The sequence below is a fragment of the Adiantum capillus-veneris genome, chromosome 22 (assembly GCF_014529385.1).
Source record: "Adiantum capillus-veneris isolate H3 chromosome 22, ASM1452938v2, whole genome shotgun sequence".
Lineage (NCBI taxonomy): Eukaryota > Viridiplantae > Streptophyta > Polypodiopsida > Polypodiales > Pteridaceae > Adiantum > Adiantum capillus-veneris.
Genome location: NC_140952.1, coordinates 109,527,407 through 109,599,495, shown reverse-complemented (window position 1 = coordinate 109,599,495; position 72,089 = coordinate 109,527,407). Strand labels below are relative to the sequence as shown.

The 72,089-nt window shown below is 43.7% G+C and overlaps 1 protein-coding gene across 1 annotated transcript; it reads right to left on the bottom strand.

The window, feature by feature from the left end:
- Positions 1–18,940: 18,940 nt before the first annotated feature.
- Positions 18,941–65,643, bottom strand: LOC147430006 (Ubiquitin fusion degradation UFD1 family protein). The gene is made up of 3 exons (XM_086496203.1): positions 65,370–65,643; positions 19,877–21,202; positions 18,941–19,801 (listed from the first exon to the last, which is right to left on the bottom strand). The coding sequence occupies exons 1-3, from the start codon at positions 65,550–65,552 to the stop codon at positions 19,250–19,252; spliced, it is 2,061 nt and encodes a 686-aa protein (XP_086352329.1). The 5' UTR covers positions 65,553–65,643; the 3' UTR covers positions 18,941–19,249.
- Positions 65,644–72,089: the final 6,446 nt, after the last annotated feature.

Genomic DNA, 72,089 nt, shown 5'->3' with positions numbered 1-72,089 from the left:
CTAATCAGTAGTTCACTCCACTATTGGAGTGAAACAAGGTTGACCATTGTCTCCTACTCTTTTTGGTATGTATATAGATGAGGTTTTTGGTTACATTGACAGAGAGGGTGAGGAAGGTGCTCAGCTAGAAGGGACATGGATTCCATTGTTGCTATATGATGATGATATTGTGTTGATCTCCGACTCACTAGAGGGTATGTGACAACATTGGATGCACTGCATAGCTTTGCGGAGAATAGTGGATTGTTTGTAAACCTTGGTAAAACCAAGGTTATGGTGTTTAACACCACACTATAGTGGATCAAGAGATCAGTACCTACACTCACTCATGGTCAGGAGATTGTGGAGTATACATATGCATACACTTATCTTGGGGTAGTCTTCACTAGGCCAAAGTTTTCTTTGAAGAGAGCAATAGAAACTAGACCTAATAGAGCTTATGTGAACTTGGGAGGATTGGAGAGGATGTGTTCCTCACAGGTTCAGTTCCAAGACTCGGAACAAAGCTTTGGCTCTTTGATACTTTGGTAGAATCAACTATGCTCTATGGGGTTCAGGTTTGGGGACCCTTTATGGGTCAAGATGGGTGGAGAGGTATGTAGAGGCACTTGGTATGTAGGATCTTTGGATTGATTAGAGCCAAGGCCTCTGTGCCAAACAATATCATTAGAGCGGAGTTTGCAGCCCCCTCTATGGAGATAGAGGTACTTACCAGACTAGTCTCCTTTATATGAGATACTACCAAAGATAGATAGGCCAGATTGTCCCTTGAGTCCTCAAGATCCATTAGAGCGGAGTTAGGAGCCCCCTTTATGGAGATAGAGGTACTTACCAGACTAGTCTCCTTTATATGGGATACTACCAAAGATAGATATGCCAGATTGGCCCTTGAGTCCTCCAAAAAATTAGCTTTGTAGGGGAACACATCATGATGGTATGCACAGATGTCATCATGGTTTTTGATACATGGCTTCAACATGGACATCTTGCCTCCCTTCCAGTATTCCCTTGATGCAGATGGACAGAGAGTGAGGGAATACAGGCAACAAGATACACCAATTTCAAGAAAGGCTTCTCTACTCTTGACCATACTCAGAGCCATCATTGAGGAGGGGAGGGCACATGGGAGACAGATTTATTGTAGCTTTGTGGATTTTCACAAAGCATTTGACATGATGCTTATAGCTAGATTGATGTGTAGAGTACAGAAGATGGTAGTTCTCATTGAGTTGATGTGGGGGATCATGGCTCTATACACATTAGTGGTGAGACATGTATGCACTCCATAGGGGATATCTAATTTAGTTCAATCCACTATTGGATTGAAACGAGGTTGTCCATTGTCTCCTACTATTTTTGGTATGTATATAGATGAGGTTTCTGATTGCATTGACACAGAGGGTGATGGAGGTGCTGAGCTGGTAGGGACACGAATTCCATTTTTGCGATGTGATGATGATATTGTGTTGATCTCTGACTCACCAGAGGGTATGCAGTGAAATTTGGATGCATTACATAGCTTTGTAGAGGATAGTGGATTGTTTGTAAGGCTTGGGAAAACCAAGGTTATGGTGTTTAACGCCACACCACAATGGATCACGACATCTGAACACCTACACTCACTTATGGTTAGAAGACTATGGAGTACACATATGCATACAATCATCTTGGTTTAGTCTTCACTGGGCCAAAGTTTTGTTTGAAGAGAGCAACATAGACTAGTTGGACCACAGTGTATGTGGTCTTAGGAGGATTGAAGAGGATGTGGCCGTAGGCTCAGTTCCAAGAACCCAGAACAAATCTCTGGCTCTTTGATACCTTGGTAGCTTTAGCTATGCTATATGGGGTTCATGTTTGGGGACCCTCTATGGGTCGGGATGTGTGGAGATGTATTGAGAGGCCCTTGGTATCTATGATCTCTAGGATGATTAGAGCCAAGGCCTTCATGCCACACGAGATCATTAAAGAATATTTATTAGCCCCCCTATGGAGATAGATGTGATTACAAGATCAATCTCCTTTATACACAGCTTATGGAATACTGCCAGACATAGATAGGCCAAATTGGCCCTTGAGTCCTCCAGACAATTAGCTTTACAAGGGGACACATATGCTAGTATGCACAGATGTCATCATGGTTTCAGATACATGGCTTCAACATGGATAGCTTGCCTCCCTTCTAGTACTCCCTTGATGCACCATCATTGTCTCTTGCACAGGTGGAGATTACTAGACTCATTTGTCGCCAAGACCTGCCCCAATTGGACACCAGCAGGACATGGATAGATCCAACATAGGAGTTTGGCACGATGATGGCTTTCTATAGAGAGCATCGTCCCCAATTCACAAAGGATGGGTTTGTGATTCAACCCAGCTATATGGATACCTCGGGGGATTCACTCTATATACAAAATGGGATGCCATCTGCGAGCAGACATCTTTAATAAAACCCCTATATACGACTCATATTGGGGAATATGACCCCCCTTTCTATGCTTATACAACAATCAATGAAGAAAATCATCATACCCCTATCTTACATACAGAATATAGGTCTCACATCATCAAACACAGTAAAACTAGTCAAAGAGTGTGTAGCATAGTGACTAGCAACATACTAAGGAACCACTTCTGTTGATAACTAGATGTACCCTCAATGTGTCTTATTTGAAATTCAACTACGTGCCCGATCAGCTTGCACTCTAGCTACTCGTCCAATTCTGACCCATCCAAAGCTGGTGTAAATCAACCCTTGACTTGCTCAAAATCAGCCCTTATCTATGCCTAGCTTGATGCAAAATTTTAAGAGTGACTTGATAAAAAAACTTTTCCTAAATTCATCTGAGTTCTAGTGCACAACAGTGAACAATCGTTACAAGTGATCAATCTGGGTCCCCCCCCCCCCCCCCCCCCCCCCTCTTTTATAAATATGATACCCCCTTCCCTTATTTTTAATCTTGGGAGAGATAAATTATTGGGGGCCTGCCCCAAGCTTATATGCTTATGTAACTTGTAAAAAGACCCCTTCCCTTGCTCTTACATGGTGAGATAAATTTTCCATGGTGAATCCGATGGGATGGATACACATCTATCTCATGGGTTATGGTGTACCATTGGTCAAATATGAACATCTTCACACCAGCTTGAGATTGAGAGTGATAGATTCAAAGGGATACCAACAACTAATAGGATATACCACCTATGACATACAAAGCCAAAGACGGAGAGCGTGAGAGAGAGAGAGAGAGAGAGAGAGAGAGAGAGAGAGAGAGAGAGAGTTTGTGGAGTGACCTTTGTGCCCTCCGTTTGCCATCATGCACACTTCGAGTTGCAACATCATCCATGAGAGGTATGATCCGTACTCATTACACTAATGTTCTATCAAGTTGCATGTGGGAAACAGTCAGTAGAAACCTTGGCATGGCCTCAACCTACATGCCTCAGCCTAGAAAATACAAACCGAGTAGTAACTCTTGGAAACAATCTCAGTAGAAACCTTGGCATGGACTCAGCCTAGAAAATACAAACCGAGTAGTAACTCTTGCCATGAATGACCAAATCCTACCAGACTTCATAGATAGGATGCTCTTGAGTCTACTAACCAACCCCTAGCTTTGAAATCATTACTGGCCCCATTAAAAAAACTTGCAGTAGAAAATCATATTTTTTCACTGAGTTGGATGACCACAAAACTTGACCAATATGTTATATGTATGTAGACTACCAACTTTTGTCAAGGTGTATCAACAAAAACATTGTATGTGATGAACTAATAGCAAGAGAGCCTAGTGGCCAAACAAAGTGTCAAATCATTGTAAATCTTGTAAATGATATCATAATGGAATGATACTTCATTTATTGCTTCCATATATCAACCACCATAGATTCTCAATGATGCATTGTGCCAGGAAATATCCTATGGTCTAGTTCAAAAGTCAAAGGATATTTCAGAGGGAAACGGTGTGTAAGGCAATAGTATAAGTATTTAACTATTGAGCTGAAACCTCAAATGGGTCCCTAGGAAATACATGGTCATGTTAGGATGTTTACATGATTTAAAAAAAAAAATTGGTGCTAAGTAAGAAAAAAACACATTTTTTATCTCTTTTCATCATCTGGCGACACACTAAGTTTGATAGTAAACACAGTGTATATAACATTGAGAAATCATTGTCCAAGAAGATTCACATGCATTGGACTTATGTTCATCCCATCCTTTAAGTTTTCACCTAATAGAATGTTTGAAAATAGCCTAAATCTTGCATGAGTGGCCACATTCATGGTACATGATTGCATCATGGGAAACATAACCATAAACTAGGAGGTCATTCAGATTTGAAATCTCCAAGTTGAGAAAAAAAAGTGTTTTTTTCTCATAGAGGCTAAGCACAAACCCACTTAGAGTTTCAACTTGATGACCACTTGAGCAAGAGCCTATAAGCCCCCTTTGTGAGGTCAAAACTCAAAAAATTCATAGTTTTTTGTACAAGGCTCAAAAAATTTGTAGCCAATACTAAAATCCTAGTCTCTAGCCAAACCATTGAGCTGCTTTTAACCATATTTGTACTAGAGCCTATTTTTACATTGTACATCAAGTCCATGGAGTCAAGATCCACAAATGATTGCTATCCATCATAGCTAGGGAAAAACATGTTTTTTTCTTCATCTTGCTCAAAAGATAGTAATTTTTTATTTTTGTGAATTCTGCATGGTTCATGGAGATATTTTAATTAAGATTGAGAATCAATAAGTCCAACTGATGCATGAAAGCACAAAATGACAATTTTAGCTCTGATGGATCATTAAGAATGTGATAAATTTTCTAGGAGTTATTAACTCCAACACTAAGGGAAACCCTAAAAAGTTGAGTTGCAAGAAAATGCTAGAACAAATACCCAAGTTCACCATTCTCAAAGACTCCCTCAGAGAATCATCAACATACATAAAAAGATAAAGATTAGAGCTGGAAGTCTAGTAAGCGGATTTGACCAACACCTAGGACTTAGTCGTGACACATAATTCAAATGATGGGTGCTAGCGGTGGCAGTCCTAGAGACTCATATTCTCCACATGTAGAATATGTATCAGATAAGGATGTCCTAAAAAAGAACTTCCTACAAGTACGGGATGTACTTGTGTGTGGAGGTAAATGTAGACACTTTGCGACATGAGTGACAGGGACCCTCATTATCCTTACTCTACACTGGCTAAATTAAACTCCTTGAGTTCCTAGACCATGTTGTATCCCATGTGACAACATGTGCCATGTAGATCCATAACTGCAGAATGCAAAAATGTATTTTTGGACATTAGGGCCCAAAATACTTTCTTCATACATGGCCGTGTCATATCTCTGAAGAGAAAAGTGGATGAAAGCGTAGAAGCGCATACATCCTACTTGGAAAAATTCACTCGAAACGTATTCCATAATAAAACCAAATTAGATGCGTACCTGGAGGTTGAACATGGTGTTCACTTACCCGTAGTCAAATGCACATGACAAAATCTCCCATCAGAGAAGGCCTAGCAACACTGATTGAAACATTAGTGAAAGTCAAACAGTACTAACTAGTAACCCTGGGTGTTTCCTTTGCAATCCAAACCCCTTGGCTAATGTCTGGAATGTTAAACCCCTTGGTTAGACTTTTTATGAAAATTGTTCAAACTAGCAGCCAACGATGACCAACACAGTCTATCATGTCTAATAGTGATTGAATCAACTTTGGTAGTTAAAATTTTCCACTACCCCGTGTTAGATTGTAGACTTCTTTCCTTGGAAGCAAAAGTGAGATGAGATCAACATGTGACCCTCAACACCTATGGAGTGATTGCATATTAGGGTCATACCCGACAATTATCACTCCAAGAGACACAATCAGTGTTGCAACTAAGTATAGAGCATCTCATGGTTGGAATCATATTCACAATTGAAGCTCAAAATGATCATATTATCTCTCCTCAAGCAGAAGACAATGATTTCTAACACCCCAAAGAAAGTAGTCATATGATATTTTCTTGGGTTTGCAAGAAGAGATCACCTATTGGGAGGCTCTCTTAATATATTCATGTCATCCCATGAAATATTTTCTTGATAGCGAGGCCATGCCTACTTGCTATTCACAAAAAGTATCATCTGTATTGCCAGCACCTTGTACACATAAATTGCTCATCGTTGTAGTTATATACAATGATCACATGCAAATATATCAGCATCATATCATTTTAAATAGAGTAATTGATATTATAGCGGAAGCCTAAACCATGATTTAGTGGAATGATTTCACAATACTGGCACATCATTCACGTATATTATAAAAATATTGTGATAAACCCTTTGCTACAATGATGGTCTCCACAATGTGAGAAGATGCCATATGTGCCTTGCACGACGTGTAATGGCATGGATACATCACAGTTGGTCATTGCAAACCCTAATTGTGGGCTTATATCCTCTTATTTTTTGAGGCATGTCTACCATTATCCTGGATCCTAAGTCAATGGATAGTACTATGGCATAGAATAGAAGCCTTGCTTCGCACTAAGTCTGTCAAAGCACTTTCCACAACAGAGAATTCTTTTTCAAATGAAATGTATAAGATAGAAATACAATTGGAACTTGAAATTGTCTAACCTTGTCTCCCCTCTGAGAAATTTCCTTGCATTGAATGTGGCTCATAGTCATATATGCCGAGAAATTTAGAGCTATTGGATGTACCTTGTATGCCCTTGGGGCTTGGTTCATATTGACGTCCAGTAAAAAACAAGTAGACATGTTGCCAAATTTTTCCAAGTCCGTATGCTATGAGCATATTCCAAACTTTGGAAGTTTCAAGGCGAGCTTCCCCAAATTGAAGCCTTGCTTTGCATAAGTTCATGGAGGAGATGAGACAAACTGAGCGTAATTTCTCTTTAGCAAACAAGAACATATCAAAGAAGAAGAGTGTCAAGTTGTGGATCACTACCATGGATACAGACCTTTTGGGGGTAGGGTGCCCAGCTTAGGGCATCCACTTAAGTTGAAAAGAAGAAAAAAAACGGGCAGCAATGGCGGTGGCCTTTGCGCACAGAGAAAACCAGAGAGAGAGAGAGAGAGAGAGAGAGAGAGAGAGAGAGAGAGAGAGAGAGAGAGAGAGAGAGAGAGAGAGAGAAAGAGAGAAAGAGAGAGACAAAGAGAGAGAATTTGGTGACATTTTAACTTGCAGTGCAATAACAAGAAGTCCCTGGCTCCCCCTGTGACCCCAACGAGCCCATCCTTGTGCAGTTTTGTCACTCATATCAAAGCAAAATAGTGTCAAGTTATGGATCACTTCCATGGGTATGGAACTTATGGGGGTAGGGTTCCTAACTTAGCGTATCCACTTAAGTTGAAAAGAAAAAAAAACGAGCAGCAATGGCGGTGTCCTTTGCACACAGAGAAAACCAAAAGAGAGAAAGAGTTTGGTGACATTTTAACTTGCGGTGCAATGACAAGAAGTCCCTGGCTCCCCGTGTGACCCCAACGAGTTCATCCTTATGTAGTTTTGTCATGGTCAACTTTCAACTTCTCCTCAACACAAGAGGCCTTCCACACAATTCTTCCCTCTTTGTCTTCCTCTTGCTTAGCCGCCCTGCACACACTGTCATCCTCTACTACCTCCACGGCTTGCATGCTCATGCAATTCATGCATAAAGCCGAAAGACCACACCCCTATTTTCCCAAAAAGACTCTAAGCTTTGATACCATTGTAAGAAACTAGGGAAACTGCCTAAGGATTCTCCACCCTACCACCCTTTATATAAGCCCTTAGCCGTACAAATCTAGAATCCCCTGTCCACATCTAGCAGTCATCCCTTGGCTGGATTCATGACCTCCTTGGGTTTTCCTTTGGCCTTACAACGATAGGTGTTGATTCCTAATTATGCATTAGGAGAAATTTGGACTCACTTTTGGGCCTTTTAGTTCTAGAGAGAGAGTGGCGCTCGACCAATGAGGAAGAGGCTAACGTTACGTTGAAATTTGACATTTTAGAGAGAAACTCGTTGAGAAAATAAGGAAAAATATTTTTTATTCAAAATTATACAATTTCGCACTTTCAAAGTATAAATGCCATAAACCGTATTAACTTTTGTACCAAATAATTTCACAACTTGCATTGAAGGCTCCATCCAACATCCCGCCCAAATGTTACTTTGAGTAACCCTACTTCCCTCTCAAAATTGTCTTTCCTTTTTCATATTTGCACGAACTCTAATGTGTGTTCTAATGCACACCATGACTACCTCTCAAAGGCCTAGCACTACAATTGACTCTGTTACCATTTTTAATGGTTATACTACAGATGATCAGTCATGTATACCATCTAGAATAACTATCGAGATTTGGGTACTATTGCAGATGAGGAGAAGAAAGAGGAGGCAACACAATGATTTTGTGGAGGCTTTCAAGGGACAAGTTAAAGAGTTTAAAGTGTGTGCACAACGCAAGCGGGTGAAAGAGGTCCTCATACAACATGCTTTCCAACATGAAAACTTAAGGTTTCAAACATCTCCTCCTAGTTTTCCACGGCATCGACCCAACTGTAGGGTATTTTGAGCATATATCTCATTTAGTGCATGTTTATTTTTGAAGGCTTATGGTTGATATCGTGTTTGATACGGTGCAGATATTTATCCACCATCAAACTCGACGAACTAGCTAGCCTTGACTGAGAATTATTAGAGGATGAAGGGAGATTCTCATGGTCATATGACTCCATGATCATTGATACGTTAAAATTGTATGCATGGTGGTACCCATAGCTTTTCTCTTCGTAATAAAATTGTAATTAAGGATTTCTCTTCCAAGTATTGGTCTAAATACACATATCTCACGGTCATCTAGTCTTCACCTAGAAGTGGCCGTTGGTACCCCAACATCGGTCTTGGCCTTTCAACTCCAGGCTGTGGATTTGTTAGTCCTTATCTTGGCCATGGTGGTTCCGACCTATTCTATTGATACTGAGGATTTGTTGGTGCGTTAGGCTAGGATTGAAGGGTGGGTTGATAGGACCTCTCCCTTGACCCTTGTTCGGTAACATTCCACAAGTGGTATTATTCGTCCACTTATTCTCTTTGGCACACCATTTTTGGCGACAATATAGTTGTGGCAACATGGAGCACTATTGTGTCGGGTGATCTCCTCCATGTTTCAAGAAACGTTTCAGGATGGTACTCTATGGTTTTGGATTATCAATGTGTGACTCATTCTCCTCATAAGCTCATCTACAAGCTACTTAGTATTCATTGGTTGCTACTCCAACGGTGTCATCCTTGCTAGTTTGCATCACTAGCGATCAAATGTGAATTGTTTGAAGTAGTATAAGCATCATGTGATACTTCTTCATAGATCTTGCAATTTTCTAATAAATAGACTACTTCTCTCGTGACCTCATCTAAATTTGCATGCTTTTCCAGTGCAAGTCCTTCTTGAAGTATCCGTTCTTGATCCCTTCAATGAATAGCACTACTTGGTGGTCCTCCTGAGGTTTCTCTCGTGGTGAACATCTTTCGATATATTTCTTAAATCACAAGGTGGTCTTTGATACTCTCTCATTGTCTTTTTGCTTGAAAGAATGAATTTGTGACACTGCATGGAAAACTCCTCCATGTGCTTCTATGTTTTCCTAGTCTTCCTTTTTCAAAGGCTGGAACCATGTAAGGGTGGTGCCTTCCAAAGTTAATCCAAAACCTTCAAGCTGAATGTGGGAATTGGTGACGTGTTCAGCTCTCAACACTTATTTAAACAATGTGGATTGTGCATGGGGATCCCTTGATGCGTTGTACTTTGATGCCATGCATTTTGCGACTTGAGATTGACGCAGGGGGCTTGGTTCAGTGACATATCTCATCACTCTCGTAGCTCCTAGGAAAGCTTCCTCATATGTTGTAGGTGGTGGTGCTCTAAGTATAACTCTTGGTACTTCTCTCGTAGTCACCTCTGGCACACTTGCTTGGTAGGGTGTGGCTTGGATGACCCTATAAATGATCGTAAAGCCACCTCTCATAGGCTCTGTTTCTGACAAGAAACTCCCTCTCATCCTAGGATGTAGAACTCCTGGTGCACACGACACTATGATGTGTGTCTTCTCTACATGTGGTGGAGTCTTTGTGACTTGATCCATAAAGCTTACCTCTCTTTGAACCAGCTTTCCACTGGCCACTTGATTCAAGTAAATGATAGAAAATGGTTCTCCCCAATGAGAAATCTTTTCCATGTCTGCCACATACACGTATTTGTACTCATGCCCATTATTCTCTACTGAAATAGGGCATTTTTTTTATTTCAAATTGATAGACGTAGCCTCATTGGGTTCACGTCTTCCCTAATGCAATAGTTTCCCTTCTTTGGTCATCACCTTATATAATCCCACACTAGGATTATCAATAAGTACTCTCTCAAGCTCTTTCATGGCTATGAATTTAGCTCTTGGGTCATTTTCCAAAGGTGGTCTCTCTATTCCTTCCTCGACTTTGGCCTTGGTTCCAATCATCCCCATTACATCTATAAGATCAAGATTATCCATCTCAAGATGGGCAACCCCCCTCTCATCAATGTAACTGTCTCCATTGTCAATAGCTTTAACTATTTCTCAAAACTCAGGGTTTCCTAAGTCCTCACAAACATAGCATCTGTTATGGAGAATCCATGGCTTCTCTACCATTAGTGTAATGGTAGTATAAAAGCATGGTCAGCCTGACTTTTGGTTTCCTGGAGGTACCACCCATATGTTCTTCACTATGATAACTCATACATGATGCTCTCTCAATCACAAGGATAGGAAATTATTTTTTGGATGAAGTATCTAAGACTACCTCTTCGTGAACGGTCGATAAATGCTCTAAGTCAACTTGATTGACACTATCTTCAATAGACACATGACTCACTTGATCTCTAGGTAAGCTCTCACCTCATGCATACAAGGTTTTTCACCTCAAGAACATGAACAATATGGGAAAGTGAAACCTGACATGCTACCTTGAACTCTTTAGATCCTTAGGCAATCCCTACCTTTCTCCAACTCCTCTCAACGTCTCGTGCACTAGACTCCTTCTAAGCACAAGACTCGACACAAAACTAAAGTGCTGGTTGAGTTAAGTCATGCTAGCAATTGAGTTGTACACAATTTTTTCATTTAACAACACCTTATGTGCAGCTTTTCCTTGATCCAAAGGTCTACTTATGCTATACAGAGCTTGAATTATTGTTTGGAATCAAAATTTGTCAAAAATGTGTACTCCTTACTCTCTAGAGAAAAATATCACGTTTTTTTGTCTATTAGGTTCTGATCTGATTTTCACTCCCTCTTTTTCTTAGGCTTGCAAACACTTTTGTGAATGCAACCATCCACCAATCCAAATTTTAAAGCTTCCAGATGGTCTCTCACAGTCACTCAACCTGTTTTTCATCAACTTTCTGACTAGGGTTTGGTCGAGCCTAATGTGCAATTTCCTAATTTCCTAACGCGTTTTTTTTCTCAAGGAGGCTGATGATCAATTTTTTGAATTTTTTGTTTGATGCAGTGTACTAACACACTCTTGTACATGCAATCTATGCTCTCAAATCACAACTTCTTTTAATGTGTTTCCGTTCTCAGACATTCACCACACTTTAGCTTTAAACTCGCAATGATGGTCTTTTTGTCTCAATCCAAATCCAAAATGATAAGAGTACTTGTCACACTCTTCTACTTATCCTACTCCGATGACAAAGAAAAATAACCTCCTTGAGACTAACACAATGGTGCTCTCAAAGTTCTAATATGATGATCATGCGGTGCGGTGCAAAGAGATAAAGACACAATAGTAAGAGAAGATACACGACGTACATGTCTTTATTTGCTCACTTTCATTAATAATAATAATGATGATGTTCAAAGCTTTACCTCGGCTAAGGGTCTTATATGTACAAGTTTTGAGATGCTTTGGAAATAGCTTAGGATACAACTTGAAAGCTTGTAGCTCCAAATTCTTCATAAATACAAAGTAAGCAGATGGTGCTCTTTAGGGGTTGACTGTGTGAGAGCTACAAAGGGGCAAGTAGGCAGTGGGAGCTTCGTAGACAGCAGTTGATGTCGTCAGGTAGCAAACGAGTAGATCCAATGGGTAAGGTTGTTGACAGAAGGGGAGGGGGGGGGGGGGGGGGGGGGGGGGGGTGTCACATTGCACACTCGACAAGTGTAAAGGCAACAAGGAACGTAGCATCAGCAGGTGTAAAGGAAGCTAGAAAATGGGGCAGTGCTTAATCAAGGTACAAGAGGCCTTAAAGTAAAATTTAGCATAATGGCATCGCATAGGTGTAGCTGTAGAGTCTACACCCATCCTTTCCCCCTTCCTTTAAGAGATGACTCCCACCTCCTTTTGTCCTTATACCCACACAAGCTAAAAACAAATTTCTCATACACATCTTTTTTTAAAAAAATTAAAAGTTCTTTGAGACCATAATGCACACACATAAATAGGAGATGACAATGAACAAAATATAAGAGACTAATTGGATAGTTAAAATAGGAAAAATGAGGTTTGATGATCCAATGAGAGAAAGAGTACTCTATAAAGACTAACACAATGCTCAATTAGGAATGCTAAAACACAATTTCAAACATTAATTGATGGTGAAAAATCAACTTGTTTACATACAAATTTGAAAGGTAAATGTGGGAAAACGACTATGCACACATACTCTACCAATCTTGACTAATCCAGGAAGGGTGTGGCTTGAGGAGTGCTTGAGGAACAAGTCCAAAAACATGCCCAAAGCTTGGGAAATCAAGCAGTAATTAGAGTGGAATTATTGCATGAGAGAGAGAAGTGAATAGAGAGAATATTTAGGATCTAAATTGTGATTAGAAGGTACTAATCACTCTGTTGCTCTGATACCAATAGTAGGTGCAATTGGCTATGGTGGATAAGCCATTATACCATTCATGTTGATAGCATAATTACAATAATTAGAGAAACCATTCATGTTGATAGCGTAATTACAATAATTAGAGAAACTAATTATACACTAATTACTCATACAAGGATGGCATAAACTTGACTCAAAAGCTGGATTATTGGGATTATTATTGGGATGCCTACCTCACTTTATATCCTTGAGGTAGGCATCTTTGCACAGACATGTTATGATGTCACAGAAATTTGCCAAGTAGACTGCACCTTAGGACTTGTTGCATGGTTTGTCACAGGTCATATGTTGACCAGGCATCTACGTGTAAGAGGGCTTACACACATTAGGTCCTACAAAACTTGCACCCTAACAACTTGAAGTAATAGAAAGTTTCAAGTACCTTGATTGGCCTTGAGACTCCAATGAACCACAAGTGTCATGAATGTGTTGTGAATCACCTTAAAGTCAGATTGAAAGCCTACTATGCACTTGCAAACATGTGTTAGCAAGGGGATATCAACTGCTATATATGCATTTGAAAACGTGTGTCATCAAGGGATAAGATGTGCTTCGTCTACTTGGATTGCAATCACTTCTTATTGAGGTTATGGACACACACAGAGTTATAGACTACATAATAAACATGCATAAAATCTCACCACATCAACATCCTAGAATTTCAAGGGAGAGAAGTAACAAAGTTCAAAAGACTCACAGAAGAAATTATTGGGCTCAGAGCGGATGCAAGACATTAAGAAGTGCTTTGGAAGATGAAATGACATATATTTGCTTCATGATGTATCACTAGACCTTACAATGAATGAGGCTTTCCTACAATGCCAAAAATGAAAAAATTTGAAGGCTCACTCTTTACGTATTAAAACACACACATTGCCCCTAATTAAAAAGCTAGCTCTTTTGTAAGAGAGGAGACTATGTGCACCCACTAATGCTTGAGCCCATTTCTTATTGCAATCCGCACCATAGCAGTGATCCAGGTCACCTCCCACTCCCTTCAATGTGAGCGGACCATTGAGCACCTTCAAATATGCACACTATCCCCCTTGCAAGGTCGACAATTTGAGCATCATACCCTATTCAAGTGCTCTCACATTCGAGCTTGCTTCCCTCCCATTTTCAGCTCAAACCACTCTAAATATACCCCTCTACCCCATCCACTATGTGGACTCTCAATTGCCAATCTCATATCCACAGTCCTCAAGCATCAATAGTCGCTGATCAGCTCAACATAGAGCATGCAACATTCATTTGGTCCCACAAGTCATTTTTGTACCGACGATAATATACTCTCTCTCTCTCTCTCTCTCTCTCTCTCTCTCTCTCTCTCTCTCTACATATATATATATGTATGTATGTATGTATGTATGTATGTATAATTTATTGATATTTATATTTATATTTATGTATTCACAATTATTTTTCGTGTGTGTCTTTGACATGTTCTACCTTTATGGAATCAAAGTATAGGATTGTAGCATTTGTACCTCCACTCGGAAAGTGTTCAAAAATATTCAACCTTTAGTAATAAACTTTCTTCAAGCGACTAATAAACACCATACACCCTCCTCCTCTTCAAGTCAAGGCCAATTTCCATAAGAGTTTTGATATAGAGGGAGTTGTTGAGTACATGATAAAGATGCCCAAAAGCTTTGCGAATCGATCCAAAACGTTTCCTTACAAACTTTCTTCAAGTGAGAGATATTGTTGCAGTACAGGCGCATGTGCCTTGCCCGGCCGCCGCTGAAGCTATGGGCGCCCACCCACTGACACCTTATTCTTGTGTACATATATAAAGAATAAGGGGCAGCTCATACTAGAGTCTTGCTCCACCCACACACTGTGTACTCTCTCATTCTCTCCTTCCCACCCCCACACCGCACCATGCATGCACGCATCCATGTACACACACTCTTCAACTGGTATCAAAGCTTTGGTGATGTGCGCGCGACAGCTTCTCGGCGATACAGAAGCGACGGAGCTCGGCGGACGTGGATTTAGCTCGACGGCGTCACAATGCTGAATTTTGCAGAGAAACAATGCAGCTCGTTTTTGTTATTTTTGGCTCCCGAAACAGTGTTTTTTGCATATCTATGTCACACAGAGTCGGATGGATATGATCCAGGGGTATAGGTTGGGGTTTTGGCACATTTGGGACGCAGAAATTCATAGAATTACAGTAGGTGCAACAGCAGCAAGTTTATGCTACGTTTTTAGGCCGAAAACACTGTTTTCGACATATCTTGCACACTCAGACTCAGATCTATATGATCTAGGGGTCTACCCTAGGGTTTGTCGACATTCCGGACGCATTGGTGATATCATAATTTTGAAATTCTAATATGTGAAGTTTTTGCAATAACCTGCCTTTTTTTTTAGTCAAAGAAGATTTGAGAGTTGAGGACTTGTATACTGCAAAGCATTGTATAGATTGCATCTGGGGATATGTACGTCACATTGTGGAGTCATTGGGTGCTGGTTTAACTTGCAATTGTGTATGCAAGTGTTGATTTGGGATGTGATTCTTAGACTAAGGCACATCCGGATGCGGTCTTCCCGGCACATGGTTTTGTGTTGATGTATGCTCGATGTGGAAGCTTGATGCTCATGTGTTTTCTTAGTGGTCGCCATTTCAATGTACGAATTTGGAAGTCGTTTCAGATTCCGACCGATGTATGCATCTAGGTCGATGACTAGATTGGGTTTCATTGTACAACAGATGTGGAGCCATCATGGCTTAAGTAATTTGGATGCATGGTTGATGCTTGCAGCTGAGCACTCGTTTATGCGCATCCATTGAGGCTTGTCTATGCAGACATGTTGACAGGTTTCGTCGGTTGTCTGCTAGTGGTCGAGTTTACTCCCACTCTAGCAGTTATCTGCACTTTTCTGACTCATTGAGTTTTGGCTTGAGTTTTGGTTTGCATTGAGTTTTGGCTCATTTTGCAAAGGAAACTCTGCTTCCCCGTCTACTTTCCATAAAAGTTTGCAGTGTTATGCCATCTTGCACAGCGGTCGATATATTCCCACTTTGACAATTTTTGAATGTTCACTCTCACTTTGATAGTTTTTGTCAGCTTGGACACAGTTTGGTGTTCTTGTACCTACTCTCGCAGTAGTGAGGTTGGCGTATGCTTGTGTGGCTACAGATAGACAGTCGCACGTTTCACAGGTTTTTGCATATGTTTGCAGGCAGTTTCTCTTGTGGGATGCTTTATGAGCTAGTTAACTCTCTACTTGCGTATATGGTTCTATGTTGTTCGCTCGATTGAACAGTTTGTCCCAGTTTATGCTTATAGGTAGCAGATTGTGATGCTGTTTTGTGCATATGCGAGCATCGATTTTGATGCTATTGGTCATGGTTTTCACGATTGTGTAGTGGTCGAGTAATCTCCCACTTTGTTGTCTTTCTGGTAATCACTTATGGCCTCGTTCTTGCCGAAATATACGATGTGGGTACTTTAATTGAACCACAAAAATTACCTCAAGATTACTTGTTCTTGCCGATACGTACGATGTTTGCATTGTAGGCACATTAGGCGCCGTTGTTTCAGATGTATGAGACAACAATAGAGATGTATGGGTGATGCAGATGCGGCTTTGGAGAGGCAGTTCCAAAGACATTCTATGCCAATGACGGTGATGTCATGCTTGCCTCGAGTGTACCTCTTGCAAATATGTCTATGGATAGCACACTTTTTCCACAGTGGTTACTAGATAGCGATGCTCCTTTCCACGTCACACCATATTGCGAGTGATTCAGCATATTTTCTAGTGGGAGACTTGGCTGCGTGCGACTTGATGATGGTTCAGCATGTGAGGGTGCAGGAGATGTTTGTTTGTCTTTGCCCAGTGGTGCATCATATACGCTATGGCAACATGTGCGCTACGTTCCTCCAATGAGACAAGGCTTGATCTCAGTGAGACAGTTAGCGAATTTTGGTTTTCAAATACTGCCTAGAGAGAAGTCTTTCCAAATACATTGCGGTTCATTAGTGATTGTCAGAGGAGCCCGTAGTGGCTTGGTTTATCCTATGCATGTGTCTTGAGGTTCGAAACGGCATAGTCTCAGTTTTGTTGCTGATATGCATTGAGCAAGAGACGAGACGTGTGCAAGACATGCCAGTGGACTCTGTAGAGACAGAGATAGAGCAGCAGTGCTCTAGTGAGACACAGCAGGTGTTGCCAGAGTTTGTGCAGACAAAAGTAGAGCAGTTCTGCTGCCTAAAGACACAAACAGAGATGACAGATAGAGTTTTTATATGCTTATTCTAGAGACTGATGAGGTGATATCAGGACACACGCATCGAGTCTCTATGGATGAGGGGGAGGTGGTCCTCCAAGAGTCAAAGTCGACACATCCATTTGTGACATCTAGTCTTGATGATGCAGAGTATGCACATAGCGCAAGGAAAGTGAGTACAGCCAGTTTGTGCAAATTTTGTCAGCGTTCGAACGTCTCATGTACAATCTGTTAGTGTTAGAGGCTCGACCTAGCAGCTGCACTGGGAGCACTTGCAACAGGGATTGTCAGTCATGCGATGAATGACATTAGGATGATACATAGTGGAGTTTTGCATACCATACAGAGTAGTCTACGAGATTTACATACAAGCTTTAGCATGAGTACACACGCTCGTCTACCACGATAGCCGAGAAGACTGCATGTAGATCGACTGAGCAAGGCAGTGGACTTGATTGAGAGTTTCTCACTTGTTTTCTTGTATATATTAGTAGTTTAGCTAATAGGACCCAGTTATCGGCACATTCACTTTTAAGTGGGAGATTGTTGGGATACAGGCGCATGTGTCTTGCCCGACCGCCCAGACTACGAGCGCCCACCCACTGACACCTTATTCTTGTGTACATATATAAAGAATAAAAGGCAGCTCATACTAGAGTCTTGCTCCACCCACACACTGTGTACTCTCTCCTTCTCTCCTTCCTACGTGCACACCGCACCGCGCACGCACGTATCCGCGCACACGCACTCTTCAAATACAAACACCATACAAGCTCCTCATTGCGCCAAGACTACTTTCCAATGAATTATAGCATGGAAGAAAGTTGAGAAGTTCCTAAAAAAGATGCACCAAAGCTCTACATCAACTTTGTAAAATTGCATAGAGACAAGCAAAAAGGTTTAAAAGACGCTCTAAAAAAATAAAAAATTAAAGAGTTCAAGGGGAGCAAGATAGTAAGGACTGGTTTGGTAGATGGCATCACTGAACTCCAAACTGAATGAGGCTTCTATAAAGCACCTATGTATTATGGCATAAAGAGAATTGAGGAGTTCATAAAAGGATGCACCAAAGCTCTACATATCAACTTTGTAAAATTTCGTGGAGACCAGCAAAAGGGTTTAAAAGGCACATTTTGAATATATATATATATATATAGGGATAGCAAGAACAACTTTGGAAGATGGCATCACCAGACTCCACACCGAACGAGACTTCTATACAATGCCTATGTATTATTGTGGAAAAAATCAGGAGGCTCACTCCTTAACATTACACCACACACATTGCTCTCACACACAGAGGAGATGTACTTATGATTGAGTGTATCCCCTTATCAGCAATCCACAAGCTTAGCAACAATCCGACTTGGTTCCGCTGCCTTCAGTGTGAGAGAGAGAATTGAGGTGGTAGGGAAGAGTCCCTTCATTAAAGCACAATATGCCCCTTGCAAGTTCAGGAGGCTGAGCATGATACCCTACTTTGAGTGCTCAGCTCTTGAGCACAACCAACTTGCCTTCCTCAAATTTTCAATCTGGATCACTCCCTTCATATCTCTCCCAGCCATGGTGGACTTTCAATTGCCACTCTCATCTCCAGTCCTCAAGCATCAAGAGTACCTAACCAGCCCAACAGAGAGCATCTGACATGCTTCACTAGGTCCCTTGAACCATATCCTCTCTCTCTCTCTCTCTCTCTCTCTCTCTCTCTCTCTCTCTCATGCACGCACGCACAAGATACAAGAAATATTGAACATGGCATGAGAACAAACCTCTTGGCAATCTGAAAGAATAAACATCATTAACAATCTTTTGTACACTGTACTCATATACTTAATTTCCACAAAACTTGCACCTTGTTAAAGGATCCAAGTAAATTGATTCAGTTGTTTAAATGCAACTACCACAGTATACCTGAGCGTGCCGGACTAATTCTTAGTACATCATTTCAAGGGCCAGGGCAACTAGATCAAAAATTATATATACATATGCATCCTTTAAAGGGATGGAATTCGCACATAAAAATCTGCATATGACCTCTTCTGTTGCTTGCCAAGCCCAAAGTAATTAGTTTTTATCAGCCATTAATGCACCATGTCCATATGTACACTCAAATCCCGTTCACTGTGTACTGCCAATCCACATATAGGACAAGCTACAGACAGAGAACGTTTATACGATGAACTTAAAGCAGCATTCATATCTTGGTCTCCTTGGCCCTGCTCTACAGGATGATGAGTCGTTCGCAAAAAGTGCTCATCATCCAGATGTGCATTCATCAACGTATCAGCAGCTGCCCCCTCAAATGTGAGATTGCAAACAGGACAATTCATAAATTTGGTCTGCTTGGCTAGATGGGTATCTCCTGTCACATTGGCATCTACGCTTGACTTGACCATTCCCTCCCTCGAGTTTGGATCATGAGCTGCAGCTCTATGCAGGTCCATCTCTTTGAGCATAATTGCCCGGCCACACACTTCACAGGGACTTGTCCTTGACCCACACTGAGACTCATGCTGTGTGAGACCCCGTAGCCGATCCCTGAAGTTCTCAGCTTCTTTCCCAGCTTGCACCATGTCGCCACAAAACCTACACATGATAGTACGTAGTGGACAATTGCTTGCCTGATGCTTGACCTGCATATAAACATTCATATAAAGATATGCAAAAGAGCTCAGAAAAAATTTGCTTCCGCTAATTGTGCTACTCACCATGTCATCCCTCTCTAGTGTTGCACCACACCTGCAAACCTGAGGCTCATGGTAAACTTTCAGGTGCTTCTCCAACTCTTCCTGTTGTAGGGACTGCCCGCACTTGGAGCAGTGGACGTGCTTCTTGAACTCCTCTTGTCTTAAAACAACACCACATCCTGGATGTGTACAAACAATGTTGTGCCGCCGACAATATGCTTCATGCAATGCAGCAGTTCTGCTGGGTATGACTTGCCTACAATTCTCACATACTTCAAACCCTGGTTGGAGAGCAGACCCTCCTTCCATTTCACGACTAGCAAGTCCCACCCTCTGGCCAGTGACTGGACCAGTGGGCTGTGTTTGCACCCAAACCTTGTACATTGCTCTACCCCGGTACCCATACACGGCAATACTATATGAACCTGATGACAACGGTTTTTCTCTACCGGTCAGATGAATTATCTTTGAGCCCAAATCATGAGAAGCCCATTGATGCTGATGTTGAGAAGGAAAAAGGACCGGGTGGGCAGCAACATATAGGTCTGCATCACTTCCTTTGCCATCCTCATTAATTTCCAAGTGGACAATGAGGTTCATGTCACCCCTATTGAGTGCCTCTAGCACTTTCACATCAACTGCAAACTTATAATACACATAACTGCCTTCCTCCACACATCCACTCTGAGGCTTGCCTAACTCCAGAGCTGATAGTCTGCCGTGTGATGCCATACCTGGTATGGAAACTACATCAACCTCCATGTCTGTCTCCAATACTGATACATTCGCAGAAGGTTTCAAATCTGAGACACACATTTTGTATTCCACTCCTTCATGTTGTATAACCAGGAAGTCCCCTTCTGATAAGGTAGCATGTTGTCGCAGCTTGGTCTCTAGAACAGCCTTATGATTTGGGACATCAGCGAAGTCAGAATTGTCCGGTTGCAGCTTTGCGAAAGTACACTTGGGCAGTCTCATGTAGCGTATTCTTACATAAGGGCATTCCTTCAAAGGTAGATCTGATAACCCAGCATTTGACCACACATGGGGAGGCAACTCCGCAAAGCCCTCTGGAGCTGTGAACTCTAACACACCACAGTGAGTAATTTTATTGTCAATAGCATCTGGCCACTCCTCAGAGGCAGTGGCAGTCGGAGACTCTATGTTGAGTGCAATCTCAAAAAACATGGGTCCCTTCTCCAAAGCACCCTGGGAAGAAAGGTGTTCAAAAGCGGAAGGAGGTAGCTTGATTTTGTCTCCATCACCAGCTACTTGAGTAGCCTGCAGTACCACATTGAACCGAATGCCATCTCCATCAAACGAATCCCTTTCTTCTTGCAGTTTTTCCTGAAACAAAAGGAATAAGAAGACAGCTTAGCAAAGAGAAAAAATTGCAACCTGCTCAAGCATGCAGACAGATTTTATAACCCTACAGAAAATATCTTTAAAAGTGAATTTACTAAAGCATCAATTGCTGTCACGCTCCTCCCAGAGTTCACCATTAAATGCCACTGAAGACAGATCACTCCCAAACAAGATATGCCTAGTTGCCTATTAAGCAGCTCTTCCCTCTGATGTCGGCGTGCATCTAGCATGACAACGCATTTGAGCAATTTAAGTGGCTTGAGCCACGATAGTGGCATAGTGCCTCATTCCATGAAATTGGCTGTAAGACCCGAGTATTTTTCAAAAAGAACCACAAATAAAGTATTTAGTTAGGAGATGAAGCACAACAAGGGTAAGTTTCATCCTGCACAGATTTGTCGAAGATTACAAGTCAAGTAAAACTTTCAGCCTGCTCGTGTTGTCTAATCCACGATCTCAATATGATGTCATTAGTAGCTGCTGTAGCATCATCTCCACCATTGACTTCATCAAAGCCTCCATACAGCTTGGTGCAATCCGTAGCGAGGATGGGATGGGGAAACGACCCTCCTGGTGTATAGGGACTTCTTCTCCAACTTCAAACTCATCACGCAAAGTGTCCGCTAGGGTGGTGACCATGCACAGAGTATTGGGGGTACTTGGGATATTGAGTATTTGGGTACTGGAGTACTTAGGATACTTGGGTACTTGGGTAATTGGGGTATTGGATCCTTGGTATTGCTTGCAATCTACACTTAAAAAGGCATTTTACTCTTACCCAAGTTGAACTTCTCCTTGTGGGCGCACCCCCTGGTAGCCTTGTGCTCACACCAAGGTTGCTTTTCCCCCCCTCACGTCGATTGGCCTGTGTCACAAAGTGATGACGTGGCGGACAACAGAAACCCTAAAATTCCTGCAAACCCTAATTTTTGCCAAAAACCCTAATTTCCGAAAATCGCGGAGGCTTTTTTTTTTTTTTTTTTTGGAAAATGATGAGTGACGCGAATTTTGCTTTTGCTTTTTTTTATAAAAAAAGAGAAAAGATTCTCTAAGAGAGAGAGAATCTGCTTTTGCTTTCAAGCTTTTGGGGCTCTGCTTTTGGGCATCCCTTATAACCTTTAAATAAGTGGTGAGGGCTTCACTTCTCAGAGCATCTGGACGCAGAGTCTGAGAGTGAAACCCTAACCACTCTCTTGTACTTTGATGATTGATTAATACAAAAAGAAATACCGAAAGGGGCGCCAGTCTTTGGGGCCAATATCTCTAGGCACGGAACTCCGCCGGGCCAGTGCAAATCTATTGTGATCTGTGAATTGTTTTGAAGTGGTTATTTGGTGCTGTCGCGGTTGATTCTTAACTTGGAGTGTCCAAGTCTGTTACAGCCTACCACAATGTGCAAGGTCCACTTCTCAATGAGTAGAATAGAGGAACTATGGGGAGGCTACACAAGCCCTTCTTGCAATTTGTGGAGCGTCCGTACTGCTGCCATATCATCAGCTGCTTTAACTTTAATGTCTTTAATTACTTGGGCCCCATCGGACGGGGTTCCATAAGTTGGCGGGAACTTCTCTTTAAAAATAGTCCATTCTGCAAGACTTTGCAAGTTCGTAAAACTTCTTCTGTTGCTTCTGCTTCTTCACTTAGGATTTAGGCCCCCTCGGCCGGGATCTGCAAGTCGGCTCCGTTCTTCAGTGGCTTGACACGTCAACAATTTGTGACATCCCCCCTTCTTGAGAGAGAGTAATCATCCGCGATTATAGCATATCTGCAAAACAACTCAAGTTAGCTCAAAAATTTCTGAGGGTCATTCTGAGGGACAATAAGTTTGTGAAGAAGTTGGCTTCTCCGTTCGGCTCTTTTGATCAAGGAGTTGGCTTCTCCTTTCGTCCGAATCGCAACACTTGATATTCCCGTGTAGTACAATTAGCCATCACATCCAGACCGCACTGATCTTCCACGGATGTCTTGATGCATTAAAATTACATACCCAAGCAATCTCATCCAATTAGGAATATTTGGTGGTTGGCACATCACAATGCAATACAAATGCTCACATATGCATGTTAGAAGACATATAAACATAAAGTGACCAATGAACACTCCTCCTGTAAGGTGCAGCGGAAGTGACTATTGAACTTTGCTCAAGATGAGTGCTCCGAACTGTGCTCAAGGGTTCCTTTTACGTACGGAAGGGAGAGCCTTCCGTTCCTTTAGTGAGAGAGTGCAATGGACACAAACAAAGTGGTGAACATTGTGAATGAAGATGCTGAGACTGAGAGATAGAGAGAGAAGAATATGACACCAGGATGTTGTCAAACCCTCCTCCGAAGGCCCCACTCTCTATGGCGAGAGCAGTCTACTATTGATTGCACAAATCTCTACAATGCTTGGACTTGTCGACGATGTCGACGACGATGAGGACGACGACGAGACGGACTCAAAACTGAAAATGCTAATGGCTGAAATCTGCAAATCTTGTATCTGCTGAATTCTGACTCTATGTCGGTGACGATATCCATGGCGACGATGCGACGACGACGCGCTCAAAACGCAGATGCTGAAATTTGCGGTTTCCGGGCTGAATCTGCAAACTACGCTGGATCTGACCGTGCGGCGAGGATCTGCTAAACGCTGAGATGCCAGGCTGATACAAAAACGCTAGGGCTGATTTTGGTTCTGATGCAAAAACGCTATGGATCTGTTGTCTTGCTGCTGTTGGGGCTGATCTGCAATGCACAACGCCAGGGGCTGATCTTGCTGAAAAACGCTAGGCTTGCATCTGCAAAAACACTAGGTCTTCTATTTGGGGGGTCGTGCTTGAGAAGGTGCAGTGAGGATGTCAAGTCTCTGCTGCCTCTTCTGCCAAAAAGAGCTAGCGCTAGGTTTTCTTATATACATGCTTCTCATTTTGCCCTACCTAGTTCCCAACAAAAGTCACTTAAAAATAATAAGTGAAAAATGTCAAAAATAGGAAAAATAGATCTATGCACTATAAAAATGCTCCTGAGGGATTCTGATGGAAATCTGATGATCATGCTGCGTGCAACCAGAGGATGTGCATCTAATCTAAGCGTCTGGACATGCACGGTCTGCAAACAAACTCACAAAAGTGCGAGATCACTTCCTAGTCTAGACTGACTGAACCCAAGCCATCTGTGGCTCCTTCAATGCTTCAACTTCGTCTATAGTCATGCGTCTAGCTTCTTCAAGAATCTCCGAGGATGAAAATTCCTGAAACCACCTCCAACATAAAAACATGAACATACCCATTCCATGTAAAGTGACTGGAAAACTTCTATTCTTTCGAAAAAACTGTGCATGTAATGCAAATGAACATAGTGACGGAGTGTCAAACCGTTCATCAAACACACGCAAACAATGGGGTCGAATCTTGTCTTTCTGATCTAAATCAATCAACTGTGGCAAATCATAATGGAAATGCCGATGCTTGATGCTCAATCTTTCTTGTGCTCTTTCGAATACTGTGTCATGCCAAGGAAGAGACATGGAATGTGAATTCCTTGGGTGCAAACATTTCATCTTTTCATGAGTAATCCGCATACATCCGTGCTCATTCATGAGTGAATCCTGTTCATCGTGCAATATGTCATGCCTATGAAAAGGGATCACATAAGGACGGTGACTAAAATACAGGAAAGCATCACGAATGAAACACTCGAACAATGCGTGCTTACTAATCATTCGAACACATAATGCTTCTTGTGGGGGTTCTTTGGAACTCGACTCGAGAGCCAAGATCGGTTCTTCGTGATTGATCGAATCTGCAATGAGGTTAGCTTCACTAGAAAAAGTATCAACTAAACCATCATCCTGGTGAACTATCATATCTTTTTCCTGCAAATCATCATGCTTGTGAGTAATCACATCTTGATCATGCAAATCATCATGCTTATCATTATCATGCAAATCATGTGTGTCATGCTTTGGAAAAGAAGAGACTGAGAGAGTCCCCTTTTCCGGATTCTTTGCAATCTTCGTCTGCACATTAGAAATGAGAGATGAAGAATGAACAACTTGCTCTCCACGAATGATAAGGGGAGAGTCACTTTTGGCATTGAAAGTGAACGTATTTTCCGCCCAATCAATGAGAGGGTTATGCTCACGAAACCATCGAATGCCCAAAAGCATATCACATCCTGAAAGAGGAGAGACTACAAATTTTCTGCGGAAGGACACTTGTTGAATAGTGAACAAAACATCAAGGCACTCTTGCATGATGAGAGAGTCCATACCGGAGAGAAGCCTGACACCTCGAAAGGAGATGTCTTGCGAACCTCCAAGCGGGCTCTTTCGACAAGAGAGTCACTAATCAAATCATATTGCTTGGGTCAAACAATATGACAAAACACTGACCTTTCACATCACCATAACACTTAATGAGAGACTCATCAATGGGAGGATCATGAGAAACTTGGGTCACACTCGTGTTCTCATTTATTGCATTGACAGAGCAAGTGGGTTCTGTGGGTTCTTTAGATTTCTTAGATTCAAGCTTGGGACATGTTCTTTTATGTGACCCTTGATGTGACAATAAAAACAATGACCTTCCTTAGAATAAATGCTTTGTTCTTCTGACGTGATGTATCCTCCTAAAATTCCTTGTTCTACTTTTTCATCTGGAGTGAGCTTAGGTTTAGCACTTGTGTTAGCTTTACCCTTAGGTTCATTTGGAGAGTTCTTTTCTGAGAGACTATTGGAAGATTGGTTAGAAGAGTTACCGTTCTTACCATTCTTACCGTTCTTACCGTTCTGAGGAGTCTGAGTGGTACTTGGTGAAGTCTTGTTTTCCTTGGGCTTTCCCTTGTTGTGCTTCATTTCTTGTAAGAGAGCAATTGCTACCGCCTTGTTGAGATCGATTGGGTCGAGGACTTCGACATCAAACCTGATATAGTCATCCAACCCGAAAATGAAAGCCTCCTTTCGCTCATCATCCGATTTGCGTAATTGGGTACCGAGCTGCAAAACAGGATTAGAGAAAAACATAACTGGCATACCATTTTGCTTGAGACTGCACCAATCGTCTTTCAACAGTGCTAGGTACTGTGATGGCATAAACCGCGCCTTAAGCTTGTCTTGGAAGTAGGCCCAATTGAAGGAAAGGGGCACGTCTTCGTCGGCTTCCTCTAGGTGCGCAGCCAGCTGTGCCTCTTGCCATGCATGGTACCAATTAATGGCATCACCGGCAAGGTACATGACTGCCGTCAAAACCTTGCTATTGCCTTTCTTCTTAGTTGTCGCAAAATAAGCATTAATTTGATGCAACCAAGAATGAATTACACTAGCATCCATCTTACCATCATACTTACTGAAAATCAACTTCACGATGACGGGGTTGTTGAAGTCCGAATCTCGGCTTGCGCCACTTGATGAACCACCAAATCTTTGGTCGGCTTGGGTTTTGAGGTGAGAACCTGTCGGACCAACTCTCGCATGCGTAGGTCTCTCTGCACCTCACGCTCTGCCTCCAAGGTAGCTCGTCTTTCTTCGGCCGCCAAGCACGCTTGCTTGCGCTCACACTCAATAGCTGCCTGTCTTGCTTCGGTCGCCAAGCGCGCTTGATCGCGCTCACGCTCCAAAGCTACCTTTTCTTTCTTTTCGTTCCTCGGTCGCCAAGCGCGCTTCACGATCCAAGGTTTCTTGTCTGTTTTGGCGTTCACGCTCCACGGCTTCCTGTCGTTCTCTTTTCTTTCTAGTTATGCCATCGCAACGCAATTCGCTTCTTGTTGTTGTGCCATCATGTCCATCATCGACTTGACCAAAGCCTCCATAGGAGTTGGTGCAATCCATGGCGTAGATGGGGAAGGGGGAGGGTCAGAAAAACCTCCTGGTGAGGAAAATTCTTCTTCACCTTCTTCATGCTCATCACCTTCATGCAAATTATCCATTCCACTTCGGGTGATGACCATACACTGAGATCTTTGGTTCTTAAGTTCACGCGGAACTTGGGTTCTTGTGGGTCTTGGGTTCTTGGGTTCTTTAGGTTCTTGAGGGTCTTGAGGTTCTTGAGGTTCTTCTTTAGCTTGCAATATGTGTTAGAGAAGGATCTTTTCTTCACCCGAGTTCTTCTCTTTTCCCGCGGGCACACCCCTTGGCGGCCTTGCGCTCACACCAAGGTTGCTTTTTCCCACCTCACGACGATTGGTTGGCTGCTAAGTGCATGGTCCGCTCTCAATGAGTGAAAAGAGAAACAAGGGGAGGCTGGACAAGCCCTTCTTTCTTGGGTTTCCTGACACTCTTCAAAAACACGATTAGGAATCGACACGCCCAAGAGGACTTGGGTTACGTGCGATCGCAACAAGCAAAAAAAATTGTGTGGTTCTTTCCTTGAGTGATACAGAACACTGCCAAAGCTCTGATACCAATGTAAGGTGCAACGGAAGTGAATGTTGAACTTTGCTCAAGATGAGTGCTTCGAACTGTGCTCAAGGGTTCCTTTTACTTATGGAAGGGAGAGCCTTCCGTTCCTTTAGTGAGAGAGTGCAATGGACACAAACCAAGTGGTGAACACTGTGAATGAAGGTGCTGAGACTGAGAGATAGAGAGAGAAGAATACGACACCAGAATGTTGTCAAACCCTCCTCCGAAGGCGCCACTCTCTATGGCGAGAGCGGTCTACTATTGATTGCACAAATCTCTACAATGCTTGGACTTGCCGACGATATCGACGACGATGAGGACGACGGCGAGACGGGCTGAAATCTGAAAACGCTAATGGCTGAAAACTGCAAATCTTGTATCTGTTGAATTCTGACTCTATGTCGGTGACGATGTCGATGGCGACGATGCGACGGCGACGCGCTCAAAACGCAGCTGCTGAAATCTGCGTTTTCCGGGCTGAATCTGCAAACTACGCTGGATCTTACCGTGCGGCGAGGATCTGCTAAACGCTGAGATGCCATGCTGATGCAAAAACGCTAGGGCTGATTTTGGTTCTGATGCAAAAACGTTATGGATTTGTTGTCTTGCTGCTGTCGGGGCTGATCTGCAATGCATAACGCCAGGGGCTGATCTTGCTGAAAAACGCTAGGCTTGCATCTGCAAAAACGCTAGGTCTTCTATTTGGGGGGTCTTGCTTGAGAAGGTGCACTGAGGATGTCGTCCCTGCTGCCTCTTCTGCCAGAAAGTGCTAGCGCTAGGTTTTCTTATATACATGCTTCTCATTTTGCCCTACCTAGTTCCCAACAAAAGTCACTTAAAAATAATAAGTGAAAATGTCAAAAATAGGAAACATAGGTCTATGCACTGTAAAAATGCTCCCGAGGGGTTCTTATGGAAATCTGATGATCATGCTGCGTGCAACCAGAGGATGTGCATCTAATCTAAGTGTTTGGACATGAGGAAGTGATCTGGCACTTTTGTGAGTTTGTTTGCAGACCATGAGTCTAGACTGACTGAACCCATGTCATGAAGTAGCTTGTCCACGTACACATAGGGTTAGATGTACACGTGACACCTCCCGCATAACCTAACAAGGTCCGGGCCGAGAGATATTCAACGACTCCCTCATCACTCCTCCTGCATAACCTAAAAACATCCAAGACGGGAGATATAGAGGCCTTTTACAACCATACGCCCCCCAGACCGCAACCTGCGTCGTTTGGAGATGCTGAGAGTAACCATTGCTCAGACTTCTTAATACTCCTCCCGCATGTCACATACACATCTAACCCGATGTGCATTTGGACAAGCTATCTCAGGTCTAGGGTTCAAGTCAGCTTAGGAAGTGTTCTGGCACCTTCGTGAGCCTGTGAGCAGGCCGTGCATGTCCAGGCACTTAGAGAAGTTGCATATCCTCTGTTTGCAAACAACATGATCATCAGCATGACATTCAATACCCATCATGAGCATTTTACAATGCATAGAACCCATTTTCCAAATTTACTCATTTTTCACTTATTATTCAATAAGTGACTTTGTTGGAAAAGTGAGTAGGGCAAATTTGCTAAGTCACTATAAAAGAAACCTAGCGCTAGCACTTTTTGGCAGAAGAGGCAAAAGAAGTTCCAACAACTAACACCTTCTCAGCAAGACCGGCAAGAGGCCCTAGCGTTTCCAGCCAACACAAGCAGATAGCGTTTTTGGGACTCCCTTCCCTTAGCGTTTTCACGTAGCAGATTCAAGCCTAGCATTTTTGCCACAGATCAGTTTGGCGTTTTTCAGTTTGCAAATTCAGCCTAGCGTTTGCAGATCGTCACATCAACCCAGCACTTCAGCACTTTCAGTTTTCAGCACTTAGCCACGGCAGATTTAGCCCTTCCTCGCAAATCTCACCTACCCGCAACAGGTCCTCGCTGTACCGTAGAGTCAGCTAGTGTTTTTTAGATTCAGCCCGCTGTCCGCAGATTTCAGCATTTGCGTTTTCAGCGCATCGTCGTCGCGTCATCGCCATCGTCGTCCTCACCAACATAGTGTCAGAGATCAGCAGAAAATCAGCGTTTTGCAGATTTCAGCAATTCAGCCCTAACGTTTTCAGATTTCAGACCGTCCTCGTCGTCGTTATCGTTGTCGTCGACATCGTCGCCAAGTCCATTGCATTTAGACCATTGTACCAGATTTGTGCAATCAATAGCATAGACCTCTCTTGCCATAGAGAGGGGGGGCCCTTGGAGGAGGGTTTGAGAACTGTCTGGTGTCGTATTCTCTCTCTCTCTCTCTCTCTCTCTCTCTCTCTCTCTCTCTCTCTCTCTCTCTCTCTCTCTCTCTCTCAGCACCTTCATTTACAATAACATTCACTTTGTTTGTGATCATTGCACTCTCTCACTAAAGGAACGGAAGACTCTTCTTTCCGTAAGTAAAAGGAACCCTTGAGCACAGTTCGGAGCACTCATCTTGAGCAAGATCAACATTCACTTCTGCTGCACCTTACATTGGAATCAGAGCTTTGGCAATGTTCTCTATCACTCAAGGAAAGAACCACAAGAAATTTTTTAACCCAAGTCCACTTGGACGTGTCGATTCCTAATCGTGTTTTTGAAGAGTGAAAGGTAACCCAAGAAAGAAGGGCTTGTCCAGCTTCCCCTTGCTCCTCTTTTCACTCATTGAGAGCAGACCGTGCACTTAGCGGTCGGCCAATCGACGTGAGGTGGGAAAAAGCAACCTTGGTGTGAGCGCAAGGCCGCCAAGGGGTGCGCCCACAGGGAAGAGTCGAGCTTGGGTAAGAGAAAAGCTTTCTCAAACACCGATTAGCAAGCTACAAAACCTCAAGAACTCAAGAACCTTAAGAACCCAAGTTCCTCGAGAACTTAAGTACCCAAGATCTCAGTGTATGGTCATCACCTGAAGCGGAATGGATACTTTGGTGGTGACAAAGAATTTTCCCCACCAAGAGAATTTTTTTCCGACCCTCCCCCTTCCCCATCTACACCACGGGTTATACCAAATCCTATGGAGGCTTTGGTCAAGTCGATGATAGACATGATGCTACAACAAGAGGCACAACGCGCCACCTTGGATCGCGAGCGTGATCCAGTGTGACATGAAACGTTTCGGGGTTTCGTGCGTTTCGGGGTTTCGAGGTTTCTGAAACGTTTCGTTTTGGAGCTCAAAGAAAGCAAAACACAGGTTTCGTTTCATATGTATATTCGTATAATTATACATTGAATATGCATACAAATTCATCTGTAAAGACATGAAATACCAAAATCTAGATGTGAGACTTGAGTCACAAGTGAACAAGGTTAGTCGGCAGCCAGCTGCAACAACGTGGAGGTAAAGACGAGGGGGCCATGCTGACGTGTAAGGTTCACACACACACACACACACACAGATTATTCAATGTGCGTGAGGGTCAACAAATCAGTCAATTTTTTTGAGGCGGCCTTTGTGCATAGCTTAAAAAATCCCCGGACGGGTGGTTTGAGGTTAACTAGTCAAAAGGGGGCAAAAAAGAAAAAATCAACTCGTTTCACACGTTTCACCAAAACGTTTCGGCTGTTTCGCCGTTTCGGGGTTTCAGAGGGCTGAAACGGGTTTTTATGTCACTATGGCGTGATCAAGCGCGCTTGGCGGCCAAAAAAAGAAAGGCAATCTTGGATCGCGAGCACGAAGAAAGAAAGGCAGCTATGGAGCTTGACCGTGAGCAAGCACGCAAAGCTCAACGCATAGCGGCCAAAGAAAGGCGAGCGGCCTTGGAATTAGAGCGTGAGGCGCAAAGAGGCCAACGCATGCTGCAAAAGTTGGTCCTACACGTACTCACCTCGAAGTCCAAGCCAATCAAAGAAGTGGACAGTTCATCAGGTAGCACAAGCATAGATTCGGACTCCAACAATCCAGTCACTGAGAAGTTGACGTTCAATAAGTATGACGGTAAGATGGATGCTAATGTTATTCATTCTTGGTTGCATCAATTTAATGCTTACTTTGCGACAACTAAGAAAACACGGAATAGCAAAGTTTTGACGGCAGCCATGTATCTTACCGACAATGCCATTAATTGGTATCAAGCGTGGCAAGAGGCACAGTTGGCTACGCACCTAGAGGAAGCCGAAGAAGGCGTGCCCCTTTCTTTCAATTGGGCCGACTTCCAAGAAAAGCTCCAGGCGCGGTTTATGTCACCTCAGTACCTAGCGCGGTTGAAAGACGATTGGCGCAGTCTCAAGCAAAATGGTATGCCAGTTATGTCTTTCTCTAATCATGTTTTGCAGCTCGGCACCTAATTACGCAAATCGGATGATGAGCGCAAAGAGGCATTCGTTTACGGGTTGGACGAGTACATCAAGTTTGATGTCGAAGTACTCGACCCAATAGATCTCAACAAGACGGTAGCAATTGCTCTCGCACAAGAGATGAAGCACAACAAAGGAAAGCCTAAGAAGAACACGTCTTCTCACAGTACCTCTCAGACTCCACAGAACGGTAAGAATGGTAAGAACGGTATGTAACAAACTTGGATACCCCAAGTCAAGATTGTACCGCCACACAACAGAGATTCACTTCAAAACAGTTCACAATTCACACTTGAGTTGACACGGCCCGGCGTAGTTCCGTGCCTAGAGATATTGGCCCCAAAAACTGGTGCCCCTTTCGGTATTTCTTTTTGTATTAATCTGTGTTCAAAGTACAAGAGAGTGGGAGGGTGCTCACTCTCAGACTCTGCGTCCAAATGCTTCTCTGAGAAGTGAGGCCCTGCCCACTTATTTATTGTTACAAGGGATGCTCAAAAGCAGTAATCCAAAAGCTTCTCAAAAATAAAGCAACTGAGCCCAAAAGCTGCCAATTCAGCCAGCGTAATTTCCGAAAATCTGTACGCTCTGCCACGTCAGCAAGTCAGTGCAAAAAGCGAGATTTCCGTATGGCCTGTCAACGGATTTTACGGAGCCTCTGTACGCTACTGTCACGTCAGCCTACCGTCGCGTTTTGCGGGCCTGCTGCCAACCTGTGTGATGTGTTCGGACATGCCACGTCACCAATTTGTGACACATCCCCCTCTTGAAAGCATTACGCCTGCAAAATAGACACACGCCATAAACTGTCTTAGCAAACACTAATTGTTAGTACCGACGCACTAGGAACAACACATCTAGCACATGTACCAATCGACAGTCACATCACAGGACATCACATGACAAATCACATTCAAAAATTCATTCTAAATCTCAGACCATGATTAATCGGCAACGTATTTAGCAATCGCATCTAGATCCAGTCGGGGCCTCACAGATGCCCGATTAACTAATCCATATTGCAATCATGTCTATAGAGATTTATGAGACTGAAATGCTGCAGTCATTTCGTCTATCAGTTCCTGCACTCAAACAAGTCAAGTACAAATCCATCAGTATCATTTTCATTATCCAGAATTCCAACTCATAAAGTCATACAGCAGAATACTGCCAGCTCAGCAGTATCTCTAAAACCCAAAGGGACATCAATGACACTACATCAAAATATCGGGACAATCTGTCGACAAAGGAGCGGAGTGACTCCCCTCTTGTGCAAACCCACTGCACTAGATTCGCCCATGCTGAAATCGGGGTTCTATTGGAGTAGACTATGCTAAACCGAATGCTTCAAGGTAAAGGTTCACAATCTGAGGAGTATCTGCTAGGTCCTCCTCCTCCATCCACTCGCATCCAATGCGGGATAGTTCTTGAATTTAACCAAGAACCGCCTCATCACTTTACCTTTAATCTATCTTTATGTGCCAATATCTATTCTGGAACAAGTATCTCCTCGCTTTCCTCCACTTCGGGTTGCTCATCTGGCTCCCCATCATCGAGCACATCGCCTTTAAAAAGGCTTCAAGAGACTCACATGAAAAGCATTGTGAATTCTCTAAGTATGGCAGCTTAAGTCTAAAGGAGACATCATTTATCTTTTCTTTTATCTCGAAAGGTCCATAGCATCTCATGCTAAGCTTTGGAAAAAGCCGCTCCTTTTCCTTTTTCTTTCTCAGGCGTGCCTTCTCAAAATATACGAGCACCCAATCGTCTTCCTTTAATTTCAAATCACGACGGTGTCTCTGCTGCCTTCTTGTGTCTTTCCTGAGATTTCTGTAAAACCTCCCGGACCTTGGCAAAAGCAGTGTCCAAGTCCCTCGTGTACTGGTCGGCTTCAAAAATCTTATCTTTCGTGCTTAGGAAGGGTGAAACCTTCATAGCACCTTCAATAATCTTAAATGGCGCCTTCCCCGTCGAAGAGTGGATCGTGTTATTGTAGGCAAATTCCACAAAGGGCAAAAACTTTTCCCATTGAGATTTCTGATCCGAAATGTAAGACTAATATAAATCTAGTACGACTGAATTTGCAATCTCAGATTGCCCAGCTAGATGTCTGCGGGTGGAAAGATGACGAGAACTGCAACCGTGTGCCAATGTTCTCCCAAATAGCCTACTCGTGAATTGGGGATCTCTCTCAGAGACAATTGTCTCAGGCATGCCATGTAATCTGAATATCTGGGCAATGAACAATCTCCCTAAATGATCCGGCTTGACTGTTTTCTTCACTGCAATGAAATGAGCTTGCTTGCTAAATCTGTCAATAACAGTCCAATTACCATCGTGCCCACTCTGTGTCACGTGCACATCTAACCCTATGTGTACGTGGATAAGCTACTTCATGACAAGGTTTCAGTCAGCCTAGCTTAGAAAGTGTTCTGGCACTTTTGTGAGTCTGTTCGCAGACCGTGCATGTCCAGGCATTTAGAGTAGATGCATATCCTCTAGTTGCACACAGCATGATCATCACATTACCATCAGAACCCATCATGAGCATTTTTACAGTGCACAGACCTATTTTAGCCATTTTTCACTTATTATTAATAAGTGACTGGGAAACTGGGTAGGGCAATTTGACTCGGACAGTATATAAGAAAAGCTAGCACTAGTGTTTTTTGGCAAAAGAGGTAGCAGAGACATGTGTCCAACAGAGCACCTTCTCAGCAAGACTCCCCGGCAGGCATCTTAGCGCTTTCTACCACCAAAGAAGCCAGTGTTTTCAGCATTTGCAGATCAGCCCAGCGTTTTGTTGCAGTTTGCAGATGAAGCTTGGTGACAGCAGATTATAGTAGACTCCCTAGCGTTTTTGCATCAAGCAGCAGATCAGCTCAGTGTTTTTGCATTGCAGACCAGCCTTAGCCTTTTGCAATTTCCGGCGACAGTTCAGCCATAGCACCAGCGTTTCAGCATTTAGATTCCGTACCGCAGCCCCCAAACCTCGCAGATCTCACCTTCCCGCAGCAAATCCTCGCCGCACAAATTTCAGCATCTGCGTTTTCAACACGTCGTCGTCACCGACATAGAGTCAGAATTCAACTGTACAAGATTGGCAGATTTCAGCCCGTCTCGTCGTCTTCCTCATCGTTGTCGACATCGTCAGCAAGTCCATTACATTGTAGAGATTTGTGCAATCAATAGTAGACCGCTCTCGCCATAGAGAGTGGGGCCTTCGGACAAGGGTTTGACAACATTCTGGTGTCGTATTCTTCTCTCCCTATCTCTCAGTCTCAGCACCTTCATTCACAGTGTTTATCCACTTTGTTTGTGACCATTTGCACTCTCTCACTAAAGGACGGAAGGCTCTCCCTTCCGTAAGTAAAAGGAACCCTTGAGCACAGTTCGGAGCACTCATTCTGAGCAAAGTTCAGCACACTTCCGCTGCACCTTACATTGGTATGACAGCTTTGGTAGTGTTCTGTATCACTCAAGGAAAGAACCACAAGAATTTATTTTGCTTGTTGCGGTCGCACGTAACCCAAGCCCACTTGGGCATGGGCGAGTCGATTCCTAATCGTGTTTTTGAAGAGTGACAGGAAACCCAAGAAAGAAGGGCTTGTCTAGCCTCCCCTTGTTTCTCTTTTCACTCATTGAGAGCGGACCGTGCACTTAGCGGCTGGCCAATCGACGTGAGGTGGGAAAAAGCAACCTTGGTGTGAGCGCAAGGCCGCCAAGGGGTGCGCCCGCGGGAAAGAGAAGAGCTTGGGTAAGAGAAAATCCTTCTCACACAGATTGCAAGCTAAAGAAGAACCTAAAGAACCTCACGAACTTAAGAAGACCTTCAAGAACCTCAAGAACTCAAGCACCACAAGAACCCAAGTTCCTCGTGAACTTAAGAACCCAAGACTTCAGTGTATGGTCGTCACCCGAAGCGGAATGGATACTTCGCATGGAGGTGGCGAAGAAGAATTCTCCCCACCACAAGGTTTTTCCGACCCTCCCCCTTTCCCATCTACGCCAAGGATTGCACCAAATCCTATGGAGGCTTTGGTCAAGACGATGATGGACATGATGATACGACAAGAAGCGCAATGCACCGCCTTGGAGCGCGAGCGCGAAGAAAGAAAGGCCGAATTGGATCGTGAACGCGAAGAAAGAACTGTAGCCTTAGAGCGTGAGCGCGAGCAAGCACGCTTGGCGGCCGAAGAAAGAAAGGCAGAATTGGATCGCGAGAGCGAAGAAAGACGAGCGGCCTTGGAGTTAGAGCGTGAGGCGTAGAGAGACCAATGCATGCAAGAGTTGGTCCTACAAGTACTCACCTCGAAACCCGAGCCGGTCAAAGATGTTGGTGGTTCATCAAGTGGCGCAAGCCGAGATTCAAACTCCAACAACCCAGTCACAGAGAAGATCACGTTCAGTAAGTATGACCGTAAGATGGATGCTAGTGTTATTCATTCTTGGTTGCATCAATTTAATGCTTATTTTGCGACAACTAAGAAGACAGGAAATAGCAAGGTTTTAATGGCAGCCATGTACCTTGCCAGTGACGCCATTAATTGGTACCACGCATGGCAAGAGGCACACTTGGCCGCGCACCTAGAGGCAGCCGACGAAGACGCGACCCTTTCCTTCAATTGGGCCGACTTCCAAGACAAGCTCAAGGCACGGTTTATGCCACCCCAGTACCTAGCACGATTGAAGGAGGATTGGCGCGGTCTCAAGCAAAATGGTATGCCAGTTATGTCTTTCTCTAATCGTGTTTTGCAGCTCGGCACCCAATTGCGCAAATCGGATGATGAGCGCAAGGAGGCATTCCTTTATGGATTGGACGAGTATATCAAGTTTGATGTTGAGGTACTCGATCCAATCGATCTCAACAAGGCAGTAGCGATTGCTCTCGCACAGGAGATGAATCACAATAAGGGAAGGAGAACAAGACTTCGCAAAGTACCTCTCAGACTTCTCAAAACCCTCAGAACGGTAAGAACGGTAAGAATGGTAAGAATGGTAACTCTTCTAACCAATCTTTCTCTCGTCTCTCAGAAAAGAACTCTCCAAATGAACCTAAGGGTAAAGCAAACACAATTGCTAAACCTAAGCTCACTCCAGAACAAGGAATTTTAGGAGGATACATCACGTCAGAAGAACAAAGCAAGTTCGATGTTGAGGTACTCGATCCAATCGATCTCAACAAGGCAGTAGCGATTGCTCTCGCACAGGAGATGAATCACAATAAGGGAAGGAGAACAAGACTTCGCAAAGTACCTCTCAGACTTCTCAAAACCCTCAGAACCGTAAGAACGGTAAGAATGGTAAGAATGGTAACTCTTCTAACCAATCTTTCTCTCGTCTCTCAGAAAAGAACTCTCCAAATGAACCTAAGGGTAAAGCAAACACAATTGCTAAACCTAAGCTCACTCCAGAACAAGGAATTTTAGGAGGATACATCACGTCAGAAGAACAAAGCATTTATTCTAAGGAAGGCATTGTCACATCAAGGGTCACATAAAAAGAACATGTCCTAAGCTTGACTCTAATGAATCTAAAGAACCCACAGAGCCCACATCCTCTGTCAATGCTATAAATGAGAACACGAGTGTGACCCAAGTTTCTCATGATCCTCCCATTGATGAGTCTCTCATTAAGTGCTATGGTCATGTGAAGGGTCAGCGTTTTGTCATATTGTTTGACCCAAGCAGTATGCATGATGTGATTAGTGACTCTCTTGTCGAAAGAGCCCGCTTGGAGGTTAGCAAGCCATCTCCTTTCGAGGTGTCTGGCTTCGCTCCCGATATGGACTCTCTCATCACGCAAGAGTGCCTTGATGTTTTGTTCACTGTTCAACAAGTGTCCTTCCGCAGAAAATTTGTAGTCTCTCCTCTCTCAGGATGTCACGAGGACGTGGCAGTTATTAACCATGTCACAGAGATGTGGCAACTGCTAACCTTGGTTGTTGGTTTCTTTCCAATGGGGTTTATTTTATTTGTTTTGAGACCCTCTTTTTGAAGTAGCAAACGGTCGGACATTGTATGGCCAATGTGAAGGGTAGATTCACCCGCAGATGGGAAGTGGTCGGCACTGGAATTCGTATGGTAAGAGGATGTCTAGGCTCAGAGCAAGATCATATAGGCCCCCCGTCGCACTTAGCAAGTTGGTGGATACTAGGAAGTGAACTCAATTAAGGCGTAAAGTCAAGGTGGGACTACCAACAAAAAGTATGTGACAGTTGGGCCACATTGCATTTTTGGATGCGGTCCCAATGAGGATAGATGTTCAGAAGACCAGTGGGAGCCCAACGGAAGCATCTCCTAAAATTTAGGGAACTGCTATTTTGGGCCGTGAAATGTGTTCGCGTCATTACCTCCGGTATGACTAGGGGAACACTTTATAACTCTGCCGCGAAGTCAACTGACGCGTCGGTTGGGATATTTTTAAGCGGCGAACCCGAAACGGGAAAATGCTTTAAAATGCGCCAAGTGTCACATTTTGGTGAACTTTCCTCTTGCAGAAAAATGGGCGCTGATTTTTATGCTGGGAGAGGCCTCATTTCAGCTTTTGTCACAGGTTAAGAGCTATGGAGTGCTTTCTTTCCCTCTCATGTACAGTGTGGTGCTAGGAGTGATGCCCTGCACACTACACACTGCTCTCTCTCTCCCCTACGTGCAGTTATGTGATGCCCCACAAGAGGGCTACTCATTTGACTGATGTACAGTTGTGTGGGTTCATGCTTTTGTGCTGACGCAAGAGCCTCCTTGAGCAGGAACAGGGGTAGCTAACTGCTACTCCAAAGCAGGCACTGGTGAGGGTCATAACCTCACCGTACAGGTGCAAAATCAGCGCTGTGTATGCGCTGTAAATTCACTGTTTTTCAGCCGTACAGACGCCAGGATCATTGGGAATCGTGCCCCACTGGCAAAGGACAGTTAGGGGACTGTTTGGGGCTGAAAACAGGGCAAAAACCAGTAAATACAGCACGCTGAACTTACTGTTTTTGGACAGGAATCAGATTTTATACGGCAATGCAAGCGAGTTCCAGCAGGGGAATTGGTTTCGCGCAAGTTTTGGGGCTGTTATGCTGCCGAAATTTGGCCAAATCAAATGGTATCTAGGTGGATACACGTGAAGGATTCCCAGGACCTTACCTTGTAATTTACCCTCCTAAAGAATAAAGAAATACCGAAAGGGGCGCCAATTTTGGGGCCTACAGGTTGTCGGCGTCTGCTCGGAGCATTCTAGCTTCCGAGCCGTGTGTATTCAAGTGTTAACTCCCGTCGCAGGTTCTCTTTGCAAAGTGCTCTGTGTGTGTGTTTAAAGTAAAGAATTTCGGGTGAAAGCCAACGCCTACCGCCCTACGGGCCGGTTTCATGGTTCCGTTGCCGGGACATCAATCACTTTTTCCTCAAAGAGTGAGCCTGGATTGTTCAGGGTAAGACACACAGTGCAAGAACACGGGGATTACACTATGGCCGACAAGGGGAAGGGAATTATGGAAGAGGGTTCCTCTCCAAAGGACAGGCAGGAGATTCCTATGGTTTTTGAGATTGGCGAGAGCTCACGGCCACGTCAGTCTGTACCTCCTGTCAACGTGAATGTCCCTCCAGTAGTACAGGGCTTTATGACAGGGCAACTTGAGGATGATGCGTTTAAGACTCAGTTAGTTGCCGCGGTGAATGTCTTTTCGCAGCTGGTGCAGAATCCGAGGTTTATGGAATTCTTGCAAGCGCCACCAGTGCAACACCAAAATAGGCAACCTACGCCGCGTACGGAGCTTGTTGAAGCTCAAGCCCAGGTACTTCATGAGGCGCAGGAGGAAAGGGAACACTCGCATGTTGCGGAGTCGGGGGCTCCAAAGCAGGTTCCTCCCGTGCTTGAACAGGTAGCTAGAACGCCTATTCCACAGGTTATGCCAGTTCAGCCCGCCACCTTTCAGAGCCAGCATGCTGTCTTGAATGGACAGGGAGCTGGATACCAGGCTATGCACTCAGTTTTTCCACCACCCACGGTACATCCTGGGTATTTCGGGGGTGGATCAGTGTTCCAAAGTATGGCTGGTTATGCGTCTGGAAGTCAGCCGTACATGCCAGGAACAGTGTTCGGGGGTATGCAAGGCATCATGCCAAACCCCATGTATGGTACTATCGGCATGCAGCAAGGTTTCCACGGCAACCAGGGCCAGTTTGGGGTGCCACAGGGTCATTTTGGCATGGCTGGTTTTTCTGGACAGCAGCCAGATATCGCACCTCCGACGCAAATTGTGAATGGCCAACACGTGCCGATCATGCCTAGTACAGTGCCCATGTTGCAGACCATCCCGTATGACAACTTGGGGGCACTAGAGAAGCCGAAGGCTTACAAAGAAGGTGGTGCAGCGGTAAAGTTCAGTACCTTCAGTGGTTTCGAGGATAAGACAAAGGCACTCACTTTCCTCCAGCAGTTTGATACAGCTTATGCGGGAGGGAATTTTACAGAGGCCTCGAAGGTTAGGAAAGCTGCCACTTTCTTAAAGGACAATGCGCTTACATGGTGGACGACATTGTTAATGCAAGGACAGGCACCCGCCACTTGGGTTTACTTCAAGCAAATGTTTGCATCTGCTTGGCTATCAAATGAATTTGAAGCCGATGTCTTGACAGATTGGCACCAGTTTACGGCAGCTTCGTGCAAGAGCTTGCTGGAGTACAATAGGAGGTTTTGTAAAGCGTTACTCTCAGTGACCTCCTACAGATTTGTGCCACTGACAGAGCAGATAGAGAAGTATTGTTGTGGGCTGCCTAAAGGGCTTCGTGATTACTGTACAAAGAACAGAGTGGCTACCCTTACTCAGCTTATGGAAGTTGCGAACACTGGTCTTGCCCTGTTGAAAGGAGAGGACAGTGGATTTCCGAGCAGTGATAAAGGAGGGCAGCAAAAGAAAAATTCAGCGAAGAAGCCCTTTGTGAAAACGGCTCCTGATGCGTCACAGGGGTCAGAACAGGCCACCAAAGACAAGGATTCAGCTGGGACTTCTGGAGCGCAGGCAAAGAAACAGAAAAGGAAGCCTTTTGTGTGCAAGTCGCTCGAGGAAAAGAAGGTCCTAATGGCTGAGAACAAATGCTTTATATGCAAGCAGCCTGGTCATATTTCTATCAATTGTCCACAAAGGAAAAGGCCAGCTGACTCAGAGGATAAAGAAGACCAGAAAGGCAAGAAGCCTAAACCCACGGCAGGTTTAGTGCCAGACATGGTGGGTGACAGGCCCAGCACAGATGCCAGTGAGTTATGCAGGGCATGGGGTAAAGTTAGGGATCAGACGGCACTCATCTTCTTTGATCCAGGTGCCAAAGCCAACTTTATCTCACCAGAGTTAGCTATGAAGCTGGGCATCAGAGCTGAAGAGATGGGGTACACCGCAGAGGCAGGGTTGGCATGTCCTGGCCACTCAGAGTGTGTTACTCCCATCATTGGAAAACTGCATCTGCATATTCAGTCGTATGTGGACACTGAAGAGTTTTACATCATGCCGCTGGAAGGTTGTGACGCCTTGTTGGGGATCCCATGGATGTTCCGAGTGCATGGAGTCTTGGATGCCTACAACAAAAAGATCACTGTACAGCATAGGGGCAAAACTCACATCTTGGATGTAAAGCTTAAAGGAGAGTCAGTCCCTATTGTATCTACTTCTGCTATCACTTCTGTAATGAAGAATCATCTTTCTGTGTACTTGATTTTTGCACGTGATGTCTCAGATAGTGATCAGTCAAATTTATCTGTGTTAGATAAAGAAAGGTCAGCATTTTTGCAAAAGTTTAGTGACTGTTTTTCTGATTCATTACCGTCGCAATTGCCGCCAGAGAGACCTGAGGACCATCGGATAGATTTGGTGCCAGGGTGTAGCCCACCAAATAGACCTCCCTACAGGGTTAGTGCGGCGCAGCAGAAAGAGATTATGGGCCAGGTTGAGGAGTTATTAGAGAAGGGGCTGATTCAGCCTAGTTCTTCACCTTTTTGCTCCCCAGTGCTCCTAGTGCAGAAGAAGGATGGCTCATGGCGCATGTGTATTGATTACCGTGCGTTGAATAAGAATACCATCAAGAATAGGTTTCCTATTCCTCGTATTGATGATATTCTCGATCGTTTAGAGGGTGCTGCAATTTTCAGCAGGATAGACTTGAAGAGTGGGTACCATCAGATTCGTATAAGCCCAGAGGATGTGCACAAGACTGCGTTTAGAACGACATTTGGTCTTTATGAGTTTCTAGTGATGCCGTTTGGGCTAACAAATGCTCCTGCCACGTTCAACAGAATGATGGACCGGATTTTCCGCTCGCATCAACAGTTTGTTGGAACATTCTTCGATGACATGATTGTGTATTCGAAGAATGAAGAGGAGCATAGGCGTCACTTGACCATTGTGTTCGAAGAGCTGCGCAGTCACAGGTTACTTGTCAATCCTAAGAAAAGTGAATTCTTCCTCGAAGAGATCCACTTTCTGGGCCACATAGTCTCAAAGGATGGTGTTAGAATGGATCCCGCAAAGGTCGAAGCTATCAAGACATGGCCAGACTTGAAGACTGTACACGATGTCAGAAGCTTCTTGGGATTGTGTTCCTACTATAGAAGGTTTATCAGAAATTTTGCAGAGATAGCATCGCCTCTTCACGCATTGCAAAAGAAAGAGGTCACTTTCAGATGGACCCAAAAAGAGATTTCAGCTTTTAGTCTCTTAAAGGAAAAGTTGACTTCAGATCCAGTTATTGTTTTGCCAGATCTCAGGAAGTCATTTGTGGTCCAGTGTGACGCGTGTGGCAATAGCATCGGAGCAGTGCTAATGCAAGATGGACGGGTAGTAGCTTATGAAAGCCGAATTTTGCAAGGGCCAGAGAGGACTATGCAAGTCTATGAGAAAGAGCTCTTGGCCGTGATTCATGCGCTTTCTAGCTGGAAACACTACCTCTTAGGTGCTTTTTGTTGTCCAAACAGATCATCAGACCTTGCGATACTTCTTGACAAAGTCAAAGTTATCCGAAAAGCATATGCGATGGGCAAACATTCTTTCCATGTTCCACTTCCAGATTATGCATGTGGAAGGCAAGAAGAATGTTGTGGCTGATGCATTATCAAGAAAGCCACAAATTTCAGCTGTGTCAATTCCTTATCATCATGAGTTAGATGACATGAAGGAACAGTATACTGCTGATGAAGATTTTGCAAGGATCTTTGAACAGTTACAAGAGGGGCAACATCACGAGCATTACCTCGTCAGAGATGGTTTTATGATGATGCATGGCAGACTTTGTGTCACTAGGCCACTGCGACATAAGGTCATGGAAGAGAGTCATGTCCCACCGTATGCAGGGCATCGTGGCATTGATGCAACAGTTAAAGAGGTAGAGACGTTCTTCTATTGGCCTACCTTGAGGAGAGATGTGGATGCCTTTGTGCGAGCATGCATAGTTTGCCAAAAGGTCAAGTTTGACAGGCAAAAGGCACCAGGGTTGTTACAACCACTGCCGATTCCGGATAAGCCATGGGAAAGCGTTGCTATGGACTTTATTTTTGATCTTCCAAGGACGCCAACAGGGAATGATGGTATATGGACCATTATTTGCAGGTTCAGCAAGCAGGCCCATTTTATCCCTGTCAGGAAGAAGATAAAATCTAATCAGATGGCACGCTTGTTCATGTACAATGTGTTTAAGTACCATGGTATGCCACAATCGATTATCAGTGATCGTGATCCTCGCATGACCAGTTTGTTCTGGAGAGGATTGTTTGAGAACATGGGAACTACGCTCAAGTTCTCGTCTTCGTTTCATCCACAAACTGATGGACAGTCAGAAGAGGCCAATTCTACTGTCTTAGATCTGCTGAAATGCTATGTGTCAGATGATAAGGGCAAGTGGGAACAGTATTTGCCTATGCTTGAGTATGCGTACAATAATACGGTGCATTCGTCTACTGGCAAAGCACCTTTTGAAATTGTTGAAGGCGGCAAAAAGGTTCCTCCCATTTTGCACACAAAGGACAAGATCTTTGAGGCAGATCGATATGTTGAGAACATGGATGAGATGTATAAGAAGATTAAAGTTGCCTTAGAGAAGACTCAGGCAAAACAGAAAAAGGCTGCTGATCGTCACCGTCGTGAATTGCTACTATCACCTGGTGATTGGGTTCTCTTAAGGTTCGAAAAGGCAAGGTTAAAGAAGATGAAGGGCAAGGAACGGCTGTTTCCTAAGCTCAGCATGCGTTACTATGGGCCTTTTCAAGTGCTTGACAAGATCAGCGATGTGGCTTACAGGCTGAAATTGCCTGATGCATGGAAGATTCATAATGCGTTTCACGTGAGTCTTCTAAGACCCTTCGTGGGTGATGTGCCAGAAGATATGCCAGTTGAGGATCAGCCAGAAGTTGAGGAACTTGATGAGATCCTGGTACCTGAGCAAGTTTTGGCACATAAGGATAGAAAAGTTAAAGGACAAGTTGCAAGACGCTATTTGGTGAAGTTCAAGAACTATCCGCCTATGGATGCAAAGTGGATGGAAGAGCATGAACTGTCAGAGTCACCAAATGTATTGCAGCTTTACCTTGAAGCCTTTGGGTTACGGCCTACTTATGCCCCAACCCAACGTGTTCAAAGGAGGGGTAATGATAGAGCTAGTACATCAAATGTACATATGAGTTCAGTGCCATAGATGGAAATGGCAAAAGTATGAAGGCCTCATTAAGTCATTTGTATCTATGTATGTTACGACCTTTCTTGCGGATACATGCGATGATAAAAGAGTGTTACTAGCACAAGATCATCAATGGCGTGTATTTATGGTATGCAATCGAGGACGTTTGCGATTTCAAGAGGGGGGTATGTCACGAGGACGTGGCAGTTATTAACCATGTCACAGAGATGTGGCAACTGCTAACCTTGGTTGTTGGTTTCTTTCCAATGGGGTTTATTTTATTTGTTTTGAGACCCTCTTTTTGAAGTAGCAAACGGTCGGACATTGTATGGCCAATGTGAAGGGTAGATTCACCCGCAGATGGGAAGTGGTCGGCACTGGAATTCGTATGGTAAGAGGATGTCTAGGCTCAGAGCAAGATCATATAGGTCCCCCCGTCGCACTTAGCAAGTTGGTGGATACTAGGAAGTGAACTCAATTAAGGCGTAAAGTCAAGGTGGGACTACCAACAAAAAGTATGTGACAGTTGGGCCACATTGCATTTTTGGATGCGGTCCAAATGAGGATAGATGGTCAGAAGACCAGTGGGAGCCCAACGGAAGCATCTCCTAAAATTTAGGGAATTGCTATTTTGGGCCGTGAAATGTGTTCGCGTCATTACCTCCGGTATGACTAGGGGAACACTTTATAACTCTACCGCGAAGTCAACTGACGCGTCGGTTGGGATATTTTTAAGCGGCGAACCCGAAACGGGAAAATGCTTTAAAATGCGCCAAGTGTCACATTTTGGTGAACTTTCCTCTTGCAGAAAAATGGGCGCTGATTTTTATGCTGGGAGAGGCCTCATTTCAGCTTTTGTCACAGGTTAAGAGCTATGGAGTGCTTTCTTTCCCTCTCATGTACAGTGTGGTGCTAGGAGTGATGCCCTGTACACTACACACTGCTCTCTCTCTCTCCCCTACGTGCAGTTATGTGATGCCCCACAAGAGGGCTACTCATTTGACTGATGTACAGTTGTGTGGGTTCATGCTTTTGTGCTGAGGCAAGAGCCTCCTTGAGCAGGAACAGGGGTAGCTAACTGCTACTCCAAAGCAGGCACTGATGAGGGTCATAACCTCACCGTACAGGTGCAAAATCAGCGCTGTGTATGCGCTGTAAATTCACTGTTTTTCAGCCGTACGGACGCCAGGATCATTGGGAATCGTGCCCCACTGGCAAAGGACAGTTAGGGGACTGTTTGGGGCTGAAAACAGGGCAAAAACCAGTAAATACAGCACGCTGAATTTACTGTTTTTGGACAGGAATCAGAGGGTATACGGCAGTGCAAGCGAGTTCCAGCAGGGGAATTGGTTTCGCGCAAGTTTTGGGGCTGTTATGCTGCCGAAATTTGGCCAAATCAAATGGTATCTAGGTGGATACACGTGAAGGATTCCCAGGACCTTACCTTGTAATTTACCCTCCTAAAGAATAAAGAAATACCGAAAGGGGCGCCAATTTTGGGGCCTACAGGTTGTCGGCGTCTGCTCGGAGCATTCTAGCTTCCGAGCCGTGTGTGTATTCAAGTGTTAACTCCCGTCGCAGGTTCTCTTTGCAAAGTGCTCTGTGTGTGTGTTTAAAGTAAAGAATTTCGGGTGAAAGCCAACGCCTACCGCCCTACGGGCCGGTTTCATGGTTCCGTTGCCGGGACATCAATCACTTTTTCCTCAAAGAGTGAGCCTGGATTGTTCAGGGTAAGACACACAGTGCAAGAACACGGGGATTACACTATGGCCGACAAGGGGAAGGGAATTATGGAAGAGGGTTCCTCTCCAAAGGACAGGCAGGAGATTCCTATGGTTTTTGAGATTGGCGAGAGCTCACGGCCACGTCAGTCTGTACCTCCTGTCAACGTGAATGTCCCTCCAGTAGTACAGGGCTTTATGACAGGGCAACTTGAGGATGATGCGTTTAAGACTCAGTAAGTTGCCGCGGTGAATGTCTTTTCGCAGCTGGTGCAGAATCCGAGGTTTATGGAATTCTTGCAAGCGCCACCAGTGCAACACCAAAATAGGCAACCTACGCCGCGTACGGAGCTTGTTGAAGCTCAAGCCCAGGTACTTCATGAGGCGCAGGAAGAAAGGGAACACTCGCATGTTGCGGAGTCGGGGGCTCCAAAGCAGGTTCCTCCCGCGCTTGAACAGGTGGCTAGAACGCCTATTCCACAGGTTATGCCAGTTCAGCCCGCCACCTTTCAGAGCCAGCATGCTGTCTTGAATGGACAGGGAGCTGGATACCAGGCTATGCACTCAGTTTTTCCACCACCCACGGTACATCCTGGGTATTTCGGGGGTGGATCAGTGTTCCAAAGTATGGCTGGTTATGCGTCTGGAAGTCAGCCGTACATGCCAGGAACAGTGTTCGGGGGTATGCAAGGCATCATGCCAAACCCCATGTATGGTACTATCGGCATGCAGCAAGGTTTCCACGGCAACCAGAGCCAGTTTGGGGTGCCACAGGGTCATTTTGGCATGGCTGGTTTTTCTGGACAGCAGCCAGATATCGCACCTCCGACGCAAATTGTGAATGGCCAACACGTGCCGATCATGCCTAGTACAGTGCCCATGTTGCAGACCATCCCGTATGACAACTTGGGGGCACTAGAGAAGCCGAAGGCTTACAAAGAAGGTGGTGCAGCGGTAAAGTTGTCGACGTCTGCTCGGAGCATTCTAGCTTCCGAGCCGTGTGTGTATTCAAGTGTTAACTCCCGTCGCAGGTTCTCTTTGCAAAGTGCTCTGTGTGTGTGTTTAAAGTAAAGAATTTCGGGTGAAAGCCAACGCCTACTGCCCTACGGGCCGGTTTCACAGGATGTGATATGCTTTTAGGCATTCAATGGTTTCATGAGCATAACCCCCTTAATTATTGGGCAGCCAATACTTTCACTTTCAATGCCAAAAGTGACTCTCCCATTGTCATTCGTGGGGAGGAAGTTGTTCATTCTTCATCTCTCATTTCTAATGTGCACGCGAAGATTGAAAAGAATCAAGAGAAGGAGACTCTCTCAAACTTGTCTTCTCCAAAGCACGACACAGATGATTTGCATGATAAAGATGTGATTATTCACAATGATGATGATTTGCACGATAAAGATGTGATTGTTCACAAGGATGATGGTTTAGTTGATGCTTTTTCTAGTGAAGCTAACCTCATTGCATATTAGATCAATCACGAAGAATGGATCTTGGCTCTCGAGTCAAGGTCCCAAGAACCCCCACACGAAGTATTATGTGTGCGCATGATTAGTCAACACGCATTGTTCGAGTGTTTCATTCGCGATGGTTTCTTGTATTTTAGTCATCGTCCTTATGTGGTCCCTTTTCATAGGCATGCCATATGGTACGATGAACACGATTCACTCATGACTGAGCACGGATGTATGCGGATTACTCATGAAAAGATGAAATGTTTGCACCCAAGGAATTCACATTCCATGTCTCTTCCTTGGCATGACACAGTATCCGAAAGAGCACAAGAAGGATTGAGCATCAAGCATCGGCATTTCCATTGTGATTTGCCACAGTTGATAGATTTAGATCAAAAAGACAAGTTTCAATTCCGTTGTTTGTGTGTGTTTGATGAATGGTTTGGCACTCCGTCTATATGTTCATCTACAGTACATGCACAATCTTTAAAGAAAACTAGAATTTTTCCAGTCACTTTACATGGAATGGGTATGTTCATGTTTTTGTGTTGGAAGTGGTTTCAAGAATTTTCATCCTCGGAGATTCTTGAAGAAGGTAGACGCATGACAATAGACGAAGTTGAAGAATTGAAGGAGCCACAGATGACTGTCGCTTTCGGCGCGGCCCAAAGAAGCAAGCGTTGCAGACCTTTATGAAGTTCAAGTATCGCATGACCCACGCATCAGAGTGGGCCAATGAAGAGTCCTTCCCAAGATTCCAGACGCAATTGGCGATCTCCCTCGACGCCATACAGTTCGGTACCAGCACCTCACTTCAAAAAGGAGGGGATGTCACATGCACATCTAACCCTATGTGTATGTGGACAAGCTACTTCATGACAAGGGTTCGGTCAGCCTAGCTTAGGAAGTGTTCTGGCACTTTTGTGAGTCTGTTCGCAGACCGTGCATGTCCAAGCACTTAGAGTAGATGCATATCCTCTGGTTGCGCACAGCATGATCATCAGATTACCATCAGAACCCATCAGGAGAATTTTTTCAATGCACAGACCTATTTTCCCTAGCCATTTTTCACTTATTATTAATAAGTGACTTTCTTGGGAAATGGGTAGGGCAATTTGACTTAGGCAGTATATAAGAAAAGCTAGCGCTAGTGTTTTCTGGCAAAAGAGGCAGCAGGGACAAGTGTCCAACAGAGCACCTTCTCAGCAAGACTCCCCGGCAGGCAACCTAGCGTTTTCAGCCACCAAAGAAGCCAGCATTTGCAGATCAGCCAAACATTTTGCAATTGCAGATGAAGCCTGGCAACAGCAGATCATAGCAGACTCCCTAGCATTTTTGCATCAAGCAGCAAATCAGCCCAACGTTTTGCATTGCAGACCAGCGTTAGCGTTTCGCAGTTTCCGACGACAGTTCAGCCATAGCACCAGCGTTTTGCATTTTCAGCATTTAGCTTCTGTACCGCAGCCGCCAAACCTCACAAAGCTCACCTTCCCGCAGCAGATCCTCGCCGCACGGCCAGATCAGCCAGCGTTTGCAGATTCAGCCCGCTATTCGCAGATTTCAACATCTGCGTTTTCAGCACGTCATCGTCGCATCATTGTCATCGCCGTCGTCACCGGCATAGAGTCAGAATTCAACAGATACAAGATTTGCAGATTTCAGCCCCACCTCGTCGTCGTCGACATCGTCGGCAAGTCCATTGCATTGTAGAGATTTGTGCAATCAATAATAGACCGCTCTCGCCATAGAGAGTGGGGCCTTTGGATGAGGGTTCACAACATTCTGGTGTCATATTCTTCTCTCTCTATCTCTCAATCTCAACACCTTCATTCACAGTGTTTATCCACTTTGTTTGTGATCATTTGCACTCTCTCACTAAAGGAACGGAAGGCTCTCCCTTCCGTAAGTAAAAGGAACCCTTGAGCACACATCGGAGCACTCATTCTGAGCAAAGTTCAACATTCACTTCCGCTACACCTTACACTCTGTGTCTTCGGGAGATAAAAATGAAATCCATAGCAATACTTTCCCAAGGGCGGGTGGGAATGGGTAAAGGCTGTAACAATCCGTGTGCTTTATGCCTGTCAAACTTGACCTTCTGGCATACCAAACAACTGCGTACAAAATAGTCCACTTCCTTCTTGAGTCTCGGCCAAAAGAAGTAGCCACACCGTTCAAGGTGGTATCAATGCCACGGTGACCCGTAATGGTGCACAATGGCATTCGGTTAGAACCTTTCCCTCAACGGTTGTGTAACGCACAACATCGTTTTCTTCATCAAGTAGCCATCCCGAATAGAATATCCCGCTACTACCTCCCCATTCTATATTCGACCGAATACATTTGAAAAATCTGGATCTGTGGCCTACTGATTGACCATGTCCTCGAAGCTTCTATGATAAAACGCGGAAATAGCCAAGACCAACGGCTTCCGAGACAAAGCATCTACCACCAAGTTCTTCTATCCCTGCACATGGACAATCTGGAAGTGAAACTGTGACAAGATGTTAGCCCACCGCATCTGCTTTTTTGATAGCTGCTTCAGTGACAAGTAGCGTAAACTCTGATGATCAGTGAAGACCGTAAAATCGGCTCCAAGTAGGTAATGTCGCCACTGAGTAAGAGCATGGATAACCGCCAAAAGCTCTTTCTCATAAATCTGTGCTGTCAATTCCGGCCTTGAAAACAATCGGCTCGCATAGGCAATGACATGGCCTTCTTGCATTAAGACCGCACCCAGACTACGACCAGAAGCATCACAATATACTTCAAATGACTTTTGCAAATCCGGCAAAGTCAAAATTGGTCCCGTAGTCAATTTCTCTTTCAACGTCTGAAAGGCAGTCACCTTTGTGGGTCTCCACGAGAAAGGGACTCCTTTCTGTGTCAAGATATGCAAAGGGGAAGCAACCTCTACAAACTTTCTAATGAACCGCCGGTAGTAAGAACATAAGCCCAAGAAGCTTCTTACTTCATGGACATTCTTCAAATCGGGCCAATCACGTATAGTCTCAATCTTGGCCAGGTCCATCTGCACTCCTGCTCTGCTGAGACGATGTGTCCCAAAAAGTGTAACTCTGATAAGAAAAATTCTCTTCTTTGCATTGATCACCAACTTGTGATCTCGCAATGTCTGAAAGACCTGTAGCAGATTGAAACCGGCCCGTAGGGCGGTAGGCGTTGGCTTTCACCCGAAATTCTTTACTTTAAACACACACACAGAGCACTTTGCAAAGAAGACCTGCGACGGGAATTAACACTTGAATACACACACGGCTCGGAAGCTAGAATGCTCCGAGCAGACGCCGACAACCTGTAGGCCCCAAAATTGGCGCCCCTTTCGGTATTTCTTTATTCTTTAGGAGGGTAAATTACAAGATAAGGTCCTGGGAATCCTTCACGTGTATCCACCTAGATACCATTTGATTTGGCCAAATTTCGGCAGCATAACAGCCCCAAAACTTGCGCGACACCAATTCCCCTGCTGGAACTCGCTTGCACTGCCGTATACCCTCTGATTCCTGTCCAAAAACAGTAAATTCAGCACGCTGTATTTAATGGTTTTTGCCCTGTTTTCAGCCCTAAACAGTCCCCTAACTGTCCTCTGCCAGTGGGGCACGATTCCCAATGATCCTGGCGTCCGTACGGCTGAAAAACAGTGAATTTACAGCGCATACACAGCGCTGATTTTGCACCTGTACGATGAGGTTATGACCCTCACCAGTGCCTGCTTTGGAGCAGCAGCTAGCTACCCCTGTTCCTGCTCAAGGAGGCTCTTGCCTCAGCACAAAAGCATGAACCCACACAACTGTACATCAGTCAAATGAGGAGCCCTCTTGTGGGGCATCACATAACTGCACGTAGGGGAGAGAGAGAGCAGTGTGTAGTGTGCAGGGCATCACTCCTAGCACCACACTGTACATGAGAGGGAAAGAAAGCACTCCATAGCTCTTAACCTGTGACAGGTTGCAAATGAGGCTCATCCCAGCTTAAAAATTCAGCGCCCATTTTTCTGGAAGAGGCAAGTCCCTGAAAATGTGACACTTGGCGCATTTACAAGCATTTTCCCGTTTCGGGTTCGCCGCTTAAAAATATCCCAACCGACGCGTCAGTTGACTTCGCGGCAGAGTTATAAAGTGTTCCCCTAGTCATACCGGAGATAATGACGCGAACACATTTCACGGCCCAAAATAGCAGTTCCCTAAATTTTAGGAGATGCTTCCGTTGGGCTCCCACTGGTCTTCTGACCATCTATCCTCATTGGAACCGCATCCAAAATTGCAATGTGGCCCAACTGTCGGATACTTTTTGTTGGTAGTCCCACCTTGACTTTACACCTTAATTGAGTTCACTTCCTAGTATCCACCAACTTGCTAAGTGCGACGGGGGGACCTATATGATCTTGCTCTGAGCCTAGACATCCTCTTACCATACGAATTCCAGTGCCGACCACTTCCCGTCTGCGGGTGAATCTACCGTTCACATTGGCCATACAATGTCCCGACCGTTTGCTACTTCAAAAAGAGGGTCTTAAACAAATAAAATAAACCCCATTGGAAAGAAACCAACAACCAAGGTTAGCAGTTGCCACATCTCTGTGACATGGTTAATAACTGCCACGTCCTCGTGACACAGATGTTCTCTATGTGCCTCATCCTTGGAGACGACTATAATGTCATCATTCGGTTAAAGGTCACTGGAGCATTGGTAAGGCCAAAAGGCATCACCAAAAATTCATATAAATTGAAGGTCGTCCGAAAAGTTGTCTTGCGCGATTCGGATCTGATGATATCTGCTCTTCAAATCAATCTTGCTGAAACAAGAGGATCCCTGTAGTCGGTCAAGAATATCATCGATCCTCGGAATCAAAAATCTGTTCTTGATGGTGATTTTATTAAGAGCTCTATAATCAATGCACGTTCTCCAAGATCAGTCTTTCTTCAAAACCAACAACACCGGAGAGCAGTAAGGTGAAGTACTCGGCTGGATAAGACCCTTTTCCGAGAGGTCTTTCACTTGGTTCATAATCTCTTCCTTATGGGCTCAGCTCACACGGTAAGGTGGCCGGTTCGATGGTGTGCTTCTAGGTATCGGATCAATGGTATGATCCTTAGGACGAACTGGTGGCAACTCGCCTAGCAAGCCCTCTGAAAAGCAATCGGCATGAGTGTGGAGAAAATCTTGGCGTTCTTTATCAAATTCAGACATATTTGTCCTATGTTCATCATTCAACCCTTTCAAGAAAATCGCGTAAACAAACAGACTGGATTTCATTAATTTCGAAACCGCCGAAGCCGAAGCCGAAGCCGATACAACAGGGACACTCACCCTTCAATTTCACATCAAGTACAATGTTTCGGCCCTTTTCAGTAGTCAATGTTGCTTTCTTCGCCCGATAATCGACCACAACATTGTTCTTATGGTACCAAGGGACTCCCAGGAGGACAGCACAACCTTCCAAGGGCATAATGTAGAAGTCCTCGTGCCCTAAATACCCCTGACAATGCAATGGAAGTTTGCCAATGATAAGTGTAATGGCCACATCCCTACCGGGTGCCGCTACAACTGCCTCTGCTTGTGGTCCCATCTGATCGGGTGTAATCTCGAGCCGCACCGCCAATTTAGGTGAAATGAAGTTGACCTTGGCTCCTCCATCAAAAAAAATCAAGGCTTGTTGATCTTTCACTTTGCCCCAAGCTCGGCAAAGTTTTGTACTTTCACCAATCATGCTTGGGTCAATACCCATACAATCTAGAACCAGTCCTGCTTTCATCTTGCCTTTTCGTCCATGTTCCTCAACTCCTCTCGAGCTCTCTGGACTGTCTTCATTCTGTTCTTGATGTGCCTTTTTAGGGCACTTCGCGGAGACGTTCCCCGCATCCGAAACACTTCCCCTCTTTGATGTAGTTGGCCCTCTCCCGAAGTGTGAGCCGGGGTCGTGAATCCTTATCTTTCTTTTCTTGGGGGCTCTTTTTCTTTCTACTTTCATTATTAAAAGTCTGTTGGGTTCTCTGAGTCAAGATCTCATCAGTGGGATAAGTCAGATTACCTAAGTGTATGGCAAAACCCCCATCAATTCTTGAATAGAATTTGACTTTTGTTCTAAGCAGTGATCTCGGATCTCAGTAGGAAGTCCGCAACAAAACCGCTCAATCTGTTTTTTAACGAGATCTTCTTAAATGAAGAAGCTGGTAGAAAAGAGCTCCAAAATCTCTATCTCCCTTCGTCATCCGAAGATGATTCCAAGCAGTTCGTGTATCTTGTTCGTACTCCCGAGTCAGCCAAGAAAAAATAAAAAGCCTTTTGAATTTCAACCATTTAACCGGTGCTTCCTTTTTCAGTAAAAGGGTGGACCACCATGTTCGAGCATTTCCCTTGAAGAAAGAGGTAGCCCTCAGAATCTTAAAGTGCTCTGAGTAATGCCCTCCAGAGAAAGCTATGTCAAACGGCTGTATGAAGGCCAAAGCCCTCAAAGCATCTCGGAATCCAAAAAAAAGTGTCGAACTTAATTGACTGTCCACCTTCTTTAAATTCTCTAACTTTCTTGCTTTTATCTTCGAGGAAGTCATACTGGTTGGCTTTATAGAAATGCATCTTTGCGTATAACCTATAATCGTCGGAGTCCGAACTATCTGAGGATGAGTCCTCTGTAGAACTGTCAAAAACTGGGCGAAACTTAGGCTTCTTTGCCTTTTTCTTTCCCTTTCTGAAGCTTTGCTTTTTGCTTCACTTTTTCCCTTTCCTGTCTTCTTCGCTCAAGTCAGAAGAGCTAGAAGAACTATCAAAAGAAGAAGAACTGGGTAGTCCTTCAAATCGTACACACTTCTTTTGCTTTCTTGCCAAGGCAAAAGTAGATGGACGACCCAAATAACCCGGAAAGTCAGTTCCTTTCTTCTGCTTTTTGTCGTGCTTTTTGGCTTTATTGTTCGCGTCCAAAAGCCGACCGATCCGTGTATCAACCACCTCTTCTAATTCTTGCTCTGTAAACATCCTCGGAGCAGGACGTTTCTTAAGTGCTGGTTTGATAGGTGGCTCTGTGGCCTTCTGCCACACTGGGTGTTCACTTCTTCGAAGGATTGCAGAGTCAAAAATTTTGCAAATTTTGGATCCTTCGCAATGTTGATCATCATTTTGTTGCGTCGTCAACCACTTGTTCCATCTCTTCAATCTCAGCCTGAGTAGGCCGAGGTGGGCGTACTCTTCATAAGAATCTTCTTCGTGATCTACTCCCGCATTCCCAGATGCAGAAGAAGTCGACGGATCACTGTTGGAATCAGGAAGTGTCACAAGAAAAGGATCGGATTTCCCGGTAGAAGAGAAATTGGCCGCGCTCTGATACCACTATAACAAACTTGGACACCTCAAGTCAAGATTCTACCGCGACACAGCAGAGATTCACTTCAAAACAGTTCACAATTCACACTTGAGTTGACACGGCCCAGAGTAGTTCCGTGCCTAGAGATATTGGCCCCAAAGACTGGCGCCCCTTTCGGTATTTCTTTTTGTATTAATCTGTGTTCAAAGTACAAGAGAAAGGGAGGGTGCTCACTCACAGACTCTGCGTCCAGATGCTCTGAGAAGTGAGGCCCTGCCCACTTATTTATCGTTACAAGGGATGCCCAAAAGCAGTAATCCAAAAGCTTCTCAAAAATAAAGCAACTGAGCCCAAAAGCTGCCAATTCAGCCAGCGTAATTTCCGAAAATCCGTATGCTCTGCCACGTCAGCAAGTTAGCGCAAAAAGCGGGATTTCCTAGCCTGTCATCAGATTTTACAGAGCCTCCGTACGGTACTGCCACGTCAGCTTGCTGCCGCGTTTTGCGGGCCTGTACCTTGTTGCCCCAACCTATGTGAGTGTGTCCGGGTATGCCACTTCACCAATTTGTGACACGATAACTCTTCTAGCCAATCTTCCTCTAATCCTTCAGAAAAGAACTCTCAAAATTAATCTAAGGGTAAAGCTAACACACCTGCTAAACCTAAGCTAACCCCTTATGAAAAAGTTGCACAAGGAATTATAGGAGGGTACATAACTAAAAGGAACCCTTGAGCAAAATTCGGAGCACTCATCTTGAGCAAGATCAACATTCACTTCCGCTACACCTTACAGTGCATAACCATCCAGGTCCAGGTCAGGAGTAACAACAACAATACTTTTCTAGCATACAACGAAACGCTCCCCAAACATCCCATCTGCGTCGTTCCGAGGTTCAAACAATACCAAAACATCGTTTCTCACTTATCTTTGGTGGAATTTGCCTATAATAACACGATACACTCTTCGACGGGGAAGGCGCCATTTGAGATTATTGAATGTGCTACGAAGGTTCCACCCTTCCTAAGCACGAAAGATAAGATTTTTGAAGCCAACGAGTACACGAGTGACTTGGACACGGCTTTTGCCAAGGTCCGGGAGGCTTTGTAGAAATCTCAAGAAAGACAGAAAAAGGCAGCAGATCGCCATCGTCGCGATTTGAAATTGAAGAAGAACGATTGGGTGCTTTTACGTTTTGAGAAGGCACGCCTGAGAAAGAAAAAGGAAAAGGAGAGGCTTTTTCCAAAGCTTAGTATGCGATACTACGGACCTTTCCAGATTTCTGAAAAGATAAATGATGTCTCCTTTAGACTGAAGCTGCCCGATACTTTGAGGATTCACAATGCTTTTCGTGTGAGTCTCTTGAAGCCTTTTAAAGGTGATGTTCCCGAAGATGGGGAGCCTCATGAGCAACCCGAAATGGAAGAAAACGAGATCTTGTTCCAGAACAGATATTGGCACATAAAGACAGAAAGATTAAGGGTAAAGCGATAAGGCAGGTCTTGGTTAAATTCAAGAACTATACTGCATTGGATGCAAAGTGGATGGAGGAGGAGAACCTAGCAGATACTCCTCAGATTGTGAATCTTTACCTTGAAGCATTTGGATTAGCATAGTCTATTCTAAATGGAACCCCGAACTCAGCTTTGACGGAGTTTGGTGCAACGGGTATGCACAAAAGGGGAGTCGCTCCGCTCCTTTGTCAACAGATTGCCTCGATTGTTGATACTAAAGTCACTGATGTCTCTTTGAGTTTCAGGGATATTGTGGGCTGACAGTATTCTGTTGTATGACATTATAAACTGGAATTCCCGATAATATGATATTAATTTGTTCTTGACTTGTTTGAGTGCAGGAACTGATAGACGAAATGACTGCAACATTTCGGTCTGAACAATCTCGATAGACATGGTTGCAATAAGTATTAGTCGATCGGGCATCTATGAGATCCTGAGTGGATCTAGATGCAATTGCTAAATACGTTGCCGATTGATCATGGTCTGAGGTCCGAATGAATTTTGAATGTGATTTGTCATGTGATGTCCTGTGATGTCAAGTGATCTCCTGTGATGTCGTGTGATGTGACTGTACATTGGTACACGTGCTAGATGTGTGTTCCTAGTTCGGTACTAACAATCACTGTCTACTAAGACAGTTCATGGCCTCCCTGTTTTGCAGGCGTCATCAAGGGCGATTACAATGCTTTCAAGAGGGGGTTATGTGTTGCTAAATTGGCTTTATCTGACATAAAAATAATTCTAAATGAATTATTGGATTTATAAGTGAGAGGGTTTTCTCGCTTGGAACACTAGGAAAAATAATTCTAAATGAATTATTGGAATTTTAAGTGAGAGGGTTTTTCTCACTGGAGACATCCGAGTACAGAGTATTCCTAGTGCGTCATTGAAAGTAATGACGGGAGCACTGAGAACGGGAATATCTGTAAGGCCACCAGGAACGGGTACTTCTGATGCGTCACAACGGATGGGTGACAGGGAGCATCAGTAAAGAAGTATCCGACCATCCGGGAACGGACATCTCTAATGCGTCATAGGATGGGTGACATAGAGCATCGTGAAGGAGATTGTATCGTATACGCATAAAGACGCAAGCACAAGAATAAAGATGGGTTCTGAGAAGCTTTTCTTAAAAAACGGAAAATTTGAACGAGTTTTCCGGGAAGAGCAAACGCTTTCCCGCGAGGAATCTATGTTTGCATTGCATTCGTGCATGTGGTTGCATCCAGGGACGCCTGGGAAGTGTTGTGAAAGCATTGTTTTTAACTTATAAGGTTTTATTGAGTTTTTGGGCAGATTCAGACTATTTTTAAAATACGCCGACCGCCCATTTAATAAGTGGGCAGCCATCTGATAAATAAGGCAACAGATCAGCCAGCGAATTCTCTCTCCCTATTTCGGGTACAACAGAAAAAAAAAAAAACGGCCGCGATCTCTACGCGAGCAGCTATTCGTGCCGTGGTGAAGGAGCTATAAAAGCACCACATGTCCTCACTAAAGGGAGGTTGCCAATGCCAGCAAGAGAAGACTCTGCCGCCAGAAGACGCGAGAGATCGCGAGACTACGAAGCACGGAAGTCGCTTTTCCCGCGCAAGAGCGACAGGTATCTATTGTGGATTCGCCATACGAATTGTTGTCGCGTGTTTGCGCGTGTGTTTGCAGGTACTTCATCGCGAAGGAGAAGCGAGAAGGCTTCGGCCTACGCTTGGGAATTCCGGGAACGGAATTCGGAAATTGTTTGTGGAGTCTCGACTCCGAGTACAGACGGAAAAAGGATTGAGAGCTCGTCTCTCGGATTTCCCTTGCGGGAAGGAACGACCATCGAGTCAGAGATTTAGAACGGAGGGGTTTTCTCCGGTTCTTTTGCTTGTAAAAAGATTCTCCCTAATAAAGAATACTCTTTAAGGGGGGAGGCCAACCCATCTTCTGGTCCCCAGTACTGTGTCGATCTCTCTCTCTCTCTATTTATTTCTCTCTATATCCTTTGGCTTCAGTATTAAGTGATAAATTCTATTTATCCGAGTATATTTTATATTGTTATACGCTCCCGTTTGTGACAATGGTATCAAAGCATGGTCTCCTCTCTTTCTCAGTAAAGGAGGACGACTCTGGGAAGATACGGGAAGAAGCCATGACAAGCCAAGAGAGAAGTAAGCAGGCGGAAACCTAAGTCTTGCAGGAAAAAGCTCGCAGAGTTGGAATTTTTTTTTCTCTCTGCAAGAAGTCGACACAAGACTTGGGATTCCCTGAGAAGGCAATAAGAGCATGATGCTCAAGAACCTAGAGAATCCAAGGAGCGGAATGCTTGAGATCCTTCAGAATCCAGAAAATATCCATGAACCTCAATCCAGAACTAGCCATGAAATCCCGTCATTTTGGGAAGGATATGAAGGTCTTTAGACCTCAGAACACTCCGATCAAGTTTGATACTTTTGACGTAACGGAAGATGCCCCGAAAGCTACCGCTTTCATTCGACGTTTGAAGTTGCCTTTGCAAACGGCAATTTCTGAGAAGCGTCGAAGGTGAGGCATGTGACCAAACACCTCAAGGGGATTGCAAGTACTTGGTGGTATACCAAAGCTCTGCAAGGAACTTACAACAAGACTTGGATTTAATTCAAGGCTAAATTTTCGGACACATTTTTTTCCTCTACGCTTTGAGGAAGGCATCCAAGAAGATTGGGATTGGTTTGCCCAATAGGAACACGAGCGAGTCAAAGCAAGTAGTGGTTCACTCTTGCCAAGGTAGCTCCATTCTTGATCCTCTCTGAGGAAGGAAAGATGGAACAAATTTAATGAAGGACTTTCGCCCGAATTTTGTAAATGCATCTGCAAGATACTTTGCAGCAAATGGTGTAGTCAGCAATACAAAGCTGAAAGTGTACACCTTAGTGTACATAGAATCCAATCCCCGTAGTGGGACAGGAAACATTGAACACAGAAAGTTTGGGGTAAGAGAATTAAATCTAACTCCTGAGTTCTTGAATAGAAGACCCTTGAACTTTAAGTGAGAGGGCAGGTTTTTAATCAAAGTTACATCTTTGAGGAAATCATAAAGTGCATTGTGCTTGTTTGCTCTTTTGCACGAGGTATGGTTATGTCTAACCGGGACTACATCACTCTCGAGTATTTATGAGAGTAGGATCAATGTGAAACATTGTTTTCTGAGATGAATTGGTTTGCTCAACCATCCGGAAGGTCAACTATTGATCTCGTATCCGGTAGTTCACCAACAAATTACCTGCTATTGAGGGTAGGACAGCAGAAAGGAAGGAACCATTCCGAGCTTTCAACCAAGAAAAGCTTTCACTAAGCTTATGAACCAACACCCCCTACCCGGTAAGGGAAGATATGGTAATGCTTTTCGCACAAGTGAAGGAATACTCTCTTTACGAGGAAAGGAACAAGCGACGACTACGGCCTGTGCTCGAGGAATCCAAGGATTGAAATCCTAGTTTATTTGATGAGCGGGTTTTGCTCTACGATCGAGCCAAGGGATCGTCAAGTTGCGCGTCTTTGCTCTAAGGATCTTACGAAGGGAAGGTAATTTCCCAGGTTGAGGATATTCCGACACGAGAATCTCTATTTGAGATGTGTTCGGTAGAAGGAATTTGAGTTTCTCTACGGAGAAGAGGTTTTCTGACGGTCGTTGATCATTGAGTACGTTATGTGCTTTTACCATTACAGTAGCAACTTTTGGTTGCGGTATATGTTTCTCCATGAGCAGGCCAAGTAGCATTTACACGCTGCTGGAATAAATTCGAACTATTATGTTTGTAAAAATATAGTTCGCCAACCATTTCAAAATGGTAAGAATCAAAGAGGGTTCGCTCCATTGTGAACCGGGTTTGAACATACGTTCAGAAAATGCTATGGCTAGAATTCTATATGCCTGAAATTTTGCAAGACGTCATTGATGCTCGCAAGGTGAATCATTTTTTATGATTTTGTAAGTAAGAGACGCTAATGGACGTCGCGAAAACACTGCTGGTGGTAATAACTTGCATGAGGAAAAGATTGGAAGGAAGTGCCGCCGTGCACAAGGAATCTTCGGTTTGGAACCGTCCGCCTACGTTGAGCGATGGCCCGGAACACAGAACCTTCTTTAAGGTTATCGCAAACTATGTTTGTGAAAGAAAGACATCGAGCTTAATGCTCTATGACTTGGGCATTCCCTATGTGGGAGGACACAAGAGGTTTAATACCCTCTGAACTAACAGCGCAGGATTATGCGCAAGGACATAGACCTAGATTGATTTCTAGGAGGATTATTCTTCTCGGAATTGAGAAGTGGAATTGAGTTAACAGATTCTCGGAAAGACGTGAATGATGAGTTCTTACATGGCTCGTAACTTTAATGAAAGGTGAAAGATATCCTCAAGGTACTAGAGGAAAGACATGAACCGATAAGGTAAGTATTGAATTATTGAATTTTTGAATTTTTGTTTAATTTGATTTTTAAGTTCTCTTTTGAGAAAGGACTAGCTCAACTCACCATTGAGCAAAATTTGGAATCTTTCCGGTTTCTCCCCGGCAATTCAATTGGACCTCTACAGTTGAGGACAACTGTTTATAAGTGAGAGGGATGTTGCTAAATTGGCTTTATCTGACATAAAAATAATTCTAAATGAATTATTGGATTTATAAGTGAGAGGGTTTTCTCGCTTGGAACACCAGGAAAAATAATTCTAAATGAATTATTGGAATTTTAAGTGAGAGGGTTTTTCTCACTGGAGAGATCCGAGTACAGAGTATTCCTAGTGCGTCATTGAAAGTAATGACGGGAGCACTGAGAACGGGAATATATGTAAGGCCACCAGGAACGGGTACTTCAAATGCGTCACAACGGATGGGTGACAGGGAGCATCAGTAAAGAAGTATCCGACCATCCGGGAACGGACATCTCTGATGCGTCATAGGATGGGTGACAGAGCATCGTGAAGGAGATTGTATCGTAAGTTCGGTAGGAAAGGACTAGGTGATGGGTATTCCTGATGCGTCACAAGGTGGGTGACGGGTGCATCAGAAAGGGGATATCCATAGTCGAGAGGAAATCCGAACTGGAAAGAGGAATACGCGTAAAGACGCAAGCACAAGAATAAAGATGGGTTCTGAGAAGCTTTTCTTAAAAAGCGGAAAATTTGAACGAGTTTTCCGGGAAGAGCAAACGCTTTCCCGCGAGGAATCTATGTTTGCATTGCATTCGTGCATGTGGTTGCATACAGGGACGCCTGGGAAGTGCTGTGGAAGCATTGTTTTTAACTTATAAGGTTTTATTGAGTTTTTGGGCAAATTCAGACTATTTTTAAAATACGCCGATCGCCCATTTAATAAGTGGGTAGCCATCTGATAAATAAGGCAACAAATTAGCCAGCGAATTCTCTCTCCCTATTTCGGGTAGAGCAGGAAAAAAAAAAAACGGCCGCGATCTCTACCCGAGCATCTATTCGTGCCGTGGTAAAGGAGCTATAAAATACGCCGACCGCCCATTTAATAAGTGGGCAGCCATCTAATAAATAAGGCAACAGATCAGCCAGCGAATTCTCTCTCCCTATTTCGGGTAGAACAGAAAAAAAATATATTATTATTTATTAAAAAAAAAAAAAAACAGCCGCGCGATTTCTACGGGAGCAGCTATTCGTGCCGTGGTGAAGGAGCTATAAAAGCACCACATGCCCTCACTGAAGGGAGGTTGCTAGTGCCAGCAAGAGAAGACTCTGCCGCCAAAAGACGCGAGAGATCGCGAGACTACGAAGCACGGAAGTCGCTTTTCCCGCGCAAGAGCGACAGGTATCTATTGTGGATTCGCCATACGAATTGTTGTCGCGTGTTTGCGTGTGTGTTTGCAGGTACTTCATCGCGAAGGAGAAGCGAGAAGGCTTCGGCCTACGCTTGGGAATTCCGAGAACAGAATTCGGAAATTGTCTGTGGAGTCTTGACTCCGAGTACAGACGGAAAAAGGATTGAGAGCTCGTCTCTCGGATTTCCCTTACGAGAAGGAACGACCATCGAGTCAGAGATTTAGAACGGAGGGGTTTTCTCCGGTTCTTGTGCTTGTAAAAAGATTCTCCCTAATAAAGAATACTCTTTAAGGGGGGGACCAACCCATCTTCTGGTCCCAGTACTGTGTCGATCTTCTCTCTCTCTCTCTATTTCCCCCCTAATAAAGAATACTCTTTAAGGGGGGGCCCAACCCATCTTCTGGTCCCCAGTACTGTGTCGATCTTCTCTCTCTCTCTCTATTTATTTCTCTCTAGATCCTTTGGCTTCAGTATTAAGTGATAAATTCTATTTATCCGAGTATATTTTATATTGTTATACGCTCCCGTTTGTGATAGTATGTCACAAATCAGTGACGTGGCAACCATTTGGGCAAAAGAAACCACACCCCCCCCCCCCAAGGTGACGTGTCAGGCATGGCCTTGGACATGGGGAGCAGCAGAGCAAAGCACACACCCTCTCCCTTGCTGGCTGGTCAAGGAATTTACGATGAAATGCTGACGTTGCAGGCCCGTAAAACACGGTGGAAAAAGCGGATGACGCGGTTGGCTGTACGGAAAAAGCCCTCGCTGATTTCTGGCTGCTTTTTCTATGCAAATTCAAGCTGGAAAAGTCTACGCAAGTGCTGCTTTATTTTCCACGCAAAGCTTGAGAGAGAGATAGAGCTTTATTTTTAAAGTTGCTTTATTTTTAATGGACAGCTTTTGGGGCAGTTTTTGGGGCTCTACTTTTGGCATCCCTTGTAAACCTTCAAAACAGTGGTTTGGGCCAGAGCATATGGACGCAGAGTCCAAGAGTGAGACCCAATCACTCCCTTGTACTCTGAGCACAAATTTTAATACAAAAAGAAATATCAAAAGGGGCGCCAGTCTTTGGGGCCAATACCTCTTGGCACGGAACTCCACCGGGCTGGTGTTGAATCAAATTGGGAACTGTTTTGAAGTGAATTCCTCTTGTGTCGTGGTAGATTCTTGACTTGGAGCGTCCAAATCTGTTACACTAAAACACTATGGATGAGTGCAGCAATCCATTGTTGTTGGCCAGATTATAGACAAGATGTGTTTCAAAGTCATTGTCTAGGAAATTCATTGTGTTTCATAGTTGACAGCTTCGAGCCGCATCCTACGAGTACCAACAACAGGTACACTGGCCTCCAGGATGAGGAGCATCTAAAATCATGTGTTGATTGGGATGCGAGCATGTCCGCCATTGCGGAATCTCTTACTAAGGAAATTTCTCCTGCCATAAAAACTTTGAAGCCTGTCAATGCTATGCGGTCCAAGCTCGTCGGAATGTTTGATCGAGATTCTACGATGCAAGTGGTTACCCTTCTTGGACACTTATTTGCCATCAAGTTTCCAACCAGACTTTCATGCAATCTTTTCTTACAAAGGCTAAGGTTATTCATGATCAACTATCGGCTATGGAAAGTGCACTGATCAGTACTTGGTTTGCTACTTTGGTAATCACAAAATTGTCTAAGTACAAAACGGTGTTTAGGACACTGCAGTTACAAATCACGAAGGAAAAGCTGGAATTTGATTATTTCACCTCTTTTCTCATTAAGGAGGAAACCGTGAAAACCGTGTGTGGTCTACACGTTTTTGGGGAGGCAACTTGTCCTCAAGATGGCAATCTTCTAAGGTAAAAAGTTGGAGGTAGCAAATCCGAGATGTAACGAGACGGGGCCACTCCTAGACTATCCAATGTAGCCTCTTCATCGACTTGGTCTCACTATTTATGTCCTCTACGAATTGTAGAGAGGGTGTTACAGTTTATGGCATCTCAAGTGAATAGCCCAATGTGATCCCAATATTTATTTTGGCTTTAATATTTTACTTATTTGTCAAATCTTGGGTAGGGCAATTTGCTGAGGGAGGTACTTAAGGCCCCAAAGCTAGTATATAAGGAGCACCCAAGACCCCATTGTAAATCACTAATTCATTGTCAAGGTAGGTTGGTTCAGAAGTCTCTCTCTCTCTCTCTCTCTCTCTCTCTCTCTCTCTCTCTCTCTCTCTCTCTCTCTCTCTCTCTTTGGTTCATCGCTTCCGCATTATCAACTTTGAGAGCACCCCCACGGGGTATCGCCATTTAGATACAATTTAATAACAAAGGACGGCAGCCAAAAGCCAAGGTCAGCCAGCAAGTAAAAAACCCCACGACCAATAAAGAAAATGCAGGAAACTAACCCTACTGATAGGCACCCAAGAAAAGGGGCAAAGCGGACCAGATCCCAATAAGGACCTCTAACAACCTCAATGCAAATGCGTGGGTGGTCAATACAGGTGCACTCTAGCCGATACAAGTATGCCCTAACCGTAGATGAAGTAGCTAAATGGTGTAACTCTAGCAATCTTCTTATCCATTTTCTTTTCCACTGACACAATCAAACAAACTGCCTACCACAAATGCCATGTAAGTCTCAACGACAAGCTAGTTGTTGTAGACCTTACTCAAAAATGTTTGGCGACTACCACTTAAAACTTGTAATTGCTACTACTACCAAGATCTGGCAACTACTTTGCCATAGCAGCACTTGATGCTACAATCCTACACTTATAATACACTTCTGCAGATAAGCATAATCTAGTTGGACGTTTTTGCAATGGTGGCTGTGTCTGTCTCTGCAGGCAATGGCACACTTGAGCGGTGGGCAAGGCAAATGAATTAGGGAAACAACAATGCAAAATGAGCCAATCATCATCTGATCGATCGAGGATCGAAAAAACAAATAGCACCAGCCCACTTGCCTATGTAGACAAATATACAGCACAAAACGAGGGAACTGAGAACAGAGAGAAAGGTTACTACTTACAGCAGCCACAGCCTGGGCTTCCTGAAGTCTGCGTTGGGTCTGGGCTGTCTCAAGAGCCTCCCTCAACCGTGCTGCCTCCTCCTTTGCCTTCTTCTCTCGCTGCAGCTTTGCCTTAGCCTCCTCTTTCCTCTGCTTCTGCTCGCGCTCCCACTTCGCCTTGGCCGCCTTCAATTCGAAATCCATGATCGTGCGAGCGAGCGAGCGCGCCGGTGGCTATATGTTGTGAAGTGTGTGTGCGTGTGCGTGTGCGTGAGAAGGGGGGGGTGAGAGAGAGAGAGAGAGAAAGAGAGACTATATTTGTAGAGCAATCGAGGGCGGGGCCCGGGCAGGCATACCGGCGAGCGCCCCTTCTAGAACAAACATTTGGCGGTTAACGTAGAACTCTCGTCAACGTAAAACTACTGTGTCATGATTGGGAATAGTGGCACGGTGTTTGACGGAAAGAGCCGGTCACTACGACCCATGTGCACTAACCACTATACCCGCTTGCATTCATTGAAATATAGGGGATTTGAGTTTGTCATATTGTAAATGCAAGCGGATTTGTAAATTTGGGATGCCTTTGTGCTGCCACATCTAACGGCCCACGATTGATGCACCCCTCGTTTTTCCCCTCCACCATTGAAACTACCCGTGTGATATAGTGATGAGGGTAAGGTATTGATGACAAGCAATGAAAATGAGTCATTTGTTTACCCACATTCATAATGACAAAATATAAATCACTTTGGTGATGGGATAAGTATTGATGACAAGCAATGAAAACAAGTCATGCTTTTACCCACATTCATGATGAGGGTTGGTAATGGGGTAAGGTGTTGATGAAAAGCTTTACCCACATTCATGATGACAGAATATAAATCACTTTGTTATAAGAGATGACCATTTATTTTCCATGACAATAAATAATTCAGTTTACAAACATTAGTGACAATGTAATCCAACAAATAGAAAAAATTTAATATAACTGACATGAGGAAGAAACGAATCCAACTATTGGGCATCAAAGATACGTTGTTGAAGTAGGTTGTTGGGATTAAGGTACTAAGGGCAAGGGATTGTAGGTACACAAATTATATATGTGTTTATGGGCTCATAGGTAGGTCTATTTATTGAACATTGCACAGACAGAATACAATGACAAGACATAGAAAAGCGTCGTAGAGAAAGCTCACAAATCCATAGAGACACAGTAAGCATGACAAGACATAGAAAAGCATCGTAGAGAAAGCTCACAAATCCATAGAGACACAGTAAGCATGACATAAGCAAAATGTATCTTCTATTGTGAATACCAAAACAAGAACTACAAGGCCTCTTGAGTAGAAGGCTTTATGCTACACAAATACCATATCTAAATTCAAACAACCACAAACATATGTATTCCCACAATGGTAAATGTCAATAATAGTTCTAGGTAAAGGAGCTTCACAAAGAGGAACTACTATAGGTAAGTCATGAATGCCCCTACCAAAGGCATTGCCTGACAGCTAAAAATTTTGCAAAATTTTGGCTTAGACTTATCATCCCTTGATCATTACTCTCCAGGCCATACATCCTAAGAGCTATAGCTGCCACTAAACTCTGTTACTTGGCTGCCAATTCAAAAGGGTTCTCACCTTCCATACGAATTGGCTCTACTCCTTGCTCAGCCTTATAATCATGTATTGCAGCATCTTCATGGCCAATGTCCATGTCATAAAATCTAATATCTAAATTTCCCAAATGATTTTCTCATATTAAACTGGTCATAAAATGGGAAGATAAAGGGAACGAGAGTCTGAATATTGATATGTGCTAATGGATTTATCTCAATAGGGGACCAAGAAAAGAGATAGTCTATCAAAGCGATGTAAACCCAATGAAGCTTTAAATGGCCTTAGGGTAAGCTTCATTAAGCCTTCAAAAGGATGGTACTAAAGTCCATTGAGGTTGGGATTAATGGGAAAGTCTAATGCCAATTTTAGGTATTTTAGACTATCTTAAAAAATTTCTAAAGTTACCATGAGATCCCCAAGTGGGGAAAGGGCACCCCACACTTGCAAGGGGTGAGCCCTAGATGTAGGGAGATGAGAGAGAACACACACACACTCACTAGAGAAGTCGCCTCTTTCATATAAGGCATAAAAGATACATGTTAGGCTCCCAGCCATCTTACCCTCAACCAAGCTTGAATCCTATTGGCTAACCAACTTGAAGAACCAATGAGAATAAGCTTCATTAGAACAAGCCTAAATCTCATTGGATAGCCCACAAAGGGAACCAATAAGAATTGAACCCCACATGAGCTAGCCTTAATCGCGATTTGATAGCCTACTAGGGGAACCAATGAGTTAGCTTAAATCTCATTGGATAGCTTACCTTGAGAGCCGATAAAGAATTTAGCTCCATTTAATTAAAGAATTAAGCTCTCTTTTCAAAGAGGGAATGAAGGACACTTTTCACAATGCTAACCCTCTTGCTTGTTATGAAGACAGTCTTCATTGGCTAGCCCCTAGCAAGGACCAATAGCCTTCAAGCATGCCTACTGGCATAGGGGGTCGATGGGGGGGTTGCTTTCTCTTGCACTTGAAGCTCGTTTCACACACAATAAAGCTCTCCTTCTCATGGGACAAGAAAAGGAGAATTCTACACCAACAACACTTGACCATGGAATGCAAATCCAAGCAAGTGCGAAGCTCCAAGCATGCTCATCTTCTTCTCCATCTCCATTACTATGCTATGCTATGCTATGCTATGCTTAATGAGTGAATTAATGTAAGAATAATACTTCTTTCTAGTAAGAATACTTCTTCTTCTTCTTCTTCTCTTTCCTCACTCCCCACTAACTCTCTCCACCTTTGAAGGCGTCTGAGGTCTTGGGATTGAGGCTACACCAAATGTAATTGTTGGTGCATGAAGCTTTCCATCTTCATGGCATCAATTGGCCTTTGAAGAGCATAAAGAATGTATGCAAATTAACAAGCCTCTCTCAAAAGGAGAAGTTATAATACAAAGTTCTTTTTGGAGGGGGGACCGGCTCCAAGTAAATCCGGTCCTCAATTTTTTGTCAGTCTTAATTCTCTCTCTTTCAAGTATTTTGCATGCTTAGCTAACTAGTTATGTTGTTTTCTGTTGTAGACACCAACCAAGCAATCTCTCTTTTCTCGTAAGGAATATCCCTATTGAAATTCTCATTCTCTCTCTTGTCATCATAATTCCACGACGGTTAATAAAATTAGCACAATTCCATTACATTAGGCTACTCTTTTCTTGCTTAAGAAGAAAGGTCCTAGGGTAAACTACATACGCTGGAATTGTCTCTCGCAAGAACGCGCATAATTTTTGTTTAGCATGGCTGAAAACAATGAAGAGAGTAGGATTAATGTTGATGACTTTGATTTTGCACATGATGGTGCTACTAATGATGTCCGTATGTTTGTGAATTATCTTGTCTCTAGGATTCAACAAGCCATGGGCAATCCCGCTCTTCAAGGAGAAGTTCAACAACAACTTCACACACATGGTATTCTTCCCCCAATTGCCCAAGAAGAGAGAGCTCTTAGAAAGACTCTTGGCGAGATCTCCAAAAGAGGACTTTCTATGGGTGATGAGAACAATCCACATGAAGAGCTCCAACATCAAGTTAGGGATGCATCTCCTCCAAAAAAGGAGATGTCATGCTCCAAGTGAAGAGTGGAGACTAGCTGTCTTACATGCCCTAGAAACATGGAAGCATTATCTCCTAGGGACTCCATTTATTCTACGAATGGATCATCAAAGCTTCAAATACTTCATGAGTCAAACCAAGCTTTATGACAAAAAAATGAGGTGGGCAAATCTCACAATTCAATTTTCATATTGCTCACATTGCATGCAAGCACAACCAAGTGGCCGATGCACTTTTACGACGGCCAAAGGTAAATGGTGTGACAATAGCAACTCACAACGATCTATCTTCTATGATAGATGAGTATGGTATTGATCCAAATTTTAAGATGTCATTTTTGCCTTGCGTTAGGGAAGAAAGAAGAACCGTTTACCTTGCAAGATGGTTATCTTCTCTATGGAAATAGACTATGTGTACTTACTTCGTGAGAAAGAAATGTATGAATCTCATGCTCCTCCTTATGCGGGGCATAGAGGGATTGGCCTACCATGAAAATAAACATACAAGACTATGTTTTCAAGTGTGTGATATTCCAAAAGATAAAATATGATTGAGGGAAACAACCTGGACTACTCCAACCATTGCCAATCCCTGATTCGCCATGGGAGAGCATATCCCGTGGATTTTATCTTTGGATTGCCTAAGTATATCTATGGAAATATGGGAATATGGACTATAGTTGATAGGTTCAAAAAACAAGCTAAAAGACTATTAAGACACATCAAATGGCAACCCTCTTCATATTATAAATCTTCACGTACCATGGCTTGCCTACATCCATTGTGTCAGATAGAGATCCTTGAATGACCAATTATTTTTGGAAGGGTCTCTTTGAAAATCTAGGTACTATACTAAATTTCTCTTCAGCCTATTACCCACAAACGGATGGCCAAAGTGAAATAGCTAACTCCACGATCCTTGATCTACTAAAAGCCTATGTTACGGAAGGAGATCAACGTTCTCAATGGGAGGAGTACCTACCTCTTTTGAAGTATGCATACAACAATATTGTACATACTTCTACAGGAAAAGCACCATTTGAGGTCATAGAGGGAAGATCCAAAATCCCCTTGCTACTCAAGGTACATGGGAAGATCTTCGCTCTGCTAATGAATATAGCCAACACTTAAAAGAATCTTTTCAAAAGATCAAAGAAGCTATATTTATCTCTCAACAAAAGCAAAAGGCTGATGTTAATAAGCATAGAAGAGCCTTGACCTTCAAGCAAGATAATTGGGTCTTGCTAATGTTTCCTAGAGCTCGTCTAAGACATACCTTGGGAAATAATCCTACGGGACACCAAAAGTATTCTGCTAAACTAGCAAAAAGATAATATGGTCCATGCTTTCAAATTCTTACGCCAATCAATGAGATGGCTTATCAATTGAAGTTACCCAATCATTGACTCATACACAACGCCTTCCATGTGAGCTACTAAAGCCTTACAAAAGAAAGCCACCTGAAGAAGTTGTCGTTGAAGATCCTCCAAAATTTGAAGGTCAAGAAGAGGTACTCCAACCCGAGTCTATCCTACAACATGAAGACAAGGTCTTGCGAGATGGTAAGATTATTCGACGGTATCTTATTAAATTCAAAAACTATCCTTTGGAAGATGCTAAATGGATGCAAGGAATCCAACTTAAGGATAGTATGCACCTTGTCAAGGTTTACAATGACTCACTTGAGTAAGCACATGTAAATGTATATAATGTACAAAGGTTTTGTCTTATATGACTCCTTTTCTTTTATCGTGCACAAATTTTAAGGTATGCATGCTTATGATCATGTTTGTGGCGACTATGTCTCCCAAGCACCAAGTAGAACTTGTCAATCTACTTTGGAGTATTGACATGGATTGTAGAATAGACATGCTTACAGTAGCTAAGTCTCCTAATCACCAAATGGACTAGTCATCCATTTTGGAAAGATGTCGTTGGGTAAAAAGGGATCCTCTACCCACTAAGAAACCATGGACTAATGACTATGCTTTATCTTTCCTACCTCATAGTCGAGGACGACTATGATTTCAAGGGTAAGGTAATGACATAAAATCTAATATCTAACTTTCCCAAATGATTTTCTCGTATTAAACTGGCCATTGAAAGTGGGAAGATAAATGGAGCAAGAGTCAGACTATTAATATGTGCTATTGGACATATCTCAATAGGGGACCAAGAGCTAGGTTGCATTTATACGGTCGTATAATGAAAATTATACGTATTATTCGGATTATACGTTTTTTTTTCGAATAATACCGTGTAAAATGTATAATAATAAAAAATCTTCAATCAAAGATTTCTTCGATCAAAGATTGTATTATATATACGCGTTTGAAAGAACGCACATTATTCTTTGCTTGGAAAGTGACCAGAGGTAGAAGAGCAGGTAAAATATTTCTTGCTATAATGTTTTTAATTTTTTTTTTTGGCTAATTCGTGTTGTGCTGGAGGTTTTCCTTGCACACATAATTAGTTTGCAAGCGTGTAGGCCTATTCCAAGGTTGTGTCGACATAGTCACACTCTTGGAATAGATAGACACACAATTTGTCTTGTGGTTGTGTAGACCTATTGGTCTCACTCCAAAGAGAGTCATAGGGAGAGTAGAATCCCACTTGTGATGTGTAGAGGTTACTTTCTCGCACCTCAGAGATGGCGTAGCAGTTTGTCACTTCGTGTTGTGTATGAGAATTCTCACACTTCAGAAGTTGAAAAAATATACAAACATATCTAAAGTATTGTTATCCATTATACTTTTCTTTACACGCTAGAGACAAAGCTAAAATAAAGTATATGCATTGGCACATTTAAAGAGTGCAGAGTTAAGTTTAACTTTCTCTTCATCTGCAAATGTATCAATGTCTATATTTTATTTGCATTATATTGTTTATGCTTTTGATTTGCGTATCCAACTCACCTAAACAATAGTAATAGATAGTGAGTGCTAAGTTGAAGCTTTGCTTCTCTTTTCATCATTGTCTACTACTCACAATAGGTGAGCAAAGATATACTCTGTGTGTGTTATTTGTAACTATGAGAGGTAGTTTTTCCTAAATGTGATGATTAATGATTTG

Excerpts from the sequence above, each read along its gene's own strand:
- LOC147430006 (XM_086496203.1), bottom strand. The coding sequence starts at position 65,552 with ATGGATTTCGAATTGAAGGCGGCCAAGGCGAAGTGGGAGCGCGAGCAG. Across the intron at positions 21,203-65,369 it reads AAGCCCAGGCTGTGGCTGCT|GAAAAACTGCAAGAAGAAAG; the intron begins GTAAGTAGTAAC and ends CTTTTGTTTCAG. Across the intron at positions 19,802-19,876 it reads CACTAGAGAGGGATGACATG|GTCAAGCATCAGGCAAGCAA; the intron begins GTGAGTAGCACA and ends GTTTATATGCAG.